The sequence below is a fragment of the Aphelocoma coerulescens genome, chromosome 2 (assembly GCF_041296385.1).
Source record: "Aphelocoma coerulescens isolate FSJ_1873_10779 chromosome 2, UR_Acoe_1.0, whole genome shotgun sequence".
Lineage (NCBI taxonomy): Eukaryota > Metazoa > Chordata > Aves > Passeriformes > Corvidae > Aphelocoma > Aphelocoma coerulescens.
The window spans coordinates 73,360,919-73,433,007 of record NC_091015.1 but is presented as its reverse complement, the minus strand read 5'-3'; the positions used below and the strand labels follow the sequence as shown (position 1 = coordinate 73,433,007).

Genomic DNA, 72,089 nt, shown 5'->3' with positions numbered 1-72,089 from the left:
GGAGAATGTGAAAGTCAAAAGTGTAATAGAGGCTGGAAATTCTTGAACAGATGTAGCAGGTGTAAACATGTTTCCTTATTTTGGTTCCTGGATTTAACATCCTCCTACAAGGCTTCAGTGTGCTCAGAAAAAAAGGTTATATGTGCAGATGGTAAACTGCTAAAATGCCCAGAAGGTTCAAACTCATCTGTGCTTGTGAAGACAGGGAGAATTTCCCATCGTCTGACTCACAGGTGTTTGGAGCACTCCAAGTCAGAGGCAGGTTCGGCAGTGCCGAAGCACGGCAGTCCTTTACTTGAGCAAATGCCTTAGGTCATGTGCTGGAAATGTGCAGGCTCTTTTTCTTGTGATGTCCAAGTGGCTAAGAACATTAGGAGAGATCTCTGGAGCAAGGCGGTGGGGAGAGACTTTTTGGCATGTGGTCCACACAGTCATTACAAATTGAGGCTCTGGGCTGTTGCTGTCCCTGGGCTGCTGCTCTCTCTTCTTGACACATTGTGCTGCCTCGGGTCACTGCCTCGCTGCTTGCCTGCCCATTGTAGTTTTGATCATACATTCCCTTTTGGCACAGGACGATTATTTTCTGCATTCTGCTAGGTCCTCTTCCCGTTTGTCCCTATTAGTCCATGGCCAGCGCAGGAGCGAAAAGAAGCAGGTGTCTTAAACGCTTGGCTGACACGCTGGAATGGGGATGCACCGGGGACAGCTCTGGCTGTGCGAGCAGCGCTCACAGCACGCTCTGACCGGCCATGCTCAGCACTGACAAGCAGTGAGGAAGCAGGGGCCTGCCTCTGAAAGTCTTGCTTGTTATTTATAATAAACATACCTGTCAGGTTGTGTGGAGGGAGGTACGATTACACCACCAAAAGGTGGGCAAAGAATGGGCACTGCCCCACAGGTTCGCCCTCAACCCAGCACTGCCTCGCGGGCTGCTCCGCTCAGGCCACCCCACCTCCATGTCAGCTGTCCCCATGCCCATGATGGCTGGCTCCCTGTCTCCAGCCGGATCCTCGGCTAGCGCAAATCGGTTGTGTCAGCTGAACAGCTGGCCTTGCACAGGATGGACAGCCTGCACCAGCATCCCTCCAAATGTGCTGCAGGGTCAAAAAGAGCCTGCCAGCACCTCCCTGAGGAGCAGCTGGCTCAATCCAAATCTAGGTGAGATGCAAGCTGTGCTGATGGAAAGAGGAGAAATAGTTGCCCACTACTTCCTCCTCCAGCACCCCTCTAATTTCACCAAGATCTTAAGTAAGTATCAAACCCATCTGCCAGACTCACACACTAGAAAGGGGTTGAACAGCAAGGTGGCAAACTTGTGGGTGACACAACGTTATTTATGGTACTAAAACATGGCACATGACAAAAACATAATCTCATGATACTGAGTAATTGGGTGATAAAACACAGGAAAGGCAACATAGATATATATGTGTATTGTAATGCCAGTGGGCAAAGAAGACTTTACATACAGAGCTGAGGGTGCTGGACTCACTGTTAGCTCTCAGAGAAAGAGTCCTTGAGGAGCTGTGAAATCTAGACATATTTATGAAAATGCCAGATCCATTCTCAGCAGTGTTCAAAAAAGTAAATCAAATTTTAGAATTTAGTATGGAAGAAACAAAGCTAAAAACACTGCTGCATCCTGATATAAATACATCTGATGTGCCTACACCCTAAAAGTGGTGTTGTTTAAGCCTGCTAGCTCAGAAATGGTAACACTGGGGCCAGAAGAAGGTCTGGGCTGTGACATGGCTTCTGTACTAGGATTTCAAAACAGATTAAGGACACATATCTGAAAAATCAAAATGTGAGGGAGGACATGAGATAAATAGGTAAAGTCATGAATGGCACCGAAAAGGCAAATAGGGAATGATTGTAATTGACTCTCATACCACAAGAACTAGAAGCATCAGATGAAATTATTAGGTGGCCTGTTCAAAACAAACAAAATAAGGGCTCTCCTTTAAACCCTGCTTTGATGGAGTGTGCCACTAATTGTCACAGGATGCTGCAATGTCAAAAATTGATATGGGTTCAAAAAGCAATTACACAAATTCATGGAAGCAAAAATCCATCAGGGGCTATTAAATTTAAAGATACCACATCTGTCTCAGGGAAGTCCCTGAGCCACAGCTTGCTGGAGTTTGGGACAGCATGCCAGGGAACTATCATTGTGTGCTTACCCCTCTCTTATGCTGTTCCCCAGGCATCAGCTGTTGTTTATGTTTGAGACAGCCTATTGGGCTGGATGGACTTGTCTCAACCAGCATGGCTGTTCTTATGTTTGGATGCCAGGAAATTAATTTTTCTACATCCAGTCTGTCGGAAATGATGTCCTTTCTTTCATACAAGGACTTGGGTAGGGTGATTTGGGAATTTGTTAATTCTAGATTATTTTAATCACCTGTAATGGGATTTGAAGACTGAGGAAACATAGACGTTCCTCTGAGCAGGATTTGGTAGCACATCTCCAAAGCACAATAAAAAGCAGGGGCTACAGGTTTCCCTGCTCTTAGGCTCCCTCCACATGTTAATTCCAGACCTAGTGCCCACTCTTCAAAGGCTGAGTAGCCAGGGCTTCATTTATAAGCAGAAATTCATCAATCAGAAATCTCTGAGATACGTTTTGAGGTCCCACTTCTGTGGGACTGGAGCAAACTGCAGAGGCTTATGACAGGATAAACCCTCACCATCACCCTGTGCCAGACAACGGAAGTTTTCCTCCTTATTTATTTATAATGTAGATACATTCTAAAATAAAGCCTCGACTTTTTTTAGCTTTTCACCACCCACCAATGCATCTAGCTGTGACCTTACTCCTATGGTCAGCCACTCCATGGTGCTGTTTTAACACACGAACAAGGGATTGCAGATCCTTTTTTCCGTCGCGGCACACGTCTCCTTTGCAGGGTGCTGGCTGAGGTGAGGCTGGAGGGCAGTGGCAATGCTTCCAGTGCTGGACGAGTCACGATGGCACACACACCAGAAGGTCGGCCTTTTCCTTCCATTATCTTCGACAGCAGCGTGGCCGCAGAGCCCCGATCCTGCAGTCCTGCACTTCACAGGCGCGCAAAGCTCGTGCAGATCCGACTTTGCCTTCAGGAGGTCGGTGTAATCGGCTCTCCGGGGGGAAGTCGTGTGGGGAGACAATGCCCCCCCCCCTCTGGCTGGCAGCTATCGCTATTCCAGAGCCTTCTGACGTTTAAAGGGGGGTGTCCATGCAACGATTACTGGTGAATTCAGTAAAATAATATTAATGATAACAACAACAACAACAACAACAACAACAACAATATCATTATTACCAGGGAGGGCCGGAGCGCGGCCGCCCCATCCCCGGCCGTCCCCCGGCGCTGCCGCCCCCCGCCGCCTCCAGGGGGAGCCCGGCGGCCGCGCCTCCGCCGCCTGAGGGGCCGGGGGGCGGCGGGGTCCGCGCCGAGGAAGGCGGGCAGGATGCCTCCCTGTCCTTTAAAAAAATATACCTACTTCCCTTTTAAAAAAAGCTCCTTCCTTTCCTTAAGTCCTGGGGAGAGAGCTCCGCTTCAGCCGCCTTGCCCCAAGCACCCCTCAGTGCTCCGAACGTCCCTCTTGCACCCAACACCCCCTCGTTGCCAGCGATTTCAAGTACGCGCCAGAGCAGTTCTCACTCGGGGTGTTTGTGCGGGAATCTTGACGTGTTGAGGACGTGTTTGTTGTCAGGGGGAGGAAGGGGTGAGGCTGAGGATTGGGCCATTTCTCCAGCTCTCTGAGGTGGTGTGGGTTATCCTCCCCTGCACCCCATCACTGAAAAGAGGTTACAGGCTCGGACATCGGATGTCTTTTTCTTTTTTTTCTTGTTTTTCCAGTCAGTTTTTGCCACGTCGTTATGGGTAAATATTATAGGGAGAGTAAGTGTTAAGTAGTAGTAGCTGAGAGTACTGAGAATGGCCTGAGAAAGGACATGGACCTGTTTAAAGGAGTTCAAAGGAAGTCCACCAAGATGTTCAGAGGGCTGGAGCACCTCTCCTGCGAGGAAAGGCTGAGAGAGTTGGGGTTGTTCAGCCTGGGAAAGAGAAGACTCCAAGGAGACTTAACAGCATCTTCCTTTATAATACCTTTATAGCACCTTTAATACCTAAAGGGGGCCTGCAAGAAAGCTGAATAGGGGCTTTTGACAATGGCATGTAGAGATAGAACAAGGGGGGACGGCTTTAAACTGAAAGATGGTGGGTTTAGTTTGGCTGTTAGGAAGAAAATGTATACTGTGAGGGTGGTGGGGCAATGGAACAGGTTGCCCGGAGAGGCTGAGGATGCCCTGTCCCTGGAAGTGTTCAAGGCCAGGTTGGATGGGGCTCTGAACAACCTGGTCTAGCGAAAGGTGTCCCTGTTCATGGCAGAGAGGTCAGAATGAAGTGATCTTTAAGGTCCCTTCCAACCCCAACCATTCTATGGTTCTATGAAATAACTAAAACTACAGAAGGAGTATTATGAGATGATTAGGTTTGCTCAGGTGTCTGACATAGGGTATTGGGGCCTGTTTTACCATGGGGAAACTGGGGTGGTAACAGATGAGTTCCGTGATCTTAGTGGTCTTTTCCAACCTTTACAGTTCTATGGTTCTGTGATTTGCTCAAAGTCACAGAGGGAGCCCTGGCAGGTCCTTGCCTGAAGCCAGCAGTTATCTGATCCCTTTGCTCCGTGTTTGAGGGCTGAGCTTTTCTCATAAATGTATTGCCTGTGTGCTTTGTTGTGGGTAGAGCCTGGGTGGGCAAAGGAACATGCTGCCAGCAGCTCAGAGGTTATACAGCCAGGACAAGCCCAGCACAGAAATGACAAGTGATTTAAAAGAGAGAGTGTGTTTTATTCTTACATGACTGCACACCGGTGCTTGGCTCTGGGGAGAACAGAACAAGTGGGCTTCTTAAAAAAAAGGTAATCCGTCAATTTATGTTCTCGCAGAAGTCAGTTCTTAGTGCCAAATCTTGTGTTTGGCGTATTCAAGGACAAGGAGGTACTCTGGAAATGGGGATGGGAGGTGTAGGTGCAGGACAGCTACAAATAAAGGCTCTGGTTCACTGCAGCACAAGTGTTTCAATGCTCCTGCTTGACTCTGGTGCCTCTGCTTATAGTCTGTATTGGGAAAGGGTTTTTTCCCATGGATGACAGACATCCCAAAGAGTCTCAAAGGGGCAAAGCATGCATACAGAGCAGCTCTGGAGTGGCATTATGAAAACTAGAGGCAAAGAGTTCCCTCCTCCAGCTATTTCACTTCCCTGCAATAAACTTTAGCATGCAGATGTCATGGCTCTGTTGACATTTTGATCTGCCTGTGCTGATTCAGCCTGTTCCTGCTTCTCACCGTTGCTCTCTTGATCTGGCAGTGCTGCCTCCCTTATCAAGCAGCACATCTTGCTGGCTGGAGGGCTGTTTGCTGGGAGATGCTCAGGCCCTGGCAGGGTGTGCAGCAAAGCATGTATGCCATCCAGGAAGCTGAGCCCCTGCAAGGAGGCATCTTCCACTAAACATGGGAGTGCCTCAAACACGTGCAACTATTGATGAAATGGCAAACCAAAAGGTGTTATCTGGGACTGCCACTGGTGGTTTCTTGATTCAGCAGGCTGGATTATGTAACCTGGAGAGCAATATTCAGCTGAGGGGATGTGTCTTCTACCTGAAAGATGGTATTTTCTTCAAGGTGCTGATTTGATTAAACGTACCCTTGCCTTAACCCTGAGGAAAAGCAGTCCCTCCCACAGTGCTGCATTCTTTCTGGCATACCTTTACTCATCTGTCACACAGCTCCAGGTACAGTGACAATGAAGAGATATGAACAATGTTCCCTACCTTTGGCAAAGGGAGTCAAGGATGATTGCGTTAGTGTTCTTTCATAACAAACTCCAATCATTGGCAGACAACTTACAATCAAGGTTTTCTTTCCATCCTCAGCCCCACTGCTGGTTTGAGTAGCGTATCATTAGGATGATTGGATAACAGATTCATGCACTGTGCTGAAATTAAACTTGACCTGTCTAATCACATTGTAAATAGCAACTGGAGGTTGGGGGATTTTTCAGCCATCAACCACAGATCTTATAAAAAGTGTGCTGGCATTGGGGAAACAGTTGTAGGTGGGGAGAGGAGGAAATCTTAGCAGAAAAGGTGTGCAAAATAGCAAGATACACAAATGAGTTGTCTTGCACCCGACTGGTGTTCTTGCTTAGGAAAATACTGTAGGGAAAAAAAATCTGGTGTACTTGGCAGCTGGGAGGCTGAAGATGAGTGCTTCACACTGGACTTCTGCAATTGGTTTGGCGTAACTTTACAAAAGATTAACTGGCCAGGGCTGCACTTGTCAGTGTTTGTCAACAGTCACAAGAGAGCTGAAACAGATTGCCCCTTTCTAAATACAGAATAAGGGGAGCTGTCCCTCCTCACACCACTCTTGAATGACAAGTATCATACATCATCAAACAACCAAGAAAAGACACAAAAGTGCAATGATTTATTAAAACATCAGGCTAAATAACATAAATAACCTATACACTGCATAAAAGTGTCATAGAAACCAAAACAAGAAACAACTTCTCAGCTTCATCCAAAACTTACCCAAATTGTCTGGCATGGAGTGTGATAGAACTGACCCATATTGGTGATTTGGAAAGGAATTCAACAGAGGTCTATTGTTAAAGTCTTTGTCCAGTAATTTAGGTGCAAAAAAGCAAGCGAAAGTTCACTATATTGTGGTGTTTCTAAGGTGATACCTTTAGTGTAAGTCTTTAAAAAAAGGGAAGGTAGACTGAAATAGATAGGAGACTGCAAAATCTACCCCAGTTTTATGATGGATGGTATCCCCAAAATACCAGTAAGCTAGCATAAGTGCATAATACATAATAAACACAGAATTTGACCTGGCATGTAATTCAAAAAGGAAGTATTTTAGAATGTAAGCTTTTATTTGTGGTACTGCCAAAAAAACTTCCAAACACAAAATTGTTTGGTAACAAGATCAGAAACATGCTACCAAAAGTCTTAATTATCTTTGTAGCTGGGAGAAATTCAGATTTTATATTTCACTGGAAATAGTTAAGGTGGTTTTTGTTTTTGTTTTTGATTTAGGAGAAAGCAGAAATTAAAACCATTTTCAAAGTCTAATTCAGAGATGAGAAGGAATTTTTTTTTTTATTTCACTTTTTAATTTACTTTTTTTTTGAAGTGTTCTTTTAAAAAAATTATTAAGGGTAATTAGTAACAGATTAATTAGTGACAGATAAAGATAATGATATCCTTTTAGTATAACTGTCTTCTTTCTTAGTACAGAGTGCCTCCTGTTTGTGTTGTAATGCTCAGGCTGTCAGTATTATTTCATTACAAAACAAATAGGATATTTATGAGTGTTGCAATTGTTTTGGTACTAGATAGCAGGAGTGCTTAGTGATATGCCAGTAAAACTAAACCATTTTTCAACTTCCCTGTTACCACATAAGTAGTAATAATGCACACAGCACCAACTAGTTATGAATATGTGAAGACATAGTGTGAAAGGATCTGTGTAAAACTTAGCCATTAATACATTTTAAACTATCCATCAAAATAAAATTCAGATTTTTAAAATGTGTCTAGTATTTGTAATTAGAAATAGGAAATTTTGTGAAAAATTAATTATTTGCCCCCTCCCTGTCCTGAACTATATTGCCAGGCAACTTTGATAAAAAGAGATGTCACTAGTTCTTGTAATGTCTGATTTTTAAAAGGATTGGGTGTTCTTCCTGACTTTTCAGGCTCCTCCCCTAAGCAGCCCCCAGGTGTGTCTCATCAGTTGTCCCAGCAAACAGGTTTCCATTTCCATACTTGCAGGTGCACCTGTGGAAGAAGGCTGAGGAAAAGACATATGCCTAGCACAGGTTTCAGACTTCTGAACTTCAGGTAACTCTCAGTGAGCCCTAGGAAAGGATCACTGGGTTACTCTTAATTGATTACCTCTTCTGTATGCCCAAGTTCAAACCCTGTCATGCAGAACCAAAAAATCAGACCCTACCTGTGCTTACCATTTTTACTTGATGTTTTTGCTCTGGACCCTTGTTCAGTGCTCTCAGTCACTTGCTGTGTTTGGTTTATTTTATTAACAAAAAATATTTCAAAGTTTAAAACAATTACTTCCACGAAGATAGTGTGTCCATTCTTTAAATTAGTGGTTTTCCACCTTAGTTTTTTTGTTGTTGTTGTTGTTGTTATTGTTGGTTTTTTGTTGATTTTTTTTTAAATTGTGACTGAAGCAAATATTAGTCCTTGTGTGGCCAGTTTACACCCACAGGCTAACATTAGGCTTACTTGTCTGGTTACCTTTCACAGACCTCCCTTAGAAGTAAGCCACAGAGCAGGAATCTGCCAACCAAAAGTAGAAAAAAAAGCCTCGCTGTAATGACAGATTACTGGAGACAGAAGATACGCAGGAGTTCACATCTTAGACCAAGAAAAACTATATTGCTGGCAAGCTACATTTAGCAAAGAATTATTTCATCTGCCAGTAATTATTTAGACTACATGCTCACTTTTCATATAGATACACACAGATCCAAACTAAAAAGAGCTTCCTTCACCAGGGCCTCCGAGTAGTGCCACGATGCAAATGTTAAAGAATAGTAACAAGGCTCTAATCACACCTGGTTTCCCATTTGCTGGATACAGATATTCAGACATTCTATTCCCAGTGAACACACTCGACACAACACAGAGCAAATGATGAGCCTGGATTTGTTAGGTGTGTAATGAAAGAGGGTAACACACTGAAGAGGATGAATTTCAAGGCAACCAATAAAAACAATCTCTGTATCAAGGTATTTTAAATAGATTTGATGCTAGTAAGATGAGAAATCACAGAAATCAAAAGCTAGCCATTGCAGAATGAAACCTGCTGCAGACAGAGGAATTATAATTTTATAGGGAACACTGAAGTCAGTTCCAGGAAAAATGTACATGAAACATAGCTGTCTTGACAACCCCATTCAACGAGCTACTCAAGATGGAAGCTGTGTGAACAAAAAGCCTTCTGAAACCATAAAAGCAGCCCTCAGAAGCTAAGGTGAAAAAGCTCTAAAATTATGGGGAGGTGTCACAACCTGTCAATTTATTGGCAGATGCTTCTAAATCAGTATTAGGAACAAAATATCAAACCCTTCAAAATGGCATAATGGAACTGTTCTGAAAGAGGAAAGAAAACATGTGCCACAGGACTGGGGTTTCCAGGACTTTCGCTAATGGTGTTTGGAATACTGTAGACAACAAAGCAGGGCACAAGCAGCTGATGTCAGTTTTTCAAGACAGTAATAATTTTAAGTATATGCAACTGGAAAAAGACTTTGCAGTGACTTTTTGTGCAAACGTTTTTAGTCGGGAATAATAGCTAAGCAAAACAACAAGGAGCTGATTTTGCTCTACCTTGCTTTTTGTTTAAAAAATGTGAAATGCTATCATCAAGTCAGAATTTTCTTTTCCCACAGGGGTTTGTTAATATTTTACTTCCAAAGATAGGCATGGCTATAGCTAGTGACAACAGTCTGTGCAGTCTAACCTAATGTTCAGGGGTCATAGCCTTTGATTGAGGAGGCTTTTGGCCTGTGGGGTTAAACAAGAAGCGGCTTTAACTAAGTGTCAAGAGTACTGATTTTCATCAAAAAGCTGCTTGTGATCAGCAAGAGCGAAACTGAGAATATCACTGAATAAAAAACCTGGAACTAGACCGCTCCTAACAAAGCTGAGGGTAGGATTGCCTTTGTGGGATGATGGCAAGTCCCAGGTCAGTTTGCTGATAATAACTGCTGCAAACATTAGTGTAGCAGCAAATGGTGTTCCTGATAGAAAGGGAGGAGGGTGTGAAGATGAGGGAAGGAATAAATCACTTATCTGGCCTCTTTAAACACAGTGGAGCTTTAAACTAATCCTGACAGCTTGTTTGCTGGTGGCACAAAGGAGATGCTGACCTGATACATGAATTTTGTCAGTCAAGTGCTACCAGTCAGGTTAGGATTGGGGGAAACTGTCTGCCAAGGTACCTGGCAGCCTTAAGCCAGGTGCCATAAACAGAAGAAAACACTTGTGGTGGAAGGATGCAGGCAGGATGCAGGACACAGGCAGGAGGGTGCAGCGAGCTGTTTGGAACCTCTCTGTGTGGTTGCTGCACTAGCCCGGGGCCACAGAGCTCTTACAGCTTGCACTGGAAAAGAGTGGGATGCACACATGATGGCTGGGTAGGAAAGGACAGGATGAGACTGAACCCTTCTCCCTCATGGCCAGCGGTCTTGATGCCTTAGGTTTTAACTTTTATATTTTTCAAATTCTGTACTGCTTAGTGTGTAACTCTGAAGTTTCTTGTAGCCTGTTAATCTCTGCTCTCTTGCTACGTAGACATAACAAAGCCTCTCCGGGTCTGCTCTTCAAGGACACTTAGGCTGTCCTAGGCCCAAAAGTATAAACCAAAGAGCCTCCAAGGGGGGGGGGGGGGTGTGTGTGTGTGTGTGTGGTGTGTAAGCTGAGGGGAAAACCGAAGCTTTAATTGGAGAATTAACCCTGATATGCAAATGAACCAAACCTATAAAAGAGTGAAGAACTTGTGACCTATTGTCCATCTTGGGGTCCATCTTGGCAATAGCCTCTGGCCCCCAGGCTGTACCTTTGAAGGCCTTTCAAATAAATACCTACATTTATTCCCTTACTCCTGTCTAGTCTCTGTTTCCAGGAGGCCTCTTAAGGCATCAGTCTCAGCTAGAGCATGGGGATGGGGATATCATTTACCTCAAGTGCTCTATCTGTCCTCCTCCAAAAATGTGTGGCTAAGCAGGCCAGTGAATATTGTGGGGCTGGAGGTGGCTTGTTGCTCCTGTTGACGCTGCTGTACTTTACTGAAGTGCCTCAGTCTGTGCTGGAAGCCAGCAAGTACCCTGAACCCTTCACTGAAGAGTTAGTCTCATGCTCCCTGACTCAGTGAACGTGCAAGCATTGTGAGCAAAGTGGAACATATCCAAAAGGAGAGATTGAGGCAAAATGACCTCATAAGGTAATCTCCTTATATTTAGAGCATGCTTCTGGGGCTGTGGCTCAGTGCCTGAAGTCCAGTTCCAGTGCTCCCCCTATGCCATCAAATGTATTTCAGCTAGACTTGTATGGCAAATGGTGACACTGGGTTTGCACGGGTTCCAAAAATGTTGATGGGTTGTCTTCAACACCCAGCTTTATGCTGACTGAGACTGACTGTTGTCTTGTAGCCAGCAAAAGGTCAGTGCAAGGATACAGGCAGCATAAAGACCGGTCACATGGCAGGTTCAAGAGATATAAGCTTGAGTGCTCCCCTCTGGCCTTGATCAGACTGGGGCATGTACCAACTTGTACAAATCTAGGATTGATCCACAGATTCAGGGCTGAGTGACAAGTTCTCAAATCCTTGTTCTGAGAGTATGACAGAGAATAATTATTGTAGAGTAGACTGTTAAAGATACTTGTTTGAGAGGGGAGATCTTTTGCTAAGACTCTGACCTAGTGACTATCACTTTATTGATAATGTAAGAAATTAAGAACCTGTAAACCTGAGAATACCGAATGCCTCTTTTGGCAATCTTATTGTGACAATCTTACTAGAGGTTTTTGAACTGTTTCCTTCAAAGTTTTAAAGTGAAAATTAACTACTCCCCCTCCCCACTGCCCTCCAAATCCATTTTCCTACTGTTCAGAATACCTGTCTTGAGAAGAAATGACCATCCCAAACTCCATCTTCTGCTGAGAACTCAGCAGAATCAATCACTTAGTTTACATACAATATACCCATAACTGGATGCTTCATGCAAAGAGATGCTTATCCTCTACAGTGCTTGGAGAAAATTCACCTTCTTTCTCAAAGGCTAAATCAAATATATGTTTCAAAGGCTAAACCAAATATATACTGTTCACTGTCTATTAATTAAGAAATAATGGTCTCAGCAAAGGGCATTTCCTAGGGATTAAGGACTGGCTGCATGCGTGAATGGCCTAAGATTTTTAATTAAAGGTGCAAGCTCCCTCTGTTCTGGCATATGAAATTCCATTTAAATGAAGTTCTATTGAATTAAGAGGTTTTTCATGACATGAAGTTCACCAGTGCTTACAGGTCCATGCCCACCCCAGTTTAATGGGTCTAGACAGACAACTTTTGACTGTCTCATCAGTGCCAAAGTATTACTGCTGTAAATCTGGCCAAAGACATCCATTTGTGATGCTGGGGCCTTCAGAAAATTATAGCTGGTTGATCTGTGGTAGTGAAGGAGTAGTTTCCAAAGCTTTAGGTCTGTGAGGATCTTTTCCATTCAGAGTCTACACTGGAGCCCACCACAAACCATCACCTACATAAATATGAAGGTGGGAATTTGGTAGGACATGGGTTTCTGGAAGAAATGATAAAAAGAAAGTATACAAAAACCAGAGATGTGTCATGGCTGAGAGCAACTAGAAGCAGTTTCCTTATGTGTCGAATGGGCCATGTTAATAGCTGTGGCATAAACATGAGATAAATTTAAACTGCTTGTGTCTGTTTCCTTAAAAGCAAAAGAAAATGCAACTATTATGAGTTTTTGCTGTTCAAAATCAAAGACCTTTCCCTGTCTGAGTGGAGATTATGCTATATGCAACCTTTGTTCCAATCAAAGAGCCCCAAGGGCCAGCAGCAGAGCTACTGCCAGAAGCAGTGTCTGTGTAGCTCAGTCAGGCCTGGACAGGAGACCTGTTGGTCACAGCAGAGATGGGTCTAACCCAGAGCAGAAATGCTGAAATTACCTCTGTTGGCCGAAAAGAGTCCCAACAGCTCAATCCCACACCTGTCTTTCGCTGCTGAGCTGGGCCATTATTTCTGTCTTTAGTTTGTCTAAAAAAATCATGCATTATCTCCCTCTAGTACTCATTAGCAAAAGAAAATCAGGATCAGGCCCTAAATTTATGGAAATTAAATGCTGTCAAATCTGTTTAAGTCCTCTAGGACTTTTTCACAACTTTATTATAGTTGCATCAGAGGCTGTTTTGTTAGGAAATAGTAACATATTTTCTGCTCCCCCACCTTATAGCACTACTGTAGAGAAACTGATCTGACAGGGAGCAAAAATACACTGTTGGAAATAAATTCGGTGTTATGCTGAAAGTCAGCCATGAAGCCTCACTGAAGATGGTGGGTGAGAAATCTTCCTTTCCCTGGGAAAAGAACTGCCTTCTTTTTGGGACATCTTCATTGAGACTCCAGGAGCCGCACCATAACATTCCGCACCCTATGTACTGCGACACACATGCCTACAGTGCTGAACTGTGGGGGCTGAGGCACTTCTCCAGGATCCAACTGCAAAGGCTGGGGACAAGGTGGCATATGATGAAATGGAGCAACTCAGAAAGTGACAGCAGAAACATCAGAGAAGCAGACATAGCAAGCAGCAAGGACACGCCAGAGCCAGCAAGGAAAGCCCTTGTAGCCTGACCTTGAGAGAAACCTAAGAGAGAGATAACTAGAGCTGTGGCTCAAAAGAAGTTTGAAGGTATGAAAAGAGAAAACACTGACTATTGTTTTGGCTCCCGCTGTGCCCAGAGTAAGGGGACATCGTGTAAATTCTTTCTAAACAAACAGAAGCACATTAAAAAGCTCAATTCACTCCCTCATCCATTTGTTCTCCAAACAGAAACAACCTGTAGGGACCCTGAATATTGGTCAACTACCTGGGTTAAAGAGGGGAACAAGAAGTATATTAATAATGGGAACTTTCTCCTCAGAACTGATTTTGTTTTTTCTTGTCTCTAGTAAAAGATTTAGTTCTTGTCTGTGGTGATATTGTCATTAGCATTGTCATAGCAACTGATAAACAAGGAGAAAGCTATGTGCAGCAACTTTTTTTTTTTTTTTAAAGGCAGTCCAAATGTCTTACTAACAAGTTATTTGGTGACAGAATTTAGCAAAGCGGCTGCACAGTAAATGGATTTATCTTTAAACATAATGCTCTTTTCCATTTTAACTGAGAATAAAATCGTATCTTTAAAGAATCGGCAGAAAGCGGGGCTTTATGCCTCTTGAGTAGTTCCATGTGACATATGGTCTTTCCAAGCAATAGTTTTATCGGCTGTGCACAGTAGCAGCAGATTTGAGCTAATGTTCCTGTGAAAACAAGTAAGGGTTTATCCAAAAACTGAAGAAAGGGAGGAGAAAGGCACCTTTGCCCTGCTGTACAGAAAAAACAAATCATGTCTTACGTCAAACTTACAACATCCTTCTATAAATATAGCCGCTACTGGTAGTGACTAACTTCGCACATGCACTGGGTGGGTTGAAGAGGACTCCACGACCTGTTGGATTCCCTGCCCACCAGTGATGTTCCGAGGAGAGTTTCAGCCCTGTGCCACCCTGAAGCCTTGGATGGAGCAGGGTGGTTCTTGGGAACAGATGGGGCATCCCTGCGCTGAGGGGCTTAGCTCCAACTTTTCCTATATAGCCACATCACCAGTTCCCAACATAGGTGTTTATAATCAGCATCAGGCACTGGCAAACAGCACAGGTTAATTGTTGTTAGATGCATCGCATAGGGTGCTGAAGAGCACCCTGTCTCCATGCTTCCCAACATCCTGCTTCACTCTGGGATAAGGGTTGGGGACTGTTCACTTAGCAGCTGGGCAGTGGTGCAGGGCAGGATGAGTCTCATACACAAATACACACCCCCGTGTTTGTTTTAGCACACAACTCTGCCTAAATATTGGCCTAAAATTATTTTTGAGCTCGCTGCCACCTCAGTTTAGGACCACTGCACTAGAAATAGTCCCTGTAAGTTAATTGGTGCTGGCATAACAAGTGCGGGAAGAAGGCAAAAATTAATGGATTGCAAAACATTTCTGCATAAGGAAGAATTCTGCTATAGTAGTTGTACACACACAGAGGATGCAAATAAATAAACCATATGCTCATATGGTTATATTCTTGCATACACACATGCACACAGACACATATTTATACTTACATTTATATATGTATATGTAGAATGACCTTAAATAACAGGTGACACAATGGAGAAAATTGAAATGTAAAATTTAAAAAAAATTTTCTGTAGCTCAAAAACTTACCAGAAGGCATGTTTTCAGAAAAGCTTTCAGAGTGCTTGAATGGTCCTGTGATGCTTTTGTAGTAATGGGTGATTTTTTTCTCGTTGTTACAACAATGCAATAATTTTGAGGTCCTCAAGGCCTTCTCATCAGCAAGAATGAATTCCCTTCATTCTGAAGTCTTTCATGAGCACTTCTCTCTCCCCTGCTGTCTGTGCTACTCTCTTATCCCCAAGCATACATGTCAATTTTGCTTCTATCTGAAGTTCAGTGAGATATTTTTCTGGTGGGTAGCTGAGATCTCTTTGTAGCAGCCACACAAGTTTTTCAGAATTGACATGAGGTGTCACAATAGTGGCAATGTTGCATCTGCCCTGGGAGACATGGAAAAAGATATTGACTCAGAAGAATACCTGAATCAGGACTGAGGCATTAAGAGTCCAGCCTGTGGATTGTCCCAAGTCCTAAAACTGTAAGGGAAACAGATACATCTTTGATTTGAGACCTACCACTGCACTTAGAAATGGCATCTGCCTGTAGTAAAACAGCACAGTGGAGAGTAGGAAGTTGCTCTTTGGCATTATATATAGATACAGGGGGAGCAGGCAGAGGCACAAAAGGAATACCCACCATTGGTGATAGATGCACGGTGTTACAAAATAGGAGGAAAATGCAGCTCCTGAAAAGTGTCTTTCCATGTCTGAGTTTCTCTTGGGACAGTGGCACCCTGCTGAGTTGCTAACCCTGGGAATACCAGACCTTATGTATTGCATGCTTACAAAGGACACTGTGGCACACACACTGCAGACAAACTACTCTTCAACAAGTAAGAAAGTAAGAAAGGCTTTGTGCTGACTTAACAGAACTGGGAAATAAATGCAGCTTTAAAAATGACTCTTTCTCAATAAAGGGTAATCGTTTCTTGCCTTTTCTCATTGTGTGAGATACTCTATAGACTTTATTCATTAGAGAGCACTCTGCAAAGTTGAAGTAAGAAATGGGAAAAATAAGGATGGCAATGCAGTTATAAATTCAGCTTGTATGTCAAGGAAATTACAATAAACTGATAAGCTTTCTGTAAAAAACACTGACTGATGGTGCCATTCCTAGAATAAAAGCAGCAAACATTCAGTATGCCAATACCTGCAAGATATAGACAAAGACAGGGCTGTCACAGAAGGGCTGAGGTGGGAAAGGACCTCTGGAGATAATCTACTCCAACTCCCCTTCTCAAAGCTGTGTAAACTAGAACTCAGTCCTCTGGGTTGTGTCCAGTGAGGCTTTCAATGCCTCCAAAGATGGAAACTCCACATCCTTTCTGGGCAATTTATTCAACTGTTCAATTACCTACACAGTAAAAAAGTGACTGGCCTCCAACTGGACACCCCAGCCACATAACAAGCCTTTGAGCCCGGTAGTTCTGCCAGTTTACAGTCCACCTGTAAATTGACAGTCCACTGTCCATTTATTTACTATGTAATTCATCAGTTTGTTGAATTTTATGCAAGTGGTGTTATGGGACGCAATGCAGAAGGTCCTGCCAAAGTTGAGAGAAATCACATCCATTGTTCTGTAATATGCCAAGCCTGTCACCTCATCATTGAAGTTTATCAGTTTGGCCAAGCATGCAATAACTGCAGTGTAGACCTTGCTGGCTTGATAGGAGAGAGCTGAATAATTTCTAAGGGACCATTTATTTATTTAATGGTGTCTGAATTCCTGATCCCAAAATGTCCCTGAGCAGGCCATGTGGAGTTTCCCCATGTCCCTTTGTGTGTCCCCCCAGTGTATTACACATCCTGAGATTGGAGTCACTCTTGCTTTGCATGTCATTCACCTGGTTTATTGTAATCTTGACCTAATGTTCAAAACTTAGCCAATCTGACTGACCATTTATTTGTATAGCATGCTTGGTTCCCTCATTAATTCTTAGAATGAGGTTTCAAGTACATCTTGAAAGTCAAAATTGGCTTCCAGCAAGTACTGATATGCAGTGAAAAACCACTGTATTTCATGTGCATCACTAATTTTTTTACAGGAAAATTTGGGGAAACTTAGACATGGACTGAAGACATTAAGTTAAAGTGAGAGCTAACGTCACCCAAAAAATACTGGCATTTTAATGGAGGAAAATTACTTAAGAAAAATACTTGTTTTGATGTTCCTAGAGTAAAATTTGTCAAGATATTGTGTAAATCCTGGGGACACTCTGCCTTTCATGTTTATTCCTTTAGTGGGTTCTCAGCTCCTGGGTTCCTGGTGGAAGAAGACCTCTGGAAACAGAAAATAACTAATGAACCCCAGTCTCATGAGCTGCCCTGCCTTGTTCCAGTCTAGTGGGCCTTGCTGGAGTGGGCAGAAAATCTGGACTTAAGGACAGGATTTAAGCTACTGCTGTTCTTGCTTTTCCAACCTTTTCTTGAACAGAATATCATTCTTTAGGCTGAATTAGACAGGATGGAGTAGAAACATCTTCTGCATCTCCTTTAATTCTTGATATCTTTGCAGCAGCTGTCAGCTTTAGTTTGTTCATCGATCATTCAGTTGAGCAAGAGCAAGAAGATGAAGGACCATTCACCCCTTGATGCTGTTAACAAGCCTGTCAGGCTTTGACAACTTAAATGAGAGACATTTCATAAAATTATGAGTGAAATTTTAAATGTCTCATTGAGGCATACCACAAAATCCTTTGCTGTCAAATGAGCACTTGCAGTAAGTTGGTTTTTTTCCCTGACTCAGCACTCTGCTCACGTCAGACACATCAAGTTTTTGGAAACGTCTCCTTTTTATAGGGGGCATGCTCAGAAACATTAACACAAGCATTAACACTCAATTTACCTGCTGACATTACTGTTGCACATCAGTACCGTCATTTATGTGCACACAGCAGAAGGGCAAGATAGTTTAATGAAGACTCTTTAAAATGGACTAAGCCTCTCTGTTTCCCTATCAAATACCACTACCTGATTTAAACTGACAGTATTTCACAACCAATTCAATGTACTTTTTCTCCCCTGCCACTGCCTGAGTGGTCCACATGGTTTTAAGGTGATGCTTTAGTCCCACAACAAGAAATATGTGTGGTTTTTAATGACTTTTTACTGCAGCTATGTCCTGACTACACACATATTGCAAAGGGTATCTATTTGGCCCTTGGCCCAAACAAAAGCCCTGTGCAGTAGCCAGTGCCACCAGGGCTCTTAAGAACGGCCGTGGCCCAGCTCTGTGGCACAATAGCTACACAAGCCCTAAAATCTGCCATGCTTGAGGAAGCCCATCACCCAAAGCCCAGGGCCAGAAGCTTGTCTGTCTGCCTTTCACTGGGACAAACGTGTCCCAGCAGCCTCTATGAGATCTTCCCAAATTTTGCTCTTCAAGGTACAGCAAAGTGGGGTAGTTTGTTTCAGTACGGGTTTCAGCTAAGGAGGGAATAAGCAACCTTTGCTCAGTTGACTGCAAAACCCATTTGAACAGAAAATTTTGTTTCACATTGTCCATGTGTGTGGCACCAGAAGATTCTGTTATTTTACATGAATAACAGTTATTGTAAGCTTGCTTCAAACAGAATAGGTATCTGTTTTTGAGCCAGTAGCCAAAACCAGAAGCAATCTTGAAATTTATAGCTAACTAGGTAATCCATCAGCACTTGGGCTCCAGCTTGGAAAAATATTTTGAGTACCAGCTTAACTTGAAGTATACGGATATATACATTGATTCCAGTAGGGCAAACACATATGCCTAGACCTGTGTGTGACTGGAGCTGTGTATGATTAAATGCATCACTGAAAGAGTGTCATTAGAAAAAATCCTAAATTTTAGCTGTATGAATTTGTCTAGGTATAAATATAAGACCAGCTCCACCTTGGCTCTGTTTGTCTTTTGGTGCAGTACAATGTAAGCAAGATCCTATTACTCTGCAATATTGATGGCATACCATCATGCATAGGTGATAACACATTCCCAGCATATTATAAAATTTAAAACTGATCTTTTCCACTGCTGGGATGTTTGGGTTTTTTTACCCTGTTTTACTCCCCAGAATCTTCTTGAAACAATAATACTGATCCGGTGTGTTCAGACTATACAAACAAGAGGAGCTTATACAATTGCCTAATTTCTTTGTTTTTCTCTGCCACCCTTCGTTGCCTGTATGTTTTCCATGCTCAGGAATGAACATACTTTCTGTCAGAGTTTCAGCATATTTTCCTGTCACACATTCTCGTGCTTTGAGCTCTTTTGTTCTAATACTCTTGACATTTAAGCTGGGCACTTTAAAGGTTCTTTCTCTTTACTTTATTCTATGATTTATTGATTACTTCCAGCTTCTGTTTCCCTAAGTCTATTTCCTTTCAAGTTTTCTCACCCTTCCAACTTGTTATTTCATCCCTCCATACAAATAATGCTTCACAGTCCCAGTTTTAAAGCCACAACCACGACACATTTTTTTCTTCCATTGGCTTGGCATAGCAGCATTTTTTTACACACGAAGGCCCAAAGACATTGTAAATGATTACAGGAGTCATTGTTATTGATGAATGTGTCATGGCCACACATTTACAAAGGCTCTGCTTAGCTGCACTGTCCTTTGCAAGTGGCCCCGAAGAAGCCATAGGCACTACTCACAGATCAAGGGACTGCTCCGTGTGGGAAAGTGACACTCTGCACTGGGACACAAGTCAGCATTGTGCGGGGAGAAGCCCCCTTCCCAAAGGCTGGGCAGTGCTGGCTGTGTGAGTCTGACTGAAAACCAGAACAGTGTGAGATGCTGGATGAGGGGCCTTGCCAGCAGTTAAGGATTATTGAGCCTACATATTGTGGCACACAGTCTGTGCTGATTGCTACCTGATGGTAGCCACGCAGTCGGTGGCAGAGTGTGGCTGTGTGTGTGCTCCCATCCACATTTCTGCAAGGCACTGTTTTGTTCTGGTGTTGCTTCTATGCAAGGAGGCTTCCATTCACCAGAAAGACCAGCTCTAGCATGAGAAATGCAGCAGGAGCTGTATTAGGTGTGGATCTCAGTGTGAGTCTTGGACTGAAGTTACTTAATTTGGCTGCATCCCCAATTCCCTGCCATGACGTTGGCATAATATTTGTGTCCACCTTGGCATCTTCCAGTGACTCAAACTATATGAACAGTTTTGGAATCATCAGATGGGAGAGCCTAGAATGAAGCAAGGCATTACTACCTATGCAAGGCTTTGAACAGCCTTCCTTCTCTGTCTCCTGCTCTCTTATAGCAAAGGACTGGAAAGGACCCTGTCTTTTTCATGTCTGTGTTCCCGTCTTGGACTGAGTGACACACTGGGCCCTTTAATTTCCCCTTGCTGCCCAAAGTAGTGCAATGATTCACTGCTGTACTTGTGCAACAGGAAAGCACAGTAATTCAGCTAGATCCAACTAGGAATTTGTGTATTAGGCATTTAGGGGTAGATTTCCCAAGGTGACAGCCAGGTCCTGTGCTGTGACAGTAGAGTGCTGTGTTCAGAGGGGCACTTTTGCCCACTCCCAGCTCAGATACAAGGGGGTTGCGAAGCAGACTGTAACCAACACTCGCATATAAAGCACGCTCTAGTCAATTAGCTAGTGATTTTTCTGTCAGCCAGGATTCTGTGCAAATGAAGAGATATCAAAGATGTAGAAATTGATTGAACTCAGCTGAAAATGTACCTCCTGCTTGGCTTCTAAAGTAAATAAAGACCTTTTACTGGAAAAAAAAGGAGCATTGTTCTTTACATTTTATTGTTTCAACAGAGATGAAAAATTAAATTGCCAATAAAATTTTATGAGAAAGGAAATTCTTGTTAGAAATTTTATCTCAGAGTATTGATTCTGCTACTATGAAGAAAATTTCCTTCTAAAAGTTAATAAATAAAAGCAAACAAGGATAGAGTTTTAATTGATTTAATTTAAAATCTTCTAGCATATACAGTATTGGAAGGATTATGTTTTAAAAGAAAGATGCAACTTGCTGGTTTTCCTAGATTTAAATGTCAGTTAGAAAATTTTAAATGGTGAAAAGTTGGTCTTAGGTATATGTACGTCTGTGAACACAACTCCTTATTAATCTGTGAATATAGATGACTGAATCCTTGGCCCCTGGTTTGTCTGTCAGAATTTCTGATGCACATACCAGCAGGATGTTACTCTGGTTCATTTTACATGCAGCACACCAAAGGGGTGTGTTGTCCTAGAGGCTTAAATTGTGTTTTACTTTACACTAAAAATTCAGCCCAAATGATATAGCCAAGAGATTAGAGATTAATAAATTGTAATAACAGTGCTTTTATTAACACTGGAAAATTGGAAGTTATGTTTCTGGTAAGAAAACTGATTTTACCGAAACCAACTATTAGTATGAAATACTTTTGTTGTGGTTTTGTACATTTGTATGTGTGTATCACCATAAGCACAGGTATATTATACACAGGTACTTGCCTTTCCTTTAGGCAACCACACAGTGACATTTTCGAGGAATAAGAAGCTGAATGAGCAAGTAAGACAAAGCTGTGGTTTGTTCTTTTTCAGCAGTGGAAATAATGTTAATCAACTATGTGACTAGAAATTTTTGGAGACAGCCTTCAGCAAGTTCCCATTGATTTTCTCATTTAAGAATCTCCACAAAAGACGACAAAAAAATAGTCAAGATATTTCAAGATAACATATTTTTGTTGTAAAGGAGGAATTTTAGCTTTTTTTATAGAAGCTGTTGGTTTCTTTCTTCCGGGATGCCTGGAGAATTGCCTCAAAGCAACCAGAGGTATATTCCCCTTCCTTAGGGCTTTAATATGATCCATGGGACCCTGGTGCTCTGCCAGCTCCAGAGGCACAGGACAAGTGAGGGATTCCGCATTGGAACCCTGTGTGTCAGAGTGATGCTCTTACATGGGTTTTAACGGTGTTATCCTCAGATGAATTGTAGTGAGGCAAGCTCAGGAGCTGACAAGCACAAATAAATCTCCAAGTGAATGACCTGGTAGTTTGTGTGCCTCCTTATTTCCTATTTAATTTTATTTTGGGAGTGGCTACTGTCTTGCGCTGTTGTGGCTTTGTTTTCTCATCTCACAGATGTCTGCCAGCTGCTGGATACTCAGAAGAAGACAGTCACTTGGGCTTTTTCCTGTAAGCCATGTCCCTGAGTAAGTTCTCACACACAGAAAAGAAATTCAGGGCAACAAAGAGATATCAGTGAAAAGGTTCTTTTAGAGTAAAAATTTGGTGGAGATTAAAATAGGGCAAAAGTTCAAATGAGAACAAGCCACTGCCAAGCAAACAAGAATCTTGGCAAAAAAGAAGGAAAAGAAACATTGGTTTAAAAGGCAAGTAACCATGGCGAGGCAAGAGCTCAATGCTAGAATCTGGTTAAGAACTAATATCACACAGAGCTGTGATTGTTTATTCAAGGCTAGCCCATGGGAGAACAGTTGTCTCCAATGAGTGTTCTCACAGCTTGGATCCAAAATTATAACTGCATTTTTTTAAGCATCCAGCACTTCAACACTACCCATTTACTGTTAGACAAAAGAAACAGAAAGTACGAAATTTTTTTCTTCGTGTCCCTTGTGTGTTTAAGGCAGAGCTTTACATATGGAAAGGCATTTCATGTCAGCTGTTGAACCAGTAACATGCTATTCTGCAGCAGTTGCCAATGGAAACTGTTGATGCATTTTCAGTGCCTCTCCCAAGTTTCAGAAGAAACTGGAAGCTGTGTATGGTTTAGAGATGTTTTATTTGTGTGGGTTTTTGGAGGGTGAGAGATGAGGTCTTGCACCCCTGAGCTGCATTACTGCAGTTGTGACACAAAACAGCTAATGGAGTGTGGGAGCTAACAGCTGTGGAATTAAGTTTAGGCATGAAATGAAAATAATGGCAGCTTTGATACAAGTAATAATTTACTAAAGATGTTTTGTGGCTATCAGCAAACTCACAACATATGCACACATCCATACACCTGCTTAAGTTGTGCACCTGTTGTCCTACAAATAAATCAAAAGGGAAAAATTGAAGCTTCCAATGTTCTGCTATAAATAAAAGATGATTAATACCATTATAGTGACAAACAGGTATTGGCAGCACACAGAAAGAATGGAAGATTGTCATCTAATTTGTGCTTTTGTTTCAACATCTAGATGAGCTTGGAATATATATACAGTGCTAGAGGGCACAGCTGCAGCCCAGCAGATGAGAAAGAGAGAGCAGGTCAAATTCATCTCTCACTGAAAGTCAAAAGTAGCTCAACCAAAGCACGAATTATCATGAAAATGAACACCATCTGATTTTTCTACAATCTGGAGGATTTTGTTACTTACACAAATTTATTGCTTAGAGCTTCTCAGCCTAAGCTAGGACAGAGTGGTCTGTACTGGGTCTGCAGGTCTCGGCACTTCTGGGAATCTGACTTTGCACTATTCTTCAGACACCTGTAGGTGTCCGTGGAAGGTCTCTTTTTAGAATTAGTATGCACATCCTTAAAAAGATCTTTCAGGCTAAGACCTAAATCCCCACATTTGCACTTTGTGGAATCGTTTACACATCTGCAGAGGGCAGCTTTGAATATTGCTGGAGTCTTGGGTCTCTTCAAGTTAACAGGGCACATGGAAATTGCTGTGTAGACAATTTCAAAGCTCCCATTTACCCACAGACTAATTAAAATTTAGGCAATAGAAGAACAATTTCTTTGAACTTCCCTGCTTCAGAGCTGGCTACCCTGGCTGTCAAGGTGATTCAAAAATATTTTTTCTTAAAGGAGAGGGTTTTTAGCGGATAAAGCTAAATTCTTTACCTTGCCTCTGTCCTGTCCTACTCCTCCACCTCCCCACCCCACACCCTTGGATGCATGGCATTCCCCTCCACCAAGGCAGCTAGCAGCCTGTGGAATTGCCTCTCCTGGATTCAGACTCTCAGGTAGGCTGAGAATGGCAGCTGGGCAAATCACTCCATATGAGCGCCATTCCTTGTTTTATGAGGCAAGGCACCTATTCTAAGATACAATTTATTTCAGTGTGTTAATGGCGTCTGAAGTGTGTTTTGCCCATTCTTGAGTAAATATTAGGGGCAGAGAGATAGGGAGCTCTGTGTCTGATATGGCTGCATTTTCCCTATGCCTTCACAGTTCCAAGGAGCATCTCCCAAAACTCACAGCTGCCATTGTATCGAGCCAGACTGCTACAGCACATTAGAGAGATATGCACAGTCTTCTATTAATTTTTTTTTCTTCACCTGTCATCTAAAGTGAAATCACTCGGAGCAGGAGCCCCTCCTCAGTCTTTTTGTATGGAGAAATCATAACCTTGTCCTTTTGTGGTGTTCTGCATCCCACCTGCACTGTGCTAATCTCCTGCTGTCAGACTCTGCATCCCTGCCACATCAATGGAGCTGCACAGGAAGAGCAGAATTTGGCACCTTGGTTTTATCTATTTAAGAGCTCAGAGGTCTACAGGAGTACTGAGGCTTTACATTTATTTTTATTATGTATACTTTGCTGGGAGCAGAACAGGAATGCCCACATTTGATGCCATGCTCTTGTGCAGGGCAAAATCTGCTTTCAGATTCTTTCTGCATATTTCTGATCTCTGATGAAGATCTCTGTCGTGTCTTTCATATTCACAGCCTGATCCAAGGGGCACTGAGTCCCTCTCTGCACAGATACATCCCTGCTATAAACAGGCGCTTGCACGGAAATCAAGAGGCAATCCAAAGCATATGTGAAAGCGAACTCGGCCCACTTTTAGTGCATAATTTAAGTCTGCTAAACAGGAATATATGTTCCACTTTTGTATTATTGTTTTTTCCTTGGTTGACAGTGAGATCCTTTGGATTCTGCAGTATGGAGTGAGGGCACATTGTCACTCTTCCTTGATGACTTTTTCTTTCTTCACCATTGTCATGAATTCACAATCCAAGTGACTCACATTATGTGAGCAAATATTGCCCTAGTTTGAATTATTTTATTTTTGTTGCAATCACCTTTGAATGTTACTATAGTAATATCTCTGGTTTTTCCTGTCAAGTAACTGTCACAGACAATTTCATAAACCTTTTATGCAGCTACAGTGCAAAGAAAATGATTAATATATTTTACTATTATGCTTGCCTGTAAATAATAAGGATATTTTCAATGCATATAATTGCATTACAAGGAAAGAATACAAAGATGCCAGAATAAAGCAGGTTAAAAATGAGAAAATATTGAAATCAAAGTTAATATTATCTCCCTTGCTCAACCTTTGCCCAAAACTCTACCTCATCCCATTCATGCCTTTTTCTCTGGGCATGAACAGTTCTAGAAATTGGAACTGAAAAAGAAAATTCCCTTGCTTTGTGCTCCATTGACACTAGCACACTATCCTTCAGCCACTGTAAGGAAGGACTAGGTTGCATTGCTGTCTGGAACATACCAAGTCACTGATAGCAAGACCGTATAATTTGGTGTCTAGGCATGAGAGGATGAAGTGTCCTCATTGGAAGGGTCTGAAGGTGGAATTCTTCAGATACTTCAGCTGCTAAGCTTCAAAAAGTCTTCTCCAGACACAGACATATGGTGATTTTCATTTTATATATGTGTGTATATATATCTACAACTTGCTACATTTGAGAAAAATGTCCACTAAAATGGCAAACAAGCATATGCACAGTAACATCCTGAAAGCAGATACTCAGTTTCAAGCAGCACAGTGTTAGGGCATCTTAATGAAGACTGTATGCTTTTCCCAAACAAATAATTTTCCTTGATTTCAATCTCAACTTCATAAAAACCACAAAAAACTGAAATATTTTGATTGAATTTCTCCCAAATCCTTAGCTTTGGCTGGACAACAGGGAAAGAAAAATATTCAGTTTAATGATTTAACAATTAAATATTTAAACAACCTGGCAAAGTTCTGAGAACACAAGAGCAGAGTATTGCAATGGGAAGATATTCAGGGCAGAAACTGGGACTTGTGCGTTCTCTAAAGCACAGAGGGAAACTGGGACCCATGTGTCCACTAATGTTTACATACATCTGTCTCCTGTCACCCACAACATTCCATACTGAAGAGTTTGCCTGGCACTCCCATGTGTGTGGCTTGGTTCATCATCTTACATTGCTTATCCAAGAGTGGCTTTTTCTAAAATGTAAGAGCTGGCTCAAAGCACCTGAGATGGGGTTGATTTGCAAGCTCTTCTCCACAGATTGACATGTGTGCAGTGAGCAGACGTAGACCCAAAGAGACAATTCAACATTCCTGCAATGTCTGGCAGGAATTCCTCTTTCTTCTCATCTCTGCCTGCCTTGAGCTTCCTGCTGCCAGTTCTCCTCATCATAAGAATGGAAGTGTCAATACTCAAGACGTCAGAGGGTGCAGGAGAAGCTGCTGGCTGCTGCTGTATGAGCAAAACCAGCCAAGTGTCCAAGTTTGTGTTTATGCAACAGGATCTGACAAAAAAAAAAAAAAGTGAACACAGGTTTTCTCTGAGCCTGAGATGAACTAGAGAACCATCCACAATCCTGGAAGAGTGGAGCCTCAGCAGTGCCTCAGTAAGGCATAATGAAGTCCAGTCCTGCCCTGGGAAAGTGACCTCTTTTTCCAGTGAGTAGTATTTGTCCACTGAAACAATTCCTGAGCAAATTATTATCTCTCTAAAGAGGTTGAAAACACAGACCAACTAGGAGAAGACACAGTATTCCCCATGTTGAGTGAGGTTACCATGGCAGAGTCCCACTGCTAGAGTCACAATTTTCTGCTGCTGTACCATATGCTTCCCAGAGAGGCCTGTTATTTAAGTTTCCTTATATATCTCCCAGAAAAGGGTGCTGTTAGGTAACAAAAATCTGTCAATTTCTTTATGGCTAGATCAGTGGTAGACCGAAGACAAGGATTATTGCATGGATGGATGTTTCTTTCAGGGTCATGAACAGCCCACACAGATTAATTTTTTATTTTAGACTTCTTGTGGTTACCATTTTATCAGTCACTGTAAGCAGGCAGCAGGCTCTCACTTCAGCTGTGAAGAATGAAGCATTTTAGATGATGAAATGGCATTAGGAACTTGATGTAGCTGTGGGAAAGGATCTTTATTAAAGTATGTGCCTGTACCTTATACAAATAAACAAACGTCCATAATTGTCTTGGGGCAAAGGGTGCAGGAAGGGCTGGTATGAAAACACTGCTGCAGGACAACTGCCAGGGGAGTTCACAAGTACTAACTGGAGTCTGTAAAGTAGAGGGAGGATAAAACATTGATAGTATGTGATGGGATATTGCACAAGAGGAAAAGAAATGAGAGGAGGCAGTAGTGAAGAAGAGAAGTTGGAAGAAAAGAGAACCATTGGAGAAGGGAGAAGAGAAGAGCAGGCAGCAGAAGCATGGAGTTTAGAAAAAAATATAGAGACTAACAAGTACAGGAAAGAAATATTTTAGCACTGTAGGAGGATAAAATTGCAGGCAAATTCTGTTTATTTCCTTGGCCAAAAGTAGGCCCTCATGCTTTATAGAACAAGCAAAGCTCTCTCTGGTAGCATCTCCTATGCCAGCTCACTGAACTTTCCCCTTCAGATGCAACAATTATTTATTGTAGTCATGGCTGCACTCCCTGTGGTGCACGAGGAGGGTGATTGGAAGCATTTTGTCAAAGTCACCTACAGAATTCCAACACCTAGGGCCAAGAGTCCAATCTGAAGCACTTTGTACACTTGAACGGTTTCACCTCAACTTTCTTTTTTAACAAAAATGTGTTTGAAAAGAGGAATCCATTGTTCAGCATTTCACTTAGCAGCTCTGAACTGAGGCCATATTCAGGCTATCTACAGGGATGTATTTGCAGAGGTTTCACCACTAGCAAACTATACTTAGTAGGTTCACAACATAAAATAAAGACTTATTACTTCCCATCTGTTTTGCCATTCAGCATTTGTCCATCATACACTGACACTTCAAGCTGGCTTGCTGTGATTAGCTTAGTGTGGCAGAGAGATTGCTCACATCATCAGTCAGAGCTCTTGCTCACAGTCCTGGGCTGAAGCTGAAAGTCAAATCCATGCTAAACCCTTGAACTGTTATAACAGCTTGATGGCCTTTGGAAAATTCTTTCCTTTTTTCTTTCTTTTGCTGTTAGAAAGTTTTTGGTGAACAAGATCTAGGAAGAAGAATGAGGTGTGGGGGTGAGGAAACAGCTGTAGCAGGGGGAAGAGCAGAAGAAGCAAGTTATTTCATATACAAATGTGCTGTGCATGTGTCATGACTCACCAGGCCATGCATCTGCAGTGGAAATTAGAGAGCAAAGGGAAAAGGCAGAGTAGGATTTTCATTTGGAGTCATGCTGACTTTTCTTATAAATTCTTTGTGGTCTTGGCTTCCCACATTGATGGGACTGGTCAAGGCACTTGTAATTAAGTAATGGTTCCACCTGAAGCTGCTTAGGAATGGGAGGGCTGACTGGCTTATGTGAGCAGTGGTCAGTCGGTCAGACCACCAGCTGAAATGTGCTCAGCCTTGTACAGTAGCAGTTCTGATTGGATGTTGCTTGCTGTGGCAACTGTGAGTTGGGAGATCTTGGCTCAATTTTGCTTGGCTACAGGTCCTTATCATAGAAAGGAAGGAAGGAAGGACAAGCTCTCATTTAAGAATTTCCATGGAAGCTTCTGCAGAGACCATGAAAGCACAGACATGGAGAAAATCCTACAAAGTGGACGATGTGCCATTCAGAAGAAGGCAAGCCCATCACAAACCTGTCACAGACAGGAGAGAACTGTGCAGGATCATTTGGCACCTTCTGGTGAAGAGGTAGAAAATGCCTGACATTAATTTTGTATTACTGCCTGACTGCCATGGGAGTTCCTTTGAGCTGTAAGAAATCATGAAAACAAAGCACAGTGATCATATCACTTTAATTTATGCAACCAGCAAGGATGTAGAATTATGAGGCAAATATGTAGAAAAAACCCACCCGTCTCCCTCAGGGAAAATTGCACATAGAGACCTATAGCGAAATGAGGTTTCCAGAATGACAACAGCTCACCTTTATAAGAAAAAGATAATATTTATGTGGCTGGTTCCTCCCTCCTCCTCCCCCCCATCACTAAATACTGTTTGTATTTAGTCTAAAGCTCCTTTAATCAGGGGCAAGTCTTGGTTCCATAGATGAATATTCCCATTCAATTGATAGATGCAGAATCAAGCCCTGAATTTCCCTGGATCCAGGAAATCTAAGGATTTTAAATTTAGTAGTTTCCACTGAATTAAGAATTGATGATGTTTTTTCCACTGCAGTAAATGAAAAGTGCTGTTGCCAAAATACCTGCTTACTGTGTGAACGTGGAAAACCTGATGCTTCTAAAGGTGTATTAGGGAGCTATAGACCTTTGAAATGTAAGTTGCAAGAAAATGAATTAACACATAAGGTACATTCCATGTGAAAAACAAGAGAGGCGTTATGAGATGCTCAAGAAACTTATTCTCTTGGTCTGTGGTGCCTCAATAGGAAAGCAAGGCCACTACAGGCACTCTCATAGATCACATAGGGCTGCCTCTACCCTTATTTTGAGCCACAAGTGCCATCCAAAGGCCATATGATCATCTCTGGCTGCTTGTTTAAGGGAACAGGGCTGCACGTTAAGTTGTCCTGTTAGTGGTTTTCAGCACACAACCAGACCACTCTATACCTAGGTATATTACTCTGTGCCTCAGTTCCCTGTTGCAACAGGGCATCAGAGGCTTCAGTTTATAACATCTCTGAGATCACAGAATCACAGAAAGGTGGAGGTTGGCAAGGACCTCTGGAGATCATCTTGCTCAAAGAGGGCCACAGCTCAGATGCTCAGATGCTGGACACTCTACAGTAAGGTAAATTGGCTCTAGCTAATCCCTATTTTTAAACAGGAAATAATTTCAGGTTTGAGGCTCATTGTTCTTGAAATGCAGATGAACACATGCCATTCCCTCCCCCTCCCGCCTCCTCTCAGACCCAAAACTGGTATCAAAACTGGCAACTGTCTTTGCATTTTTTTTTGTTCTTCATTCATGAACACAGCTAACTGTGAGAGAGAAAAGATGTGAAGACAGTAAACATCACATTTCATCTGATGAACCCTCTCTACCTTCACATTTTAAAGTACCATGGACCAGTTTCATTGGAAGGGATTGATCCTTGAGCCCAGAAGCCAAAAGGTAACCCACTCCCCACTCACTCTACCCCCATCCACTGAGGAGAGGCACTGCAGATGCCAAGGGTACAGTGTGCCCAGCAGGAGCACCCCAAGCTCTGTCCCATCCCAAATGGTTCCGACCTGCCATGGCAGCCAGATTTCCTGGGCCATGCTCAGCTCCATCCAACTGGGGAGGAAGCTGGCATTGCAGCAGCTTGGGAAGAAGTGCTCATGCTTCTCATGGTACCATCCAGGACACCCAAAGGCCACAAACCCTGCTTTCCATGGAGGCTCAGTGAGGTGGGCAACCACATCATCTCCTGAAGAAACCTACTCCAGGCTCTGACAGACTCTCTCAACCCATGAGCTGTGTGGTGGAGGCCAGGCTGACAGGACCATTCCAGCCCTGTGCCTTGTCCTCCTGCTGGCAGCAGGAGTGCCTTGGCCACACTGGGCTTCTGCACAGGGTCACAGAGCATCTCAGATCACCCACATCCTAAACCATTCAAGGCTGGTTCTCTCCCTCTCACACAGTAACTAGATTGATAGATTGAGATTTAATTAAAAATGATCAGCTACTGCAAGGACAGGCTTTTTCTTTCTTTTTTTTTTTTCTTTCCCCAGGCACTTGGTTTGCATGTTTACTGTGCTAAAAACAGTTACGAGCAATCTGGATAGCCCTCTGTTAGCTGTGATGAAAACATTCTCCAGTATATCTGACAGTGCCTGCCACTTAAGAGGCCCAAGAAATACTCCAGCTTGATGGGGAATTATCCTAGCTTTCTACAAATGACATACTGAAGACCTGATGCTGCCTTTCACCTGGAATCGGTGCTGTGGCATCACCCCTGGTGGGGACTCAGGCTTGTTCATGGTTCTGATAGCCAGAACATGGGTACTGATGTCTGTGGACTGCAGTGGGATGCACCCTGTGCTCATCTTCCCTCCACCACCCCACAGCGCTCATAGAACTGTGGTGGACATGGATGTGGGTGGCAAGGAGCTCACTGTCAGGGTCTGATGCTCTTGGGGGTGACTGCCACATTCAGCAGGGAAAATAACATAACTCTTTACAATCCCTGGCCTGTGGTGAGCTCGGGCACAAAAAAACAAGCTTATACCCAAAATCTTTGCAGAAATGTTAGCCTGACAGCAGACTGGGGTAGGACACAGTAGCAGCTCAGAATTCTCAAGCCAGATGTACCCTCTGCCTTGGAAATTACTGACCATTTCATCCCCTCATGAAACATAGCTGAGGACCACTGCCCATTCAGCAACAATGTGGTGGTGCTGTGGCCATGGCCAGCTCTCCTTCATCTCACTTCAGTCTACCTTGTGGCATCTTTTTCCAGGAGCAGTTATACAACCCCTTTCCTTGGCTGTAAAGCTGTTTCCTGCTCCTGCATGCCGCTGTTCATTCCCACACTCATCCTGCAGTTCGCCACCCTCCCTCTTGTGCAAGTCTGGGGCCATCTGTGTGCTGGGGCAGTGTTAAGAAGTCCTCAGTACAGAGTCACACTGAGAGCAGTGGTCAAGTGGGGCCAGTCCTGCAATCAGGGCTGTCAAAAAAAAGAGAAAGTTCATCTCTCTTTTTTAGTGATAAGGAATCCATTCATTACCAATTCAGTGCTCGCAAGAGTCCTTCTGGTTTGCTTACAGACCTCTACTGATAATGCAAAAAATTGTCCTTCCTTCCATCCTTCCTTCCCACCTCACACACAAACACAAACATTTGGTTAATCTCATGGTTAGGATTATTATTTTTGTAGGTGCTAGTGAGCTGTAGTGAGTCAGAGCATTCCCAAAGCAAAGCTGCTTTATTACCAATTTTGAAAACACCTCTGTCCATCATTATCAAATATCCTAAATACCCATGTTCAGCAGCATTCTGCTGGTACTTAGATTATGAGTCACTGGGTAATTTAGCCCTGCGAGTGAGACTGTAAACTGTTCTCCCCCTGCCTTTTCCAAGAGGAGATGCCAGTGGGGGACCTTCATTAATATTCACTGTAACATACATCTGTTTGCCCCCTCAGCCACTGTATGAAAATACACAAGGAGAGGGGGAAGGGCAGAGGGAAAGCTTCAAAATGTTTGTAGCTAAGGCAGGAGTCAGGGATGCCCCCTGAGCTGTGTCTGTCAATCTGACAAGGACAGCAAGCAATTGCCATCTCTATGAGCCGTTCTTTGTGGCTGTATAAGCATTGAGGCATTTGAAGTAAGAAAGGCACTGGCTCTGGCTGAGGAATAATAGCAGAGCTCAGGTTGATAATGCTGCTCAACAGCTCAGTGTTAGGGCTGGATCTTGGGTGTGGATGCAAGTGACCCACTTAAAGATTTTTGTTGCTGTTGTTCAAAAAACCTCACCATTTACCTTCTGTCCCATTGAGACTCAGCTACGACAGAGTCATACTTCATATTCATCTATAGGAACATCTGGCCCATGTCTAACATTTAATTTCCACACCATTAGAGTCAAACAATACATGTACATCAGTAGATAATGTAATGCATTATCACGCAAGGCAGAGAGCAGCAATTTATTAGCCTAATTTAAAATAGCCTTCAGCAAAAAATAGTGCATCTTAATTCATGGATCTGAAAGGAATGACATATTTTCCTGTAAAATGCAAAGGTATGAACAGAGACATGCTTTTCCACAGTGGTGCATATATTATATCTTTTTCTTGTAAATCTTTTAAAAGATGAAATATCAGTCCTTTGTCCATAAAGAAGAAAAAGAAGAAAAAAGAGAAAAAAACCAGTAAAAAGGAAAAGTTCAAAACCAAGGTACATCCATAATAATACAAAAGGAGAGATCTTACCAAGGGGACAAAAGAGAAAAAGCTGCCCCAGAATACAAGCAAAAGTGACCTTTCTTTTACAGTGAAATTGTGATCTGAATGTGAAGATCACTCAGACTTTCCAAGCTCGTATTTCAACAAATCTGGGCACCTCAAGTGCACATCAAGCATTTCCCCCTCTTTTTTTATCTATTTCTTTAATCTGTCTTTTCCAATAAGAGACATTCTCTGGATAGAACCACAAATATCAAAACAAATTAGAAACCTTTGCCAACCTAGCAAAATGAGTCACTTTTCACAAGCCTTTGATTAAAGGCCGTAACTTCCTTCTAGGGGGAAATTAACTTCCCAAATGGCAGAGCAACACCAGGCTTATGTGACACCCAAAGTTCACTTCAGTTCTCCGAAGCGGGATAAATTTTCTCACTTTTGGTTAATAAATACATCACAGGCTCTGACAATACTGCTCAGCTCCTATCTCTAATGTACCCAAAGTTTACAGCTGTCTGAAGCTGAGATTTGTATTTGGCAGCTTTTCTGGCTATCTTTTTTTTATTTGACATCAAAATGTCATTGAAAAACTACATAGCCTTAGAGCAAAGTCTAACCCAATAAATCCTGCATTGTTTTTCCCACAGTGGAGCAACTTTGCTCAGAAAACTAGCAAAGTTGGGGGATTCCTGTGCCCCACCTGGGATACAGCCTGGAGGTGGGAGAGTGCCACTCCCTCAACAGCACTTTAAAAGAAAGCAACTCAATCCTGTGGGCATATGTCAGGTGCTTTGAGAGCTTCTTGGAAGACTTAGGTACAATAACCCATAGTTCTGGATCTGATCAGTTTGAGCCCTGCCAAAACTGAAACCGTGCAACAATCAAAGCAAAGCAGAACTTTTAGATGACTGGGAAACCTTAAAGGTAAAAAAAAAATTGCTTATCTCAAATATCTTTGTCAGTGCCATCTTTGTTTGGCAGCACCTGAATGGGGATTACCAAAATCTCAGCTGTGGACTTTGCCCCAGACAACATATAAATGAAAATCCCAAACAAAAGAAGCCTTAAGGTTAGTTATTCTTTTGGCATTAAAGCTGGTGATCTCCTTTTCATCCTGATGAAGTGCTCCTTTCAGTGGGCTTGCACAGAATAGCATAGGGATGATTGGTCATGGGGAATTATAAATATAAAAACACAAGAGAAGAAAGAGAGAAATGACAGCAATCCCAGGTTCTTGTGGGAGTTCTTCTGGCCAGCCAGGGGCAGGATCTGCCTGCAAACCATCTGCAATATCAAAACTGTGCCGAGGCCAAGAGGGTGGGAGGGAAAGGGCGAGGGTGTATGAGCACACTTCACATGACAAGGACAATGAAACTGGAGATACAGCCCCATGCAGAGAATCCTGCAGCAGAACTGTAATAAAGCATGCTTATCAGCAGTGGTAAGTGGAATTCTGGAGCTGAAGCTGAAAAATTGCTATGTTTTACCAAATTAAATAAGTGTTCAACCAGAGAGAGAGTTTCCCTGCTTGGAGAAGGACTGGTATTCATGAGCTTAGAAAAATACTCTGCTACTGACTTAAAACATGAATAGAGGCAAGAACTAGGGAGGATCCAAAATCCGGGCAGGTGACCCAGCTCAGCAGTCAAATAAATCACTGATCTTCTGAAAAGTACTATAAAAGCAGAAGGTCTCAGAGATTCAGAAAGAGTCACACCTGACACATCCACTTGACACATGTCAACAGAAAGAGGAAACCAGTAAATCTTACACCAAACAAAAGTCCTCTCATCCAAATGGCTGGTGTACTGGAAGGCTTCCTCTGGATGGTTCACTGACTGGCTGCAATACAGCACCATGCCTTGCGGTGGGGGTGGGGGTGTGCACTGTGTGAAAGAAGTGAATGATGACACATTAGGAAAAGATTTTGGCTTTTCCATCTCAGCTGGAAAAGAAAGGGAGAGTCTTCTCCCTTTACCATACCCCATGATATATAAAGTAGCTAGGAATAAAGCTGGTATATCTTACCTGACCTTCTGTTTACCATCCCCTTAATAAAAGGCATCAGAATATATTCTCCTGGCACAGTTATTACCCTTGTAAGGATGCGGCTTATGCCGAGGTACCTGCGTCTCTCTAGGAAGGAAATAAGACAAAGAAAAGGTGCTTCCATTAATGCAGCCTCAGGGCACCAGCAAGTTACGGGTTGGTGGGTTTTACAAGACTACTTACTATGCTATTCAATTAAAAAAAAGAGCAGTTACCATAGCAACACCCACATCTAATGGCTCTTATGCTACCTCTGAGATACAAAGCACCTTCTTACAGAGATACATTGACCAATACAGCATGTCGTGGGAAGTTTAATGCTTCAAGCAATGGTTTAAGGAGGAGAATGTGCGTTCCAATAACCAGACATATTTATATCCCCAGGTTGTAATATTAATTTATAACAAATTGTTTTCATTCCTTGATATCTCTTTTCTTCTCATTACCATTTCTTTTCTAATAGCACCTCCATTTCTTTCTTTTCCTCCTCTCCCCGGATGGATGATATTTGATTAAGTACAGGATGAGATTTGCATATGGGAGCTCTGGGATATGTCCCACAGTTAGGTGGGTTGTATCTGGCTGTAGATCTCGTATCTAGGAAATGCTACCACGTTATCATAGCTGAGCACTCATGGTGGCCAGAGGAAAGCCAGGGGCAAGTAAGTGTTTGTGGAATGCAGTCTGGGACTACTGGTGGTAAAAGATTGGTTTGCTGTCCTGGAAAGGGATGGAGGGCATCAATTTTTGTTTCCTTTGCCCAGCAGGATAAAGGGGGAAGGTGAGGTGGTGGTGCATCTTCCCCAGAGCTGTAGAAGGGCTTCAGAAGTCTCTTTCTTGTCCTTTGTTACAGGCATGGTTGAATGGAAGAGAATTTACTTGACCCCTTGAACATGGCAAGAGCCAAGTTAACATCCTCCCAGACATGCTGGAGCTGGAGAGCCACAGTCAGAAACCTGAGGAAGAGAGAAGGCACAGCTGGGCCTCAGGATGTCCTCCTCCCTCCTTGGCCCTTTCTATGGACATTTTATTTCTCTGGAACAAGTCACAGAGGGCACATGCACTGTTTATGAAAGAGCAAGATGCTGCAGGATTCTGCATCCCCTGTCCCCAGCCACTGCCTTAAATATACCCCTACCAAGTGGCACCTTGCTGGGCCACGTTCACTTGGGCAGCCAAGACTGGCTTCCCTGGGGACCTTGGAGGGGCGAGGGGCAATGCAAGAATCCCAGAGCTGCTTACCTTTCCCTGGGAAAAGCCCAGCTTGGCCACTCTGGGTCACACAGCTTGTGTGCCACTTCAGCTCCCACTGTGTCTCTGAAATGTGGGGTCAAAGCTGACAATTAGTTTCCAGAAACAAAAAAAAAGAAAGTGAATCTTCAATAACCTCTGATTTTGAGTCTTCTAATTATCTAGCCAGCTCAGTAGGAGAGGAACAACATGTTTGTCCTTCCTACACCAAATATTCCCTGTAAGTCTAAACAAAAAAATTCCAGGAAAAAACCCACTAATGATTTCAAGAAAAAGAGATACCAATTAATCACAGTAATTATTATTTAGATATAGATTATCTTCAGAAACACTGCTATTTTGTTACTGCAGCATCACTGAAAAATGTCTTTCATTCAAATTGTAAGATTGAGCATCGGTTCCATGTTATTTTTCTGTGAACATAGGGCTCCATGTATTATTTGTGATGTTCCTAATTTTTAATTACCCCAAATTAAAACAATGGAATGATATATGATGAATGAAACTAAGCATATGTTAAAAACGTCTAAACAGTTTTACCTGGCAAAATGAACAGAAACATAAATTGCTTGTAGTGCATATTTAAAAATTCAATAGCAAGCTAAAATTATCATTTGCATTAATGTATTCTGAAATATGAATTATTAAGTGATTCACATTGGTGCAACAAAAGCCAGTTTGGAAAACCTAGCTTTAGCCTGCAGCATTCCTCAGTAGCCTTATCTTCCCAGTCCCCTCTAAATAGTGCTAAATATATAAAGGAGATTCTTCTAATTGGAAAAATGTATAGAGAACACCTGTATGAAAAAAAGAAAGCCCTTTACATTTCCAAGCAGCCTTAAAAAAAAAAACAACCTTCTCAAACAAAAGAAATTCAAATGTTCAATGCTATTCAAGTCTCCCATCTCTTTTTCTCTTTCCTTTTTTTAACCCCCTTTGTACTTTGCACTCCTGTAATTTTTTTCTTTGCCTCAATCCCAGCCATCACATAGTTCTTTCTTTGCTTTTTCTTCATCCTTTTTTTTCTTTTTTTTTCTCTTCCCTCCATTCTTTGCATAAACTTTCATTGTTTAGAGGTCAAGTCAATGACCTGCCAGAGGGAAGCGTGGCAGGCACCTCTGCCTGCGATGCTGTGGAGGAGCCAGGGACAGCTGTGGCAGGATCCCGGAGGAGCACTGGGTGGTGGGACAAGGAGGCTTTCCCACCTGTGGGGCAGGAGGGCTGCCTTTCCTCTCTAGACAGCATCGGGGGGCACGAGGGATTGTGCAGGATGAGAAGTCGGACTGAAATATTATCTGATGCTTTATCCAGTGAAATCTTAGTTCACTGAGTACTACTTCCTCCTCTCCATTGTATAAAAAGGGGGAAACCTGTCAGTGAGGTTTTCTGGGTCTGGGGCTTGGGCTTCATAATTCAGGATCCCTTTATAGGACATTTTTCCCCCCCCCGCCTTTTTATTTTTGGCTGAGGAAATGAGATCCTGATGCATAGCAAGAAGAACAAGTGTTAGCTAAAGAGGGACAGCTCAATGATGGAAAAGCAGTCCCAGGTCACTCTTGGACTCCTGTCCTTCTGTTGTGCTGAAGGTCAAGCAATGAGTTCGTGGAAAAGCCAAAGTTAGCAGCCTGTATTCCCAGCACTCTGCTTTCACTGTACAAGCTTGATTTCCCAGAACACTTCCTTAGCTCCAGCTAACTTCAGTGAGAGGACTGTTGCAAAATATCTTTGTCTAGTCAGGGCTGAGATGCTGCTGCTTCTCAAAACAGTTTATCAGTCATGAATGCCAGATCTGTGATGTGCGTTGTACAGCCCAAGTTTACAGACTTCCTTCTGCACAGAGACAAAAAGCTCAGCATTTTGGAAATTTAATTTCTCTTCATGCCATGTGATTACAGATATATTCTGACTCACTGTTTCCATTTCTCTTATGTATTAGTAAAGAGGAAAAAATGGTCGGAAAAAATTATCTCTGTAGCATTATTTCTATAAAAATTCATTTCATATGCAAAGTGTCACTCTGCTCTGGGAAAAGTGACACCAAAGGACTTATGTGTAATTATGTCTATGTGTTGTGCATGTACAAACACACACACACAGAGCCTGATGAGCTGTGCTAATAAAGAAGCAAAAAGCAGATTTGATATTTACCCAGTACAATAAACATAGGTCAAAAATTAAATTACCACAGGATCATTAGGAGCGCAGTTATGCATGAATAGCTTTACATGGCCTGCAGTCTTGCTACTCCAGCATCTTGTCACCACACAAGCATCCTTAGGAACCCTTGTTCCCAGTAATATTTTAGTCCTGGTCTCCACTCACTAGAAATGGGTATAAACCTTGAAGTGTTTCTTCTGCTTTTGTCAAATTTATTAAACTGGCTGGATATTTTTGTTATATCATTAGGTATCAGGTCCTTGAAAAAAAAATCTGCTATGTTCTTGGCCCCTGAGATTTCCTGGAGCAGAAAAGAGGTAAATTGCATGCATGCAGGCAGAGGAAATAATTCTTCTTTCATTAGATTTGAATTTTCCAGTTTTCTATGTCTTTGAATTTCCCTGTGTCCTGGTACCAGAGTTCATCATGCTCACTTGGAGAAGAGCAGGGAGGGCACAACTTGCAGAACAAGCTCCTGCTCCTACAAAGCTCCCAGATTTCTGCCTGAGCGTTCCCAGTCCAAAGTGCATCTCTCAAGCTTGCCCAGTGAGTCCATGCTCTGTGCCTGCCCTGTGTTGGTCGACCCATGAAGACTGAGCATCACTCAGATTTAGTGGAGATGAAAGTATGTAAAGATATGCGCCACATGAACTTCCAGGTGGCCAGGACATGTTGACAGATGAACTGCAAGAGGAGTGTCTACTCTGGTCCACTTTGCCCACACTTAATTCTGACATCCTGAAGTCTCACACTTTGCTGCTTTTCATGGGATGTGGTCCCTGGTCTGAAGCAAACATGGTTAAAGTGACTGGGCTCCGCCTACCCCTGAAGATGCATTTCCAGGTAAACCCCTGGCTCCTGAAGGGATGCTTCCAGCCACTGGTGGTCTAGAGCAGCTAGATCCCTCCCAGTTTTCCACATGGGACAGAACTAAGGCCAACAGTTCCCCCAAGGCATCCTGTGCCTCACTGTTACCCAGATAAAATTGTATCTGGGGAAGGGGGTACCTCTCCAGCCTGCTTCACGTTCCTTTTTGGCATGATTTCTAATCTCTTACTGGCCCAGTGAGCATAGGGAGGAAAGAGTTCCTTTTGGGCATCTCATAGCTGGGTTCCAGGAACTGTCCGCTTGTGTCTATCTGCTGAACCTCATGAACTGGGGCACTAATTACTGCTCGGGCCCCTTCTTGGAGACAGCTTGCTCCCACCTGCCGAGCGTAGCCAGGCAGTGGTGAGTCAGGGGCCAGGCTTGCCCATTTCTCCACATTGTTTCACGTTCAGTTAAAAACAAAGCTGTCAGTAATTAACAAAACATGAGATATTTGAGAAACCAGATTTGCCAAGCTGCTATTTTAGCAAATCATAACGGTGTCGCTGCCAAAATCATCACTTCTCTTCTCCCCTCTGCCTTCCCCTCCTCCAGAATCAGTTGTGCACTGTGAAATTGAAAAACTCTGTGTGAAGGAAGAAAGTGAGGTTCAAAGAGAGCTGTGTTTTTTCAGTTTGTTACACTACCAGTGAAAAACATGCCATAAACAAAATTAATGGCACTGTCTAAAAAATTCTCGCTTCTTTGAATTTTTCTTGCTGTCTGAGTAATAATGAGCGATCTGGTCCTAATCAAACAAAACAATCACCTACCATAGAGCTTTTTGAAAAAATTGGCATTCTCTTCCTTTAAACAGAGGGGAATTCAGGCTGGCAGAATTGTAGTAATTCATACAGTGTGGTTTATAGGCCAGGAGTGAAGTACGCAGCTCCAAGGACCCAGTCCAGCACTTTGACTGCTGAACTGCAGTGTTGTCCTCTCCTGTTCCAGAATGGGCTCCCAGCATCAGAAGTTCTGCACCATGCCTTCTTAGTGTTTTAAGATGTGCATGACTCTTATATCTCAAAACCTTTCACTGGAACAGAAAGCTCTCACTCTCTCACTAGAGTTGCTTAGTATTAGCCAAAACCTAATGCGTGGCATATTCTACAAGACTTTATTGCTTAGATGTGTATTTGTTTAAAGAAGCTCAGTATTCACCAGCCTTTAGGCTTTGTTCTGAGTTCAACCATGCTAGCAAACTACCTTGACATTTCTAAGAAATCAGGCAGAAGTCAGGTACCAGACAGAATGAGATCCCCATGGATTTTTGTTACAGGAACAAAGCTCTATGAGGTCAGGCATTAAATAGAGCTGAAAAAGCCATATTAAAAGCCTGAGACAAGACCTGCATGAGTCATCAGAAATTTTCTATGGACCCTGGATGAGGCTGTGAAAGAACATTATGATTTCACATGTCAGTATTCAAACTTCAGGATGTCAAAGTTAGGATATTTACACTGCCCTAGGCATTTGGATTTGGTACCACTATTTTTCATATAATCCAGTCTAATAGGAGAAAACATCTTTTAGAAACTGTATAATAAATGCTGAAGAATAATTTAATACTGGGATGCTAATGTTAAACTCACTGATGTAATTGATTAGCACATCTTTGTTGACTCATGGTGACATTTTCTGAAGTGCTTAAACGGCTGAAGAATACAAACTAATTAAAATGAATTTATGTCCCTTTGAAAAAAAGGAGGCATTTTCAAAGGTGTCCAATTAGGATACCCTTTTCCCACTAGAAATGAGAAAGAATTGAGTGCCAGCTTTCTAAAAGTAGTTTTGAAAATCTCACCTTTAATTCTTTCTCTGAACCATATTTTAGAATTTTTCCATCCCAATACATTTATGCAAGCACTGTCACTCCATCTTGCTCTTCTAACAGGTACTTTCACCAAAGACAGCAATACTGAAATACTCGTGTAACCAAGATAACTCCTCCAGTACTGCAGCATCACACTTCTCAACATGTGAGACAACGTCTATCCAGGGATTCGATGGAATTTCCTGGAATGCTTTAGCTCCTATGTAGTTTCCCACTCTCTTCTTGCTGGTTGCCTCCTAACACAGACAGCCCCTTAAAGCTAAAATAGTCTGCCACCGGCTGTGAGTGCATACACAGACACAAAGTTGCCTTATTATCCCTAACAGTGACCCATCTTGGCTGAGGACTTTGCTGAGGGCTTCTGTTCTGTTGTGCTCCTTTGTGGGAGCTGCATGCATTCAGTGTACCTGATGTGCTGTTAATATGGGCATTGGCTTTTATGATTACCCTGACCTCTTCCTAGAGGCATTTGCATAATTATTTCATGCTAAGTGGAACAGCTTCATGTCTAGAGGAAGCTTGTTTGCACCACTTCCAACAGTGCACGTGGGAGCACTAGGTTCTGGCGTACCTTCAAAACTGGGTCTCTCATATCTGAAGATACTGGGTACACAGTCTCTTCTCCCCTTTCCTCTTCCCAGTACTAGCCCTCAAGTGGAATTTAGGTGTGCTCTGGGAGCCCCTGTTTGGCTGGGCTTTAATAACAGCTATTAAACACAGGGGAAACCCAGAGCTTGAGAAACCCACCAAACCTCTGATGTGAGGTGGGTTTCTGATGAACAGCTCAACAGTTACATGGCTTAAAGAGTTTTGCAGGTCAGCACAGGCAGAAGAGAGGCCACTGGTAGGCTGTAAGTACCTCCACAGTCAGCAGACAATTAGAAGTTGTAAGGAGAAAGTCCATGGTGCTCCAACACTGAAGTAAGACAGCTCAGAGATGCTGTTTAGGCTGCTGCTGATCCACATCAAGATACAGCCTCTTCTAGCCCAGTCCAAGTCATGATTGTTGGCTGCCATGCCCATAGCACACATCCAGGATTATACTCCAACCCAGTTAAGGCAAACTGTGCTTGTTTATCCTTAATACTTTTGATAGTAATTTTTGTTTCTGTAATTTGACCATTTTGGCCAGGCAGAGAGTGATGATGATACTGGCAGCAGATCTGAACTCAAGGGGAAAGGGAGGCAAGTGCCTGTACGGAAGATAACTGATGAAAATGGGCTGTTTGATAATCTCTTAGTTCATATCAGCTGTAGCCCAAAGAGCTGGTTTACATCCGATTATAACCTTTGTCTTCTAGAGAGCTCTGAGTCCCTTGGTGGATCTTAGCAGTTTCAAGAAATTATCTGCTATCTGCATATCCTACATTGCTTAGGTATACAAGCAAGATATTCCTTACAGCCCCTCCCTCAGACACTCTGGAGACACGAGACAGATGATTCCAGTCTGGATCCATTCCACTACAATTATCCACTGTTTTTATGTAACATATTTTTTATTTAAATAAATCAAGAGGTTCCATTTAGCACATTGCGTTTGTCTTGGCATACACTTCACACATGCAGAAACTCTATATTAAGTCTTTCATACAGCCTTTAGCAAAAGAATCAGCCAAATGCATCCCTGGTGTGTAACTGTACTGACTTCAGTGAAGTTTCACCGGGGTATCCCTGTTTTGTTGATTTGTCCCCCTCATTCTCATTCCAAAAGACAAAGCAGAGGAAAATGTATGTTTGTGTTTAGTCAATGCAACATATTCCTCATATGAGACACATCTAATCCCCTGCACTTCACTGTCTTCTACATTGCTTGCTGCTTTAGAGGGCTATTTTCACATTTATATGTAATTTTGGTTTTAGGACAGATGCCATAACAACATAGAGGTTGCAAGAACAAGCACTAGGAAGTCAGGAAACATTAAAGTCACCATTTGCCCATGAACATAAGCTAGCAACCTTGAAGTAAGCCTGTTGGCACCAGCAAACATAAGAGCAGCAGGAGTCACTTAGTTTTGAGTGCCAGTCTCCAAGGATCAGTTCTTGGCCCTATTTCAGTCTCAGGGTTCGAGGAACATCAAAAAGGTAAGAAGAACCAGATCCACATGTGTTGGTCTGGTCTGAGAGGTGGACAGGATTTCACCTGGCTTGCAGTGCAATGATTGCACTGCCTGCGTGTCATGGTTCCAGGTTTGCTTCAACAGGTGTCACGGTAAGCAGAGTTTTGCCTACCATGAGAGTCAGTTCAGAGAAGTTAAAGCAGAATGACACCAGTCAAGGAGGTGAGACTTGGGCGAGCTACCCTAAAAATTAATTTTTGCCACTTTGCTATGAGACACTTTTATCATCAACATGGATCGAAACATAACTGCGTTATGAGCTGTCATAGAATCACAGTCATTACACTTGGAAAAGAACTCTACGATGATCAAACACTACAGGCTGGGGACAAAGTGGCTGGAAAGCTGCCCAGCAAAAAAGAACCTGGGGGTGCTGGTCAACAGTGGCTGAACATGAGCCAGTGTGTGCCCAGGTGGCCAAAAGGCCAATGGCGTCCTGGCCTGGATCAGCAATAGCGTGACCAGCAGGACCAAGGCGGTGATCAACCCTGTACTTGGCATCGGTGAAGCCACACCTCAAATCTTGTGTTCGGTTTAGGGCCCCTCACCACAAGAAGGATCTTAAGGAGCTGGTGAAGGGTCAGGAGCACAAGTCCGACGAGGAGCAGCTGAGGGAGCTGGGGGTGTTGAGCCTGAAGAAAAGGAGGCTCAGTGGGACCTTATTGCTCTCCACAACTGCCTGAAAGGAGGCTGCAGCCAGGTGGGGTCACTCTCTTCTCCCAGGTAACATGTGACAGGATGAAATGGCCTTAAGTTGTGCCAGGGCAGGTTCAGTTTAGATATTAGGAAATTTTTTTTTGTGGAAAAATTTGTCCAGCACTGGAACAAGCTGCCCACGGAAGTGGTTGTAGTCACCATCCCTGGAAGTGTTAAAAACCCAAGCATATGGGGCATTTGAGGACATGGTTTAATGGTGAACATGGTGGTGATGCTGGGTTGACAGTTGGACTTAATGATCTTACAGGTCTTTTCCAGCCTTAATGATTCTATGACTCTATGGACAGGAAACACTGTTTCTCCTGCCACTCATATGTCTTCCCTGTGTTTTGTAGTGGCATGATCTCTGCAATACTGAGTTTCTGGGAGTTGAAGCACTGATAAGCATTCAGAAAGTATCCATTCAGGATAATGATGGGCTTGGGGCACATGGCAAGGGTACGGACTGAAAGGCACAGTGTGGTTAGCATGTCAAGGAGAAGGCAAAAGACTTATTTAATCACCATTCAAACAGGGTGCAGAAACCTGATAATATGTGGTCTTTTCAATTTAGCAGATATGTAACTTCTGTGGCTGGAAGTTGAAACCAGTCAAAATCAGAATAAAACTGACGTGCATATTTTTAACATTCAGGATAATGAAAGTGGAATTATTTCCCAAGGGCTACAATAGAGTATAGATCACTGGAAAACTTTTCAGTCAAAAAAGAATGAGGCTGGATTTTTGTTTTCCAAACAGATATGCTCTAATTCAAGGAGGAATTAATTGAGGCCAGTACTGCAGTCTGCACAATAAAGCAGATCACATTAAATGTAACCCTTGATATTTTGAGCATCTTTTACTGGCATAGAGGCCCAAAAGCAGGATTGTCCATATATAAAAATAGTCTTATTTATTGCTAACACACACAGCAGTGGGCTAGGAGTAACATTATTAGGCTAAGCATTCATATGCTCAGTATCCATGGGGCAGCCACCTTGCGAGTCTCTGCTGGCCAAGGTGCTGTCAATCAAGCAGAGAAGTGTCAACCTTTGTTTCTCCTTAGAACATGCAGATGCTCAGTCCTGTTGATGCACTGCCTGCCTCTTCTCTCATAAGGTTTTTAGATCTTGACAAGTCAGTGATGGTTTTCTGCTTTTTTCTTCTGCTGAATCTCTGATGATTTTACTTCTCTGCTTCCAACCATTACTAACTGTTACTGACCTAACAAGCTCACTTCTGTGGTCCCTCTTTGTTTCTGCCTTCTTCCTATCAAAATCTCTCACCTCTGTCTTAAAGTGGGAGTGACAGCAACAGCTCATCTCCAGTAAAACTGAACCCTGAGTCACATAAATGGTTCCAGTGGTACTGTTTGTTTTTACAGTCAACAAACACACAAGGACCCATATCTGCTCCAAGGCTTCCCCTCATGGATTGCATCCCATGTGGACATATCTCTTAATGGAAAGTGTCTGCTCAGCCTTATTATGCATGAGGGCTGCCAGCACATCCAAAGAGACAGAAGGAATGGTTCCCACCTTCTTTACCCCCACGTAATGTGAGCCATGGCTATGGAAAGCTGGAAAAGCAGTAATTAAAAAGAAATTCTGCCACTGTATACAAATACTGAGGGTTATGTATGAGGGCATGTGATTAGGATATCATAGAGATAGGTGAAACTATTGAATAATTAGCACTAGGTACTGCTGTGCTCTTATATTTCACTTTTCATATCTCTCTTGATAATTTTAAGCACACAGAAAACTCAAAGTCATGGCTGTGGTTGGGGATAATGTATGTGCCAAAGTTCAAAGAGCTACACCAATTCTCTAAGGTGTTAAAACTGCCTAAAAAACGTAAGAGAAAGAGTGCAGTTCCACCTCCCCCCACACCCCCATTTTCTAAATTCAAACCTTAATTACAAAACAAAATCCAGCAACTTCACTCTGTGTCCTTCAAAGAATATGCGATATTTTGGACAAAATGTCGACAGAATTATGAACATTCTGCAAATGTCCTGTAGAATTAAAGTATTTTAATTCTGGGAGTCTCCAGAATGGAAAGCAAAGGATTTTCTAGCAGTGATAACAAGTGGTATCAGTCAGTCCTTAGTATCCTGCTTCACAAGCCTCTGTGGCATGCCAGTGTCCTGCAAGCTACACGGAACCTGTGCACAAGTCCTTCTCAGCACTGCTGGGGCAAGCAGAGAGGAAAAGCTTCCTTCAGCTTCAGTGCAAGATTTCCTTGGTGGCTAGGCAAGTAATGTTTGTTCTGGCTGTAGTATCTCTTTTAAAGGCTACATATTGCTGTGCCTGGAAACTCTACTAATGGCTCTGTGTGTGTGTGTGTTTGTGTGTGTGTGTCTGTGTGTGTGAAACTGTGACAGATGGATTGCAGAGATAGATAACACTGGACATTTTTATGTACTTGTAACCCGATCAAAAATATTTCATTTTTATATCCATGGATACTTTGGGGAGTAAAATAACAGCAAAAAAACCCCAAACAACCCCCCAAGCCCACAACACCCTAGCCCCAACCAACTAAAGCAAAACACTAGAAGAGATGAGAAATAATATGAGAGGACAGTGACATTATTTATACAAGCCATTATTTATACCTCACCTCAAAATAAGATGCAAGTGAGTTACACCACTAAGAGCTCTCCAAAACCTCCCCATGTGAAGCTTCTGCAGGAGGATGTGACATGCTTTCAGTCTGGCTCAGAAGGAAAAGCCCATCTGATGAATCTGGCTAAAGGTAAAACTCACTAACTGAATGCCACTTCACATCTCTGTGCTTATGAGACGAGTACCTCTTTTTCCTTCAGCTTATGGGAAAGAAATGCAACTCATCTCTTCTTACCTGTTCCCTCACCCAAGGAAAATCAGCATCAGAAAGGTTCTCAGAAATTAGTACATATTGTTTTTCTTCCTTTTTCAAAGAGTCAGGAAGATTACAGGGTAACTGTTCTCCAAGCATTAGGCCACTTCTGCTCCTAACAGAAAAAAACCAGGACAGATCCCTGCAAACAATTCTTTGCTTTTGTTTTAAATTAAAGCACTTCCATTCTCAGAGAGACTGTTTTGATCTGGATGTTGAGGCAACGTTTTTGTTGCTTCTTATTTAAAATAGCTCATCCATACTCAGTCATGGCAGGGACTGAGCACAGCATTACTTAGGTGTCTGCCTGGGGTGTATATGTGTGCATGGATGTGTCCTATTTTTGAGCTATTTTAACTTATGCTTCATATTCTAGTACTTTCTGATAAGTGGAGTTTATGTCAGAATAATTGGCCTGAGGATTTTTCTTTCCAGTCCAGTACATTTCTGAGGTACAGCTACATGGGAGATAATGGAAATGCCTCTGGAGTATCTGTCTGACAAGGGAAATAGCAAGAGTAAGGAGTGAACACAAAACAGGGACCTTGTCAAAGAGTGTGCAAGTGAATCAGTCCAATCACTCACTGTGGGTGACGTATCTGAACAAATTGAAGCTGACACAATGGTCAATTTGACTGAGGAAAGTATAATTTTGGATTAGGGTGAACACCTTTAATCTGTCAATTGTGGCAGTCTTAAACCTGTAATTGAAAGAGCACAGCACTGCTTTACTCCAGATGTCAGTCAAACCCATTCACCCTCCTCTGATCACTGATCAGTTTGCAGTCTCTTCTGCATTTACTGATTAGGCTCTTAAATATGTCCCCTTTTAGACAAGATTCTTTGCTCCACCTAAAGAAAATATCGATCTAATAAGAGCAGCCCTTCAGAATAACACTTTTATTCACCTGATTTTCAAGCAGATGGTATTTGGGGCACAGGAAACAACAAAACAGAGCATCGCCATGTGTTTAATTTTAGCTCTTGCTCCTAAATTGCCGTTCAAGCTATAAAACACTGTCTTACTTTTAGTGTGCCTGTGTGCCCTGCCATTCCAGAATTGAAGTCATGTCTCTCTAGTGTAATTCAGAAGAGGGTGATTTCTGCCCTGGGAGCACCACTCCCAGAAGATGGTTGAGTTTCCAGCCCATGTGACTTGTCCCACCTGTCCCAGAGTGGGACAGGTAAGTGAATTATTTCCATAGGCATCTTAGCCTCAAACCTATCTGGGAAATTACAGACCAAGGATACTGACTCATGGGAAGTAGGATATCTTAACAGCTTCAGGAGAAGAATTACTCCATCCCTGCCCACTTGCATGCAGACGGTTCTATGATTTATCAGGAGAAATGGTCCATATGCTGCTCACAGTCTCCTGAGACTTTTACCCTAACATCACCTCTTCCAATGTTTAGATTAAGGCAACACAAAATGGAGAATAAAATTAGCCTGACCTTGCAGTAAGCAAAGAGCTATCAGAATGATTTGCTGCATGAGAGGCTCTCCACTGCTTTGCAGCATCTCAGGGAAATCACAGAATTTTCTGTGTTGGAAGAGACCCACAAGGATCATCGAGTCTGGAGTTTCCTTTTCTTAGCTCATGCTGCAGGTGAGCCATGCTCCACACTGATATCCTTCTCTGCATACTGAACCTGACATTTTCCACAGCAGTTTGAATTCTAGCCTCTTTAATTTTATGATCATCACTGACACCATTGTTTTAAATGTTTGCTACTGTTGCAGCTCTAGAGGCAAAAGGAGAGAGGAACATCTTGTCATTCTTAACAGCACCCTTCCCTTTGTGAGGCAGGCCACAGGGAAGTACTGAAGAGAGAAGCAGATTCCCATTCCCTGGCAGGAGAAAATGCAGCAAAGTATTAAAGTAGCTAAGCAAACTCATTTCTTCAGCATGTGAGGTTGAAATAAACAGGCAAAGAAGCATCCCACCCTCCAGAGCTTCTCAAGAGTAAATCATCCAAACTGTTAGTTATCCATCCTCTACTCTGTCATTATTCTCTGCCTGTCAGCTCCTTGTAAGGGCTGCCTGTTCCACCCCTCTTGTGTTATTATGGTTGCCATGCCCTCCTCTCACCAGCTCCTATCAGTTATAATGACACAGTGAGGGGAAAAAACCCACACCCAGGCTTCCAAATTACCAGGAATTAGAGGAACAACAATAAAATTTCTTAAAAAAAAAAAGGAAAAAAAAACAACCAACCAAAAAAAAAAAACAAAAACCAACCCCAAACCAAAAAAAACCCCAACAAACAGAAAAAAATAACCAAAATGAGAGAGTGAGAGAATTTTGCAATCTGTAGATGATTTCTGCTTCTGGGATTGCATACGTCATTAAGATTTATAGGTCAGTCCAGAGCTTAAAGAGCAGATGTTTCCTCATTATTTATCTTCCTAGCTAAGGCAGAAGATTCCTTTTTAAGGAAATCTGCGTAACACATGCAATGAAAATAGATCAGGTCCTACGATCAGCCTTTTTAACCAACTTGTAAAGGGTGAGCTGAGACACCCATCAAAGAGAAGTTTCATTTTACCCTCCACAACAGAAAGAAATGTGCTCACTAGTGTCTGATACTGAAAATGTCAAATAACAGAATGGAATTTTACCTCTTATCTAGCTGTCCTCTGACCAAAGCTATGAACATTCGAAGAGTTTCTTGTATGAACAGTCAACTGGCTAGCAGGCTTCAGCTTCTGCACTTCATCCCAAGACTTGGATTTTTGAGCTTTAATCAAAAGATTACTTTAATCAAAGTACTATTCTGACTTATATCAGTGCTATACATGCTCTTTGTAAAGCACAGCCTGTTGGTGCTATGCTGCAGTCCTCCAAACTGATCAGAGCGATGTCACTTCCACAGGCATCTGTCCTCATCAGAGCCCTTTCTGACCTTTTACTTATGTAGCCACAGAAATTAAGCAGCTTTCGAGGACCCACTTTTCCAATCATTGCACCCCTTTGTGGGCCAGTCACTGGGCACTTTGGAGGCTGTTTGCACTGGTCATCTATTGTGAAGGTGGAAAGGAAAAATCAAAATACAAAATATTCAAACAAAAGATTCCAAGAATGTGAATTCTGAATTTTGTCCTGGCATTCGTTACATCAGAAATACCTGATTCAGAGCTACAGAATATCCTTTCCATCTTGTAACATTCTTCAAAAATAAATGAGTTCTACACATTTATAACCTCCATTAATTTTTGCATATACTCTCAGGTCTTTTTTGTCAGTGTAATTGGTCTGAATAGGGGTTTCACATATTCCCAAGGCAGCTGGGACTGTGTCTGACCTTTGATGTGTTTCTAACTCCAGGATCACGGAATGGCTTGTATGTGAAGATCCTCTTTCTGAAAGTCTTTCTGACTTTCATGCTCTTCCCTTGAAAAGATGCCTCTGCAATCCTCCTGCTCCAGGCCTTAAAAGCACTGCTGACACAGCTCATGCCTGAAGAACCTACTCAAGGCCACACACCTTCAGGGTGATAGATTCACTTTAGAATCAAAAGTAATTAAGAGAGAAAGGAACACAGGCTTGCACAGCAGCCTCACTATCAAACAATAAAAACAGTAAAGCTCTTAAAGTAAATAATCAAAAGCCTTCATAATCCCCTGCAAAGCCAATGCCCTCTTCTTGGGACTCTATGGGATCTCCTTTCCTCTGCAGATGTTAAGGCATGGAATGAAAGAAACCTTGGCTCTTTTCCTGAGATCCCAATTTCTTACAGCAGCCACCCTGCTTCTCAGCATCTTCAGGCAATTAAAGCTCAAAACCCATTGCTGATGATCTGGATCAACCAGTTCCCTGGAGCCTGCCTGCCCCCTTAAGCAAATCTTTTGCTCTGAGAAATACCACCACTGACCCCCACAGCAGCTGTGATGGTGAGGTGCTGTGTGAGATTTTAATTCTAAGCAGGGATCTGGACAAGCTGGATCAACAGGCCAAGGCCAGTTTTATGAGGTTCAACAAGGAGAAGTGCTGGGCCCTGCACTTTGGCCATAACAACCCATCAGGTTTAAAGTAGACAGGACCAAAGACACGAGTGAAAAAAAAACCCCAAATCATACATCTGAGAGAGCCATCCAGAAAAGAAGCCAGCTACAACATGGGTCTGAGGTCCACTAGGGAGAAAGCTCCAAGGTCAGCATTAGACACAGGCACACCTGTTTCCTACTGTATTTAGCATTGGTGCAGCCTTACCTTGAGCACTGTGTGCAGTTCTGAGCCCCACAATTTAAGACAAACGTGAAGGTCTTTGAGTGTGCCCAGAGGAGGGCACCAAAGCTGGAGAAGGGGCTGAAAGGCATATCCTGTGAGGAGCAGCTCAGAACTTTCTGCTTGTCTAGTTTTGAGAGGAGTTTGAGGGGCAACCTCACTGCTCCCTACAGCTTCCTGAGGAGGGGAAATGTAAAGGGAGGTGATAAGCTCTCCTCCATGGGATCTAGGGACAGGACATGTGGGAATGTTATAAAGCTGCATCAGGGCAAGTTTGGACTTGACATTATGAAACAGTTATTTACCAAGAGGATGGTCAAACCCTGGAACAGGCTTCCTAGAGAGATGGTTGATGCCCTGAGCCTGTCAGTGTTTAAGAGGCATTTGGACAATGCCCTTAATAGAATGCTTTAACTTTTGATCAGCCCTGAAGTGGTCAGGCAGCTGGAATCAGTGATCTTTGTATGTCCCTTCCAATGCTACTTTTCCATTCCACTCCACCCACAACACAGGTCAAACACAGATGGAGGCCCAGGCCTGAGCTGAGATGGGGCTCTTGGGTACATGGGAAGGGGTGTGAGTGGAGGCCACAAGTTAGGCTAGTCATGAGCATTAAGGACCACTAGTGCCTTCAGGGCTCTGACATCCATCATGGGGCATTGATCTATCTACCTTTTGGTAACCCAGTGAGGTAGCTCAAGCAGCCTGACCTCTCAATATCACCCATGGCAGACATTTGGATTCACTTTTACAATATATAGTTGGAATTTGCTTAGATTAGCTGGATGGTGTGACTGTCCTGCTGCAGATCTCACTACCTGTTTCTCTCTGGGGAAGTATGATAATAGTTCTGTACTGGGGACCTTCATGCTCTGCTGGATTTTCCTCTAGGTAGACTTCACTCTCTCTTTAGTCTCACAAATTCCAAAGTTTTCTGCAGTCATTCTCAGAGCAAATTACCCTCTGATTCTTGTCTTTAACCTTTTTCCTATGTATTTGCATAGCAGCTCAATGAGCCATCTGTAGTGCCAGTCTATCCATGCTCTGTTCTACTATGTCATGAGGAGGTAAAGAAAATGCATTAAAAAGCTGTAGTCAGTGCTGTGTGCCAGCTGCTAGTGTCCCTTAGAAAATATTTGCACTGTTTGTTATTGACATGAAAGTTCTCTTGGTAATTGGTGTGCTGCTTATAGTTCTTCAGGATTCCTTCCCTCTTTGGCTACCCCAGAGAAATGTGCTGTACAGGCCAATATGAGCATTCAGCTGAGCTGATCCAGTCCAGTACTTTTCTGTATTAAACAAAAATGTTGTTTTCATTACCAATCTTTAACTCTTAAAAAAAAAATAAATCCCTGCAACTGTAACTGTTTCTCATAAAGTCCACATTGCATAAACAGTTGCCCCAGGTCCTGGGAACAACAGCCCGTTCACACATGGACTGCACCACAAAAGCAATAGCTCACAGTGGTCAGGCCAGGGCAGAACAAGGACGTGCTCTCTGAAAGGGACAGATGGTATCTATTTAGCTAAACATTCTTCCACTAAGGCTGTTTTAACGCCCAGATAATTTTTATCAGCTTCTTATCACATTTGGGAGCCCAGCATGCTTCTGATAGAGGCTGTGTAAGTGCTTCCCAGAGAGCGCTGTAGTTTCAGGGTTCAAGGCAGCATATCAGCATGAAGAGGAGGTGTGTGGATTTGGAAGGGTGGAATAAAAACAACCCCATGCCATGTTTGCTGATTTTGAAATGTTCTTGGATGAATTTCCAGGTAGAATATAGATGCAAGAACGTGGGAGGCCTTTTTCATCCATACTCAGTTTTGCTATACATTCAGGGCCAGACTGTGAGCCTTTAACTCATCTGTGTCTGTGTGCTGTTTTTTAGGCTGACATGAAGGAGGTCTGCCAGTGCTCTGAGCAACTCAGAGATGCTTCACTGGCATCTGTAGCATGGTATTAAGCCCAAGCTATCCTGGCTCACATCTGACTGCAAAATTCAGTGTAGACATGCAACTTACCCTGGCACCCACTCCTAGGAATGCTTTCCTTCCCAGATACTTCTGTTGTGAGGACAAGGTGTTACTCATCCTCACTACGCATATCACAGGGTGCCTTAGTGTTAGACTGTCAGGCAGAGGTGTCATCTGAAACCCCCAGTGCAGTGAGGCGACACAGCCCTGTGTCAGCCCTCTTGAACTGTGACAGTACCACATGCGACACGAGCAGCATGACATCTGCACAGTGTAGCGTGCCCCAAAGCACCTTGATGTAAGGAGTGGTTGGGTGTTCAGAGAGAGAGCAGAGAGGAAAGTATGGGACACTTATGAAAGGCAAAGAAAAGTCTGTCTCTCTCTCTCCTTTTCTTTCTTCACCAGGGAACTGGCTCACACAGTACTACAATAACAAGAACTGGCAGGCTGCCCAGCATCGCTGTACTTTGGTTGTAAGTGAACTATGAGGCTCAAGCAATCTTCTGGGAAAAGTTCACACCAAATGTATTGTATGTTATGTTTTCCCCTCATTGTACTTTTTTCCAAAACAGTCTATTATATTCCTTCCCTGCTGCATTGTGGATTTCTTTAAGATCCCCAGGAGCTGCCCTTTTTAAAACCAAACATTTGGGTAATCGAACAGATCTGTTTTTTGAAGTAACAAAGATAAACTGGTAATCCTCCTCTCAGAGCCAGCCTTCAGAATAAAACCAGAGCACAATTCATTGAATGGTGGGGGTTTCTGTTGTTGGAAATTGGTTTGCTTGGGGTTTTTTCTCAGTTAAAGCCAAAAAGTTAAATAAGAGAAAGAAGCATGCTATTGAAACACTGTCATTATCTATACGATGTACATCTTCCATGGAGTGGAAGCCAAAGCAGAGGGGACTTTACAATAGTAGTGCAGTAAAAGGGAACATGTTCCAAAAAGCATGTTCTCTGTTCCACTTGAAGCTTTCAAAAAAAGTCTGATGTGGTTTTCCATTATAGTCTTTGACACCTCAGAGATTACACCTGTAACTTCCACTAAGATGCCTTAATTTATTTTTTCCTGTTTCTCAATGTGGCTTTTGCAGGGGCATAAGAAGATACATTTTTTAAGTTCAGAGAAACTATGAACATATTGAATAAAATTTATTTGACAAATCAGACCAGGGACAGTCAGCTGGAAATTGGATAACAAAAGTATGCCATAACCAGCCCAAGTACATATTCTCCATTGCCCTGCAAATACAGATGCTGTGAATTTATAATTCACTGTTGTTTTTACTAATTAATTTTATTGCATTGTTGCCTAGAGGCCTTTGCTAAGCTCTGCATTGCTTTGTGTGAGGTGCTGCACCTATGCATAGGAAGTTTCTTCCTCAGAAGATTTAGGAGGTTAGCTTGGGGTTGTTTTGCAGATGTGTTGGCACGCTACGCAAAGCAAACTCACAACAAACAGGAAACAGTTAATTCAGCTTAAATTAGCAGTGGTATCAAGTACCTGTAATTCCAGGAGACCTTGGTAGGAGTTTTGGGTGTTCAGCACTTTTGAAAGCCAGACTGAAGTTCCTTGCCATGCTTCTGACAAAAAGTCCTTAGAAATTAAAGACAGAAAAGAATTATTAGGTTATCAGTCCAAATTCATCCCAGAAGAAAACCCATTGAAGTCAATGAAATTTCACCGGGGATGGATTTACCATAGCAAGATTGATCCCTATAGTATATTTAGAAGTGCTTTGTCCTATGCAGTTTTAATTAGCTCTACATTAGTCAAGGTACTGTACCATTGTTTTAATCAGCTACCCTAGCAGAGAACTGTCTCTAGCTATCCTTGTCCACATTTCCCCTCCCACCCCCATCCTTTGCTGCCTCCTTCTCACCCCCTTATTATTTTATGTCTAATTTGGCTAATGAATTTCTCAGACAGAGCCTTCTTTCATGTTTGAGAAGGACCTTGCCTGTATTGAGGCTAAAGAAAAAACCCCAAATTACACCAAAAAAAATAAGACCAGAAAGAAAGAGTAAATTCTTCTACTGAGAAAAGCAAAGGTGTCTATGAAGTTTTAAGCTGTTCTTTGTCACTCCATCAACCCATATATAGCTAGGTTACAGTTCTTTACCCCATATTCTGCATTAAGGTGGGCATGTACTTTAGTCTCAACTTTCCAGTTTCAACACTGACTCACTGCATTGTCAGAGCAAGTGGTTCTTGTTTCAAATCTCTGCTTTACCAGTGTTGCAATAGCTATAGTCATGCATGTGTACATGTAAAGGATTTCTCAAGTTGCTTCACAGAAATCAGGAAAGCATTTTAAGTTCTCTAGTGGAAAAGTACATGTGATAAAAGGCAAAGTACTGTTGCCATCAGTACTACTGTCTTTTTTATTTGTAATCATTCTAACGCAAACATTAATCTTCTCTCTGTGTTTGCCAATTATTTTTTTACCTTCTCTAATGAAAGTTCTAACAAGATTATAGGGAATTTGTAGACTCTGTATGCTTTCAGTCATATAATTACAACTAAAACAACTGTGTTGAGAATAACTGCAGAAACTGTGGGTTCGGTGCTGCCTTCTGCCAAAGAAAAAAAATGTCCACAACTAAGGAAAAAAACCTCTAAAACCACATTGGACAAGTTACTAAATCCCATCTACGTAAACACGTGTGTGTTCATTTCTGAGTCACTGTATCATTTGACCATGCAAGAAATAAGACAGTTTGCTTGAAGAATGTCAGGACGACCAGAATATAATTTTTTAAAATGCCATGTTTTCAGTTTTCTTAATGCTCTTCTAAAACAGGCCCACACTCACTTTAAAATTAACCACAGAGCTTAATTAAGCTTCTTCTGATTGTGCTGGGAGGGTTCTATGTTGTCTTCCTGTGGTCATTTCATCAGCCAGGGCTTTTCATGTAAGAATGTGCTGCATCCATGTCACAGCATGGGGTCTCATCACAGACACCTGCTCTCAGCCTGTGAACACAGATTTTAATCCCCTTCCCTGCAAAAATGGTGACAGAAGGACATGTTATTTAATTACTCATGCATGCTCTCCAAGACAGGGTCCACAGCTCCACTTGTTTCATATGGCTTGTGCTATTTTTGGGGGGTGATCAAATAGGATGGTTTAAAAAAAAGGAGAAAGCTTCACAATAGACTTCTCTTTCCTATTTGATGAGAACAATATATAAAAAGATTGGCAGGATAAGAACAGAGTGGGAACTGAAAAAAATCTAGGTATGGTAAATATAGCCATAAAATTATATGTGACTTCTGCTCTCACTGTGAAGATATGTAAGCTAAGATGTACTGTGTAACTTCGCTTTCCTCCACTACAAGATCATGGATCCAGCAAACATTAACTGTGATAGCCACCTCTAACATACTGAAAAAGATGAAACCAACTTAAATTTACTAAAGCCTTCATCTAAGTAAGATCTGCCATAGGGGTTATGTTTCCCTCAGGTGCCAGAAGAGTAAAAAACAGGAGGAAGATGAAAGAAGAGGTATAAATTTTTAGTTCTGCTTAAGCAGTGCATTTGCTAAATCACTCCAGCCAAAATCATTCAGCAATTCCTACAAAATCCTATCATGGACCAAAGCAAAGCACAGCTAAGTGAAACGTTATATATTGTATCCGGCAAGCAATCACTGTACTTGCATTCTCTTTGCCCTCAGCAGCACCTGCATTCTTTGATCACAGTCCTTTTATGTGCTGCACTGTATACAAAAGACTGAGCCAGCAATTAGCCATTCTAGCAATGGGTCCTGAAATCTCTGCAAATGCTTCAGTTCTTTAATGAATTCCTAAATAGAAGGAAGTTGCAAACAAAGTTCAGCTTGTGTATTTTATGCCAGGTTCCCACAGCACTGTAGGTTTTTTGGAGCTTAATTAATGACACTTGCATCCTGTATGCCTTCCAGAGTTTTAGTGGAACTTTTACTGGTCACTTCAAACTTTGACATCTTTTGGACAATTGTCCTCAGAATATTGGGCAACCTCCCCAGGCTTTGGAAGGAAAAAACAAGACATTGCTGCCAATCATGACTCATCTGTATTAACGGGATGAACAAAAACTGGAGGGACAAAACGTGCATCATTTCAAGTAAACTACTCATCAGAAATCCTATGCATTGTGTATGAACCAAAACGGGTGATGAAAATTAAAACCACAGCCTAATATACCAGCATTTGGGAACTCTGCCAATGCCCCTAATTAAAATTTTGAACTAATCTCTTCAGGGAATCCAAGAAATTCTTTCAGAAAATGGAACATTCTTCTATGCACATCCAACTACTTATCCTGTAAGAGGGAATATAAAGGAGATTGTATACGATCAGACAGAGGTCAGTCGAGTGGAAAGGACAGTGTGAAAGCTACAGGAAATGAGCCATCTATGAATGAAATACTGGAATTCCTTCTTGAACTCTGACTCACATAATGTAAGATTTTGCTGGTCCTCATCAAAGGATCATTACATCAATGGAAAGTCTTCATTAATTTTAGTGTGATTTTAATCAGTTCCCAAAACAGGAGAATACAAAAATAGTTTTTTACAATATCAAGGTATGTCAATATGTCCTTTCTCTTCTTTTCTACCATTGCTAGAGAGGTTGGCGAGAGTGGTTTGAGATAAATGAGAAGCGTAGAGGCTGGACTGGAGAGGGTCTAAGACAGCCCCTGACACTGGCTTATAGACAATAAACAACAGATCCAGTACTGTTAGACATGCAATCAGACATGAAAGAATGGAAAGGGTTGGTAACTGGCTGGTAATTGGAGAGGGAAAGGATGTTGGTAAGTATTTCGTAGAAGGGAAAGCCCTAATCTTCTGTATTGTTAATAATAAAAAAAAAAAAACCTAGAGTAAGATTTTAAGAAGAAAAATATGATGATAGGCAGGTGTGAAGAAGAGGGGAATAAAGTAACTGGAGCAATGTACAAGGCTAGGTTAGACTCTCGCACATGGAAAAAGAGACAAGATAGGTAGGAGATACAAGGAAAGAAGTTACAAGCAGGGAAACTGCATCATACTAAGTAAGTTTTGTCTTTGGAGAAACCAGCAGGGTCCTATAAAGAAAAATAAGTGAAGACAGTAGGAGGGAACTACCAAAGATTAATCTAGGCTGGCTCTGCAATGAGTAAATCTGTTTAGGTATGCAACTGAGCCTCATAAATCAAGCAATCCTATCCTGAGCTCAAAATATTAAAATCTATGGCCATTGTTTGGCTAATGTGGAACTACAGGGTTTAACATTGTATTACATTTCCCATAGTCCCTGACACTCAGGCAGACTGGCTGAATTTAGGGAAATGGAGGCACAAGCCTCCCTTTGCATGGCTGTAAATGACTACATGCAAAGCAAGGCTGTGAGGATTCAGTTCTCTCAGCAAATTCTCCCAAGTGAACCCAAGCACGACTTCAGCTCTGATATGCTTGTCATTTGCAGAGCTTTCCCTCTTCTCTGGCGTAGAAACAAACAAAACTTCCTCTCTGCTACCTTTCTCTAAAGGATCTTTCTGTGACTAAGCCATTTATGTGTCTATATTACATGTAATTCTCTGATGCCGGATGAGATAAGAGAGATAATCCTCAGAAAGGATTTGTGGCACTATAGATTACAGCTTCCTTTCGTATGTTGTATGCATTGCCTTCAAGGGGCCTTGAGGGATGCTATAGGATCTCTGTATTCAGATTACAAGATACTTGCATTCAGCACTGACTTATTATAGGTTTATAAAGCCAACAACCCAACTAAGTGGCCAGCTGTTCAGATCCTGCTGTTCTCTTAATCCACGCAAAGGTAAAGTACTATTGTGGTCAGTGGGATCCTTGCCAGGGTAACAAGATTGAAACCATTTTCCTTGTATTTATTCAACTGCCACTTCACTATAAAGTGGTAAAGTAAATAATAATAAAGTGATTGTTCAGCAGACAGAACAAATTATTCCAGGAAGAAGTCATCTTTGCTTTAATCATACCTTTTGCAAGCCAGAAATGTACTTAGTTACTCTGCCTTTTATTATTATTATTATTAATATGCAAAGTCCTGTTGACACAACCAGCTGGAATCTTCTACCTAGGCTTTATAGAGTTTTATGGATCTACCTGAAGGTGCCCTCACTGGGAACCTCTCAGAAAAAAAACCTGAATAAGAGCTAAACTGCTACTCTGGAACTCACTTTCTCCATCAGAATGAATATGGCATTAGTTCTTCCAGGAGGCAATAATCACTAGGAAGATCTTTAGTTGTGTTTCCTGCTGTGCAACATGCTCTTTGGATGAAGGAACTGAATAATTTTGGGAAACACAGAGGAGCTATGTTCAGCAACTTCACAATATGACTGTTCTGGTACAGGGCCAACTCTGGCTTCTAAGCCTGGCAAACAATATAGCCAATCTCTGTGATACTGCATGGTGTGAACTATTCACACAATGGTATATCCTGCTTAGCACATGTGAGATATCTCTAGGAGGAACATGGCTGATGATAAATTTACATGACATTAACACAAATGTCATTTACAGTGCTCATTTGCCTAATTAATAGTGTATTTATGTTTCTTGAACATTGCAGCGATCATTTTTTAATTTCCTCTCCGGTGAGAGCATTTAGTAGAGTGAGGGAATTTATGTTTGCTCTCCAGTGATGGTACGTTAATCTCTATGGCAAAAAATCCTCATTTTCTAGTCTCACCTACACTGACATTTTGCCTGCTCCTGAATGGATCAGCAACATTCCACTAACAATAACCTTTTTCAGCATGGAACAGTGATCTACATCTTAGAAGAAGTCTTCACACCTCTTGATTTCTATTGCCCAGAAAGAGAAAGTGAAGTATGTAGCATAATTCTGCTACATACGAGCAGGCAAACATCTAATGGAAATACACCTTTAGCACCTTGTGTCTGCGTGATTTAGGATGTCAGAGATCTCAGCTGTTTGCTGTCTTTCTGACTCCCCTGGCTGTGTTGAAATCACCACAGTGACAGCCAAGATGAAGTAGCTGACTATGTGAGCATTCCTTGTCCTTTCCAATACACAGCAAAGCTACTTAGCTTAAATCACCACTGACGGGAACTAACTTCTTAAACAGGTTTGAACTTGATCCTTTTTGAGCACATCTGACTGTGCCCCAGATTGCCTAGTTCAGCTCCACGCCAGCACATGTACCCTATTATCAGCAGCAGCAGCCCTGCATCAGTCAGCAGCTGGCAGACGGGCCCTTGGGGACTTTTCTAGCTGAGGCTAGTGCAGCCCTATGGCTGCTTCAATATATTCTCCGTGCACAAAAGGGGACATATCTCTGTGCAAATGTTGTTATTGCACAATGGGTGTCATTGATAGCAGGAAAGAGACAATGCTTGGGAGCTGGACATGTTGTTCAAACATCATTCCAGTCTTTTTATATACTCTGATTAAGGCCCTTTACTTAGAACTGCCATCAAGTTGTTGCTGGCTGCTTTGGGTGCACAGGGAATATCTGGAAGCCCTTTTCACCCTCTTTTAAAGAGTCAATTGAACTGTATTTCAGTGCCTGAAATTCTACAGTTTGTGACTTTCTCTTAATGTAGATTCTGACTTATCTACGTAGGATACACAAACAGGTACATCCGTAGTACCCCTATTTTCAAGCACTATAGATATTTTCTCTATTAGCCAATTCCTTTTCTCCACTGCATTTCCAGGTCATAACCCCACTGTTGTCAGCATTACTTAGCCCTTGACACCCTAGCAGTATTTCTTCAGTAGTGGCAGACAGGGCTCTTAGGCAACCAGGAAATCTAAAACAAAGAAAAACTGTTACAAGGAGAATATGGGACAGACAGAGGAGCAAGTGGAACTAACAGACTGAAGGCCCAAGGGAAAGAAATTAGGTTGAGGCTGGGAATAAGGGCAGCAGTGTTTCAGAGGATTTGCTCCCAGGGCAGACAGCAACTGCCGATTCTGCCAGGGAGAGCGTCAGTCAGATCAGCCAGGAATTCACCTGTTTTCAAAGTACAGCATCAGCACAGGGTAAAGGTATTAGCATCCTGTGTTCGAAATGATGCACAACTAAGCACAGTGACAGAACGTATGACTAACTGAAGGGATTAATTTTCTAAACCTAGATATCTCTTTTATATTCCTGAGTCTCTCCCAGGGGACCTGTGATGCATCAACCGTCCCTGTGCCAATGTCTCAGATAGATCACTACATTTAGCCTACTGAACACCAACCACCATGTCCTTTTCAGGCTTGAGAAAATGAATGGGGACCAACTTCAACTAATTTGAGATAGAATAGCTCTGATGGCCAAGGTGGCACCTGAAGCTCCTTGATGATCTAACCCAGGGTAGTGGGCCTGGCTCAACCACTTGGTCACCTCTAAAAGCTTACAGAAACCCCTGCTCCCTGTCACATGTGCTGAATGCAAACTGTGCTGCTGAGCACTGTCATTTCCCACAGCACAGCTGTAGAACTCCAAAGAAACAGCATAATCAAGCTCCAGGCATCCCCCATCACTGTACCCATGAGATCTAAGCCTTGCCACAACACAGCCTTTTCCCCCTGCCCATCCTGCCTGCTTTTACCTGGTCTCTGTCAGTCACTGCCATGCCTCCCTGAAGCTCTCAAGTGGCTGTGACAGGAATGTCACAGGAGATGAGATAGAAGCACCTATAGCAAATAAATAAATGAATAAAGCACTAAAAAGACCAAGCTGGAGAACAAGGGGGACATGAGCTGTTCAGAGGCTCGAAGGCCAGCCCATAGAGTCACTCAGTCTAGACTCCAGATGTGAACGCAGAGCCTCAGCGAGTGCAATACGGGACTGCGTAAATATCTCAGCCAGATGTCTCAGGGCCCAAGCTACAAATCCTCACAAATGGTGACAGAGTTGGCTGTTGCTGTTTGTATAGCTCTGCTTCCAAGAGAATCAGTGGTCATTCAGTCAGCAGCACTTCATTTTTGCTGCCAGATGGGAGGGAAAACCAGGCTCAGAGTTGCAGTTAGTCTTATAGCAAACTCAGCAGTCGGTGGATGGGTCACGGAGCCCTGTGTGGGTACTGAGGTTAGCTCAAAATAGCAATCTGGGGAAAGAGCTGAAAAGATTATAGTAAACATAAAAGCACATGATACTAAACTCACAACTAGGCTAAAGTGACAGGTTGCCATGTTAGGCACTCGAATTAAAATTTAGGTCTCCCAGACCCCTCCCATTTGGTCAACTAAGCTTACAGATGCTTAACATTACGTGATGGAATTACCTTATGTTTCAGTTGCTGGAGACGTGTGATACACTCGCTCTAAGGAGCTTGATGCTTGTATCTGCACTTTCAAACTAAGCATTCCTCTGCCCCACATTCGTGTTCCCAGAAATTGTCTCCTAGGTAGGTGCCTCACAGAAAGCACCTGGAGAAAATCCGACCACCTTCCTGTCTATTTGTGGTTGGATCTGTCCCTGGGGAGGCTGGAGATTAGTTTCAGCTCCCTCTTCTGTGTGAGTTAGACCAGGGAATTGAGGCTGTCTCTCCCAGGAAATGTTACCACTAGTCTACAGTGTATTTCAAACCAAAGCTTTCCCAGTCTCTTGGATTTCTCTCACACTCCATAAAAAAATTAAGTATTTATTGCAGCAGGGTATAGGACCTAGGGATCTACAGTAAAAGTCCTTTTATAACCTGCCCTGTCACTGGCCCAATTTAGGATATATCAATTTATGACCTAGATTCTCTTCAGCGAGTCACCAAAATTGGAACTGGCTGAATAATTTATGAGAAGATTTGTAAGCAAAAGTCCTGAGTTGGGATACTCTGATTCACGAGGATAATATTATTTATGATTTCTTGTTCAGGCATGAACATGTTTTAGGATGGCAAATAATTGTCCCAAGATTTGCAAGAGGATGGTTTTCATTCTCCTATTTTAGAGTACCAAGAGAAAAGTGACTCATACAGTATAAAAGATGAGCTTTTGAATCAGCTCAGGAAAACTTGACGAAGAGACATGTGCCAGTCAAACAAATCAAACAGCCCAGAAGAACTTGACAAAGAGACGTGTGCTACTATATCAGTGTCCTGTTTCTTTAGGTCCAGTTACAGCCAAAAGTTGCAGCTCCTGGAGAAGTATTTAAAAAGGTCATTGTCCCTGTCTTCAGACCTAGGCTCAGAGAGATAACTTGAAGTCAAAAAAGGTTAGGATATATTGCAGTACTTCATACTCACCGCAGGCTAAGAACTCACATATGAGCAGTAGCTGATGTAGGGTGACTCGTTTATCTTCCATGGCAAACGCTTGGGACTGTGAGCCCCAACTCACAGACACTTTTTTTTTCATTCCCAAGGTCCTAATGGAGGTCAGAACTGCCGAAAGATGTTCTGAACAACAGCAGGTCCCCATAGTGGTACATTTCCCATAAAGGTTGCAAGGGCTTGCTCTGTTTTATACCTCTGTCACTTCTGACCCTCAAACCATTGCTGGGATCCACTTAGTTCCAATAAAAATGTTTCTTGAGCTGCCACATTCAACCCTGGGTCTAAATCAGATTTATCTGAACTGACAGGTGTATGCTTTTGAGGTTTAATTAATTTCCCTCCCTATCCTGAACAACTTAACCCCAAAAAACATAGTATAGAGAGGCCTGTGCTGGACACAGATATTCTTTTCCTTATTATTCTGCACTTTCTAAAGAGAAAAGGCATTGAGTGCAATAACCCTAAATAACAGTTAACTCCATGATCTAAAACAAGTACACTGAACAATTTATTCGAGCACATCGTGCTTTTCTTCCACCTCCTTGGTAATGAATGCACAGCATCACCATGGCTGAAAGTTAAAGGGGATATTTCTTCTGGCAGTGCCCTCTGGGTCTGTTAGGCTGGCTTATCCAGCAATTGTGTTGGCAGTTTGGAGCTTTTCCCAGGACCTTCTATGGCCAGGGATGCTACAGGCCATTTTATTAAATGTCAATGCCCATTGCAGATTAATTTCTGGGGGGAGAATCAACCTTAAAATGTTTTCCTTCTGCTTCACATCAAAAACTCATCTATTTAAAAGTCTTTTTGGAAGGGTCCTTTCTTTTGGAATGAAAGAGTCGTACTTGTAATCCTACTGTGCAACATTGACTTTTCCATATCAGGAGATAGAAAATTTTCCCTGTCTTGCCCTTGAATCTGCAGTTGCAACCCCTCTTCCAGCACAGGCTCAGAACACACCTCTGACTCATAAATGCCAGTTCCAGTGGATAAACAGCAAGTAGACAAAAAACATGAGATAAGTGAAACCTTTCCTCTTGCAGTACAGAGGGAGGTGGAACTCATGTGGACCAGTAAAAAAGTAGGTGTTGAAATACAGTGTTGAAGGAGGATGCAGAAATTCCATAATCCTTATCTCTGTCCCTGAAAAAATCAGTCTCTCCAACCACAGACCACAGCAAGTTCCTATCTGTGGAAAATCAGATTTATTTTGCCATTCATGCAAGTGCAGTTGCCATCAGAGAGCCTCAAAGCTGCATTCCTCAATGCCTGTGGCCATATCAAATTTTTTGGGAAACCATGAAGAACCATTATCAGGAAAATGGTGCTTCATTTACTCTTTGACTCTCAAAGAATGTTTTGTCTTCCTCTCTGTTTTGTGAAGTGCTGTCAACACTTACAGTGAAGTTTATTGTAAATACACAATAATAACAACTGTGCACATTCATCTCTGATTCAATTCCTATGTAAATTTATGTTAATGTGTATGCAGATTAGGTCTGCCCCCCTCGGTCCTGGAAAGCTGTCAGAATGACACATGGGTTCTGAAGAGGTTGTGTACTACTGATCTGCAGTTTTTGTATGGTATTCAATAACTGGTGAGCCAGCAATGAGAGACTATGGGTATTTGTCTTCACGTTTTCTGGATAAATTGATGGAGTCTTCTAGGGTCTGATTAGCCTAAAAAGAACTCTTCTAGAGTCTATCTAGAATTAAAAAGTCTCTAAAACCCATCTCCAAAGCCATGATCTGCTATTTTTATTTATATTTCTCAATAGAACAAGTACACGTTGGATCTTTTGAGAAATGGGGTAGTACAAGGGAGCCTAGTAAGCTTTCAAGATTTGATATGCCGCTTATGAGACAGAAAAGCATTTTTTCTCCTTAATATTTAGTAACTACTAAACCAATGCCTGGAGCTTATGGGTAGTCCTCCTCACTTTTTGTTGACTAAATCAGTACACATTTTAAGAAATCTCCAATAAGTAATTTATTTTATTCTTTCCTTCTCAACCTCCCTTTTGTCTGTTTTAACTTGAAAAAACACTGATCTTCCACCTGTTTGTGCAGCCAGAGCCATTTTGAGCGCTCAGGTCAGACCACTGGGGAGGCAGCTGGAGTGCTACAGTTGGCTGTTCTCTGCTTTCCTGACATGGGTGTTTTGCTATGACACTTTCTAGTCCTTTGCAGTAAATAGAAACTAATCTTTAGCTCATCCCATGACTGTGTCCCTACAAGGCTCCCAGGCACTTCTTAAATAATCACAACGGGACATAAATTCGGACTACAAGAGATACATGTGCTCTTTGCACAGGGATGAATTTCTGGTAATCCAAAAGGGGTTGGGGAAATTGCTGTCAGAAACAGCAGGCGCCACAATTGTTGGCTAGGAAGATATACCAGACAACAAAAGTCCAATTGCCAGAAAGTATTTATATTCCTGCAGTTCACAGCTGAGGACTTGGTCCTGACCTTTGATAGACAAAAAAAAAATTTGTTCTTCAGTTGTAAACTCGGTTGTGCTTGGAGGGAAAGATTGTGCCCAGAGCTGATAAAGGCGGGAGCTGAGTCATCAGTTCAGAATAAGGCAGCAGTCTCCTGACCAAAATCACCTCCAATCCTAATAATACTTCATGGACTGAGGTGGCTGGTGATTTTGGGGGAAAAAAACCTGAACAAACCAGGAAATAACAAAACAACAAATTAGGACAGAACTGTACCTGATAGACTGACGAGAAACTTCAGTCACCATTTATTTCCTGCCTTTCAGCTGATTTAAAGACTGATGCTGAGAAAATCTCTTTCTCCTCCAAGTTCTCTCTCTTGAATCTGGTTCAGAGTGTTATTTCACTCTACTTTTTAAATCTCATTTTATTGAAGGCAATGTTAGCCCCAAGAGCAAAATAAGCAAAATAAGAACAATTAGAGCCTGGAAGGAATCAGTATTTTTTCTTTGAAATAGAGCCCCGTGTCAGACAGCTTTCCACGTACCTTGTTCAGTGTAGGTTACATTATGGCATCCCATCAGGCCCATTCAAACCAGGTTGCAAAGGTATTGTGGCTGGGATCCAATGCTGCCTTCCCTGCCTGTGATAGCTGTTGGTGGTGATTTCATCTTACTCATTTTATCTCTTTCCACCTCTCATGCAGCTGCCTTCCTGTCTTGATAGGACCAAAGTGCAGCTCATGGAATCTATATGATAATCACAAAAATAGTTATATCTGTTGAAAAATGGATTTAATTCCCCCTCTAAACCTTTGTGGATTGCCAACTGGGGGTGTGAAACCAGCTGGCAAAAGATGCGTTCATTTTGATTTCATGACTTTCATACACTGCAGCTTCCAGACTTTAAATGGTTCCTCCCCTCTCTAATGAGAGCACCAAGGCCTTGACTAACAGCCCTCACTTTAAACAAAGTTTTGAAGTTTCTTTTCATGGTAACTTCTCTGGGAATGTCTGACAGCCTGCTCAACCCCGGGCAGCTGAATGCCTCTTCTTTCACAGCATGAGCATTTGTCAGAGGCAATAGGAGTCAGGCTTAGTAAGGATTTGTATCCCTGAGTAGTCTGCAAGTAACTTGTACAACAGCGTGGGAAGCAAGCTTAAAAGTAGTGCTGGTAAAATTGTGAAAAACTAATCTCATCAGTTTTCAAAATGTAAAGGCTTGGAATGGACAATGTTTTACTTTTTTAAACTCTTTTATCCCTATTCTTATAAAATACATTTTTATTTACAGAAAATCTTGTCTGCAGTACATTGTAATTTTTTTTAGTCTAAATAGGATTTCAGAGAGATGACTGGGCAGTGTGAGAGAAGAGCCTGGTATGTTTATTCACAGTTGATCACAGAGAAGAGAAAGGCTATTTCTTGGTAAAGATTCCTTCAAGACAGGTAGAACCATCCAGATCAGAGCTTTGAATCTGGACTTAGAGGGCATGACTGAGCCCTCTTAGATTTTTGTTTAACATTTAGATGAAGTTTTGTTTTGGTTATGCTTGACAGTCAGAAAGTTCCACTTACTTTCAGCCAAAGCATGAAAGGAAATACTGGGCTCTTGGGGGATGGAGGGAAATGGAGAGAGGGGGAAAACTCAACCCTAAGTAAAAAGCTTCATGAAGCTGGTAGCATAACCAGACAACTAAAGCAAGAAAAAGAGAGTGAAAAATTTCAGTCACAGAAGTCAAAAGCTGCAGCTCTCTTCCAGAGAAGGAATACATTGCATCTTATTTCTGCTGTGCCTACTGATATCACCTACAGAAAATCTATCACCAATTGAAAGAGGGTTACATTCCTTGTCAATGCATTCCACCACGTTGGTGTCTTGACTTTCAAGAGTTTATTAGATGCACAGTCATGGAACTTTCTTTGAAATAGAAAGCCAATACAAGCTCCTTTAATATGGCCTTATGGAACCATTAATAACTCTATTTCTTTATATATTAATTTCTCTCCATTTATTGCTTCAGCTATCAGCAACACAATAAACTTACCTTAAAGCAAATTGTGGCATATCTTTCTCTATATATTCCCCCCATGCATGTATATATACAACCCCCACACAGGTGTGCATATATATACCCATAAAACCTGAATGAACAGTGAATAGCAGAATTAACTGAAGGCAAGAAAAAAACCTAGCATACTCAGAAACACAAGAAAATTAACACTGAATTATAAATAATACAGCTTAGATATTCGACGTATTTTAGGTTCTGTTCTTCTGTCATAATTCTGTTTCTACGATTATGACATTTTCTTCTTGCATATCTATCTTTCAGGAAGATAGCCCCTCTGGAAGATCCCATTGAACTGGGATACACAGAGGAAGATCTGACCAGTTTGTTTAGAGGGAAAGGACAAAACTGGAGTCAAGAGACTGAAAAGAGCACGCTAAGAATACAGCACAGTCAGTGGAGAGTGGTAACAGCTATGGAGCCTTTGTCCTTGGGCAGGAGCTGAAAGGCGCAAATAGATTCAAGCTAACAGTGCCAGACTGGCAATGCAGTGAAATCATTGCACATGTCCCCATCAACTACAAAGAGCTTTGGTCCAACATTAGGACTTGCTTCTGTGCTATACTTTCTTGCCATGCAATACCTGCCACCATAAATATTTGTTTCTAATAGTAATATGCATACAAACTTCACTGGAGGAAGACACAGGACTGGGAAAGCAGAGCATGCTTGAAATGTGATTTAACAGGAGTCCACCAGACTTGGTGTCAGTGCTTCTGTCCCTAAGACTTAAGAAAACAGTAGGTTTCTGATCATCTTAGAAAAATGTTCTCTCTTGATTTCAATTTAGAAATATCTACAAGAGTAGTAACAGTACATTCAGTTTTTACCCATTGAATTACAAGTACAATGAACGATAAATGAAGTCACCTGCAAGTAATTGCTGTATCTCATAAGCAGAGCACAGAATTGTTAGTCTCATTAAAGATGATAAAAGCAGGACCCTTCATGTGGAGAACCTGTGAAATCACTGCTTGTGAAGCATCATTTAGTCCTTATCCTCAGCCAGAAATGATGGGAAGCAAAGTTACCCTACCTCTTCACTTAACTGGGAGCTTTCAGCCATTAATAAAACACATGACCAGAGTCAGCACTGCACTCATGGACTTTGCTACTGGCAGGAATGGCATGAAGTCCATGTGTGGATCAATACTAGAGAGATTGTGTTGCCGAACACTGTTGGTGCACTGTTAGTGGGAACACTATAATCTCAGGTTTCAGACCCACGGCTGTACATACTTAGCACTTCATTATGTACAAGAGACAACTATTATATAAACCAGTAAAGATGTACATATCCCAACCCAGACAACAAGGAAGACATACAAGTCCCACATGTAATTCAGATTTAAACCTTACCCAGTGTAGCAGCCATCTGAGTGTCTTAACTAATAAAATGAGCACTTTCAGAGCTTTCACCAGGAAATAAAAAAAGAAAAAAAGGAAATTAAATACTACCTTAACATCTTGAAAGGAGGTGGTCACCTCTCCAGGACTTCTTCCTCAATTAGGCAGGGCTCCTTGCCTTGGTTGGATAACAAATGCACGTTCATAAGTCCACATGTGTTCAGACATCTGTAACACAACACCATTTATTCCATAGCCAAAATACATTCTTACTTTCCCTGACTAGTAAGGGGACAGCTCAAGCTGCTGTAACTTACCTTTTGTCCCTCAGCAGACAATTCTAATGTAAAAATGGAGGCAACACATAACTGGTGGGAAAGGAGGGAAGCAAGTTTACATTTGTAACTTCTGTAACCCTTCAAAGAATCTCACTAAAACAGTGTTTTATTCATGTGTTGATGCAACTGTCTCCCCTAAAAATCAGCGTCTTTTGCATTGAAAATAGACTTGTTTTGATTGCCCTGTCCTAAGTAGAACACCATAAAAGTGATACAACATAGGATCCTCCTCAGAAACATTATCTGAGCCTAAACATTTCCTATCAGACACTTTATTCCCATAGGAGCCTGGCTTTCTGCAAGAGCCCTTTGTAGTCCAGCTGGATGTCATTACATAATTAAGCCTGTGAGCCAGGAGGTAGTCTTGAGCATCGCAATTTTACAACGTAAGATCAAAATGTTATTCTTTCTTTCAGAAGACCTAATGCCATTTGTTGTAGTGCCTTTATGCAAGAGATCAAATATACTATTGATTATTCATTATTACCTTTAAAGAGGTCAGGAAGCTTCTGGAATTCAGAAGATTTCTGGGGATCTGAAGTGATATCAGGCCTCAGGGTTTAATGACTCTTCTTGACCTGAAGCTTTGAAATATCACCTGCTGTCTGGATTGTTCCTACTTGCTGCCTGGGATTTCAAAGTCTCTCTCTCTCCCTTTTTTCCCCCCAAGGCATCAGTCTTACAGACATTGCCAGATCAAGAGAAGCAAAGAATGCAAAAGAAAGTGAAAGTGAGAAGACCAGGAGCTGGAAGCCCAGCTGGCATACATCTGCTTTGCTAGGCTTGAATTGAAAATGAGTATCATTATTCTTGTTCTGCTGCATCCTACTGTGTTTGGTTACTGCATCACACAGAATAGACAATGGGCATAACCTGTGGCCAGCTCCATTGCCTTCAACATGGGTTAACCAACTGTCCAATATCCCAACAGAAGGAGTTTTTAAACCTTTCTGTGCCGATTTGCTCTTCAGGCACATTCAATTGGAGGACTGTTTCGAAGAGACTGGGAGTGTCATTATATGGAGACCCTGACAAAATTTAAAACACTAGCTTCATCAGTGAAAAAAAAAATCAACATCATATTAATCTAAACAGTATATTAAAAGTTTCCATTTTCAACAACAGTGCCTTTATGTTGTAGAATAAACCTCCAAGACTGCTTTTTGGCAGATGGTTAAATATTTAAGTAGTTGGCTACAGATTTAAAAAAAATTGAGATAATTAGAATACTTGAAGCAGTTAATATTTATTAGTCATGAAGAGTTTGACAGATTAGATGTTTTCCTACCCACACATTCTCTGGCAGAAAAAAAACCAACCACCCCCCTTATCTTTCATTCTATGGGTAGCAAACTTTGATATGAGGCAGAAGTAGAAGGCATGGACTTCCCAGTTCACTCAGTATGAGACCTTGAGAGTAGTTGCTGTTACTTAATTCAAGAAAAGGCCAGAAAAAGGCCAATGGGAACAACAAGATCTCTGTGGAAATGCACAGAGTTCACCCTGGAAAGCACCCAAGATTAAAACCCAAAGACTGAATCTTCTGCACCACTTCAGTTTTCACTATAAATTATAGTGTCCCAAGCACGGTTTCAGGGCTACTCCAGTCACTGGGGGTTATGAGACAACCCATTTCCTATTAATCTTGTTCCTTCTGTTGGCCTTTCTTGCAGGAGAGGAGATGCATGGAACAAGGGCAGACCAGTTCTGGGGTGCTCCAGAACTGCATCAGAGAAGACACCAAGACACAGTGGAGTGTTAGCCTCCTGTCCTTAAAATGGGAGACAGGAGGCCAAGAACTGACAAATTACTGAGGCTGCTCTAGGGGCCAGTTTTGTTTCACCAAACATGTCCTCTTTTATCTGTCCAGAAATCTGGCTGAAAAAAAGGATTGCTGGCTGTCCCACAGACTTTCAATACTTGTAAACATTCAAACAGTATCTGGGCATAGACAAATGACACAGACATAGACAATTCCTTTTGCAAGGAATGTATATGTTATTAATGTATAATGGAGCAGCCGCATGAAAGTCCTAGTCAGCAATTCATGCAAAACATGAAAGTACCAGCAGCGTTATGCTATGTAGCTGGCTGGCTGGAAAGACACCACCTCCATTATATCTTACCTCTCTTGTAATAGCACCACTGAATGGTCACTATGTGCCCCTGTATGAAGTCCCTTGGGCTCCTTTACCCTCAAAGGCAATAAGGCACCTGAGTAATGACATTGGCATGTATCCACATGCAGTGTTAAAAGGAATGAATGCATAGGATTGAGTGTGGCAGGCAGGGGGATGAGTGGAAAGGATCTTCATCGGTGTCTACACAGCAAGGCCAAGGGCAGACAGTAGTAGATTATACTCCTGCTCTTACCTGGTACAAACCAGTAGGGCAGGACCAACTGCCCTGGAAGAGCTCAACACAGCCCTGATCTGGAGTCACCCCAGCACTGCCCTCAAGGAAATCAAGAGACAGATTGGAAAGTAACGTTGGATACCTCCCTGTGCTGGTGCCAGTTTGCTCTCTTAAGGAGATGGTAGCTGGAGCAGAGTGATCTCTCAGCTACACACTCCCTTTCTGTGATCAGCAGAGATGAACTGCTGAAATCACTGAG

At 42.2% G+C, this 72,089-nt stretch overlaps 2 long non-coding RNA genes across 2 annotated transcripts; one reads left to right on the top strand and one right to left on the bottom strand.

Moving 5' to 3' along the window:
- The first annotated feature begins 28,734 nt into the window (after positions 1 to 28,734).
- LOC138106785 (uncharacterized) lies at positions 28,735 to 30,768 on the top strand. Its single transcript, XR_011149111.1, has 2 exons — positions 28,735 to 28,823; positions 30,070 to 30,768. It is a non-coding gene; the product is annotated as an uncharacterized lncRNA (long non-coding RNA).
- Positions 30,769 to 36,270: 5,502 nt separating this feature from the next.
- Positions 36,271 to 69,634, bottom strand: LOC138106784 (uncharacterized). The gene is made up of 4 exons (XR_011149110.1): positions 69,455 to 69,634; positions 69,249 to 69,365; positions 54,537 to 54,629; positions 36,271 to 36,345 (listed from the first exon to the last, which is right to left on the bottom strand). It is a non-coding gene; the product is annotated as an uncharacterized lncRNA (long non-coding RNA).
- Between the last annotated feature and the right edge of the window lie 2,455 nt (positions 69,635 to 72,089).